Raw genomic sequence first — 72,089 nt, 5'->3', positions numbered from 1 at the left:
GAGTTGTAATGAACATCACCGTGCTGGTCTAACAGGGCCTGATTCAGAGTTGTAATGAACATCACCGTGCTGGTCTAACAGGGCCTGATTCAGAGTTGTAATGAACATCACCGTGCTGGTCTAACAGGGCCTGATTCAGAGTTGTAATGAACATCACCGTGCTGGTTCTAACAGGGCCTGATTCAGAGTTGTAATGAACATCACCGTGCTGGTCTAACAGGGCCTGATTCAGATTTGTAATGAACATCACCGTGCTGGTCTAACAGGGCCTGATTCAGAGTTGTAATGAACATCACCGTGCTGGTCTAACAGGGCCTGATTCAGAGTTGTAATGAACATCACCGTGCTGGTCTAACAGGGCCTGATTCAGAGTTGTAATGAACATCACCGTGCTGGTCTAACAGGGCCTGATTCAGAGTTGTAATGAACATCACCGTGCTGGTCTAACAGGGCCTGATTCAGAGTTGTAATGAACATCACCGTGCTGGTCTAACAGGGCCTGATTCAGAGTTGTAATGAACATCACCGTGTTGGTCTAACAGGGCCTGATTCAGAGTTGTAATGAACATCACCGTGCTGGTTCTAACAGGGCCTGATTCAGAGTTGTAATGAACATCACCGTGCTGGTCTAACAGGGCCTGATTCAGAGTTGTAATGAACATCACCGTGCTGGTCTAACAGGGCCTGATTCAGAGTTGTAAGGAACATCACGGTGCTGGTCTAACAGGGCCTGATTCAGAGTTGTAATGAACATCACCGTGCTGGTCTAACAGGGCCTGATTCAGAGTTGTAATGAACATCACCGTGCTGGTCTAACAGGGCCTGATTCAGAGTTGTAAGGAACATCACGGTGCTGGTCTAACAGGGCCTGATTCAGAGTTGTAATGAACATCACCGTGCTGGTCTAACAGGGCCTGATTCAGAGTTGTAATGAACATCACCGTGCTGGTCTAACAGGGCCTGATTCAGAGTTGTAATGAACATCACCGTGCTGGTCTAACAGGGCCTGATTCAGAGTTGTAATGAACATCACCGTGCTGGTCTAACAGGGCCTGATTCAGAGTTGTAATGAACATCACCGTGCTGGTCTAACAGGGCCTGATTCAGAGTTGTAATGAACATCACCGTGCTGGTTCTAACAGGGCCTGATTCAGAGTTGTAATGAACATCACCGTGCTGGTCTAACAGGGCCTGATTCAGAGTTGTAAGGAACATCCCGGTGCTGGTCTAACAGGGCCTGATTCAGAGTTGTAATGAACATCACCGTGCTGGTCTAACAGGGCCTGATTCAGAGTTGTAGTGAACATCACCGTGCTGGTCTAACAGGGCCTGATTCAGAGTTGTAATGAACATCACCGTGCTGGTCTAACAGGGCCTGATTCAGAGTTGTAATGAACATCACCGTGCTGGTCTAACAGGGCCTGATTCAGAGTTGTAATGAACATCACCGTGCTGGTCTAACAGGGCCTGATTCAGAGTTGTAATGAACATCACCGTGCTGGTCTAACAGGGCCTGATTCAGAGTTGTAACGAACATCACCGTGTTGGTCTAACAGGGCCTGATTCAGAGTTGTAATGAACATCACCGTGCTGGTCTAACAGGGCCTGATTCAGAGTTGTAGTGAACATCACCGTGCTGGTCTAACAGGGCCTGATTCAGAGTTGTAATGAACATCACCGTGCTGGTCTAACAGGGCTTGATTCAGAGTTGTAATGAACATCACCGTGCTGGTCTAACAGGGCCTGATTCAGAGTTGTAATGAACATCACCGTGTTGGTCTAACAGGGCCTGATTCAGAGTTGTAATGAACATCACTGTGCTGGTCTAACAGGGCCTGATTCAGAGTTGTAATGAACATCACCGTGCTGGTCTAACAGGGCCTGATTCAGAGTTGTAATGAACATCACTGTGCTGGTCTAACAGGGCCTGATTCAGAGTTGTAATGAACATCACTGTGCTGGTCTAACAGGGCCTGATTCAGAGTTGTAATGAACATCACCGTGCTGGTCTAACAGGGCCTGATTCAGAGTTGTAATGAACATCACCGTGCTGGTCTAACAGGGCCTGATTCAGAGTTGTAAAGAACATCACCATGCTGGTCTAACAGGGCCTGATTCAGAGTTGTAGTGAACATCACTGTGCTGGTCTAACAGGGCCTGATTCAGAGTTGTAATGAACATCACCGTGCTGGTTCTAACAGGGCCTGATTCAGAGTTGTAATGAACATCACCGTTCTGGTTCTAACAGGGCCTGATTCAGAGTTGTAATGAACATCACCGTGCTGGTCTAACAGGGCCTGATTCAGAGTTGTAATGAACATCACCGTGCTGGTTCTAACAGGGCCTGATTCAGAGTTGTAATGAACATCACCGTGCTGGTCTAACAGGGCCTGATTCAGAGTTGTAAGGAACATCACGGTGCTGGTCTAACAGGGCCTGATTCAGAGTTGTAATGAACATCACTGTGCTGGTCTAACAGGGCCTGATTCAGAGTTATAATGAACATCACCGTGCTGGTCTAACAGGGCCTGATTCAGAGTTGTAATGAACATCACCGTGCTGGTCTAACAGGGCCTGATTCAGAGTTGTAAGGAACATCACCGTGCTGGTCTAACAGGGCCTGATTCAGAGTTGTAATGAACATCACCGTGCTGGTCTAACAGGGCCTGATTCAGAGTTGTAATGAACATCACCGTGCTGGTCTAACAGGGCCTGATTCAGAGTTGTAATGAACATCACCGTTCTGGTTCTAACAGGGCCTGATTCAGAGTTGTAATGAACATCACCGTGCTGGTCTAACAGGGCCTGATTCAGAGTTGTAGTGAACATCACCGTGCTGGTCTAACAGGGCCTGATTCAGAGTTGTAATGAACATCACCGTGCTGGTCTAACAGGGCCTGATTCAGAGTTGTAATGAACATCACCGTGCTGGTCTAACAGGGCCTGATTCAGAGTTGTAATGAACATCACTGTGCTGGTCTAACAGGGCCTGATTCAGAGTTGTAAAGAACATCACCATGCTGGTCTAACAGGGCCTGATTCAGAGTTGTAATGAACATCACCGTGCTGGTCTAACAGGGCCTGATTCAGAGTTGTAATGAACATCACGGTGCTGGTCTAACAGGGCCTGATTCAGAGTTGTAATGAACATCACCGTGCTGGTCTAACAGGGCCTGATTCAGAGTTGTAATGAACATCACCGTGCTGGTCTAACAGGGCCTGATTCAGAGTTGTAGTGAACATCACCGTGCTGGTCTAACAGGGCCTGATTCAGAGTTGTAATGAACATCACCGTGCTGGTCTAACAGGGCCTGATTCAGAGTTGTAATGAACATCACCGTGCTGGTTCTAACAGGGCCTGATTCAGAGTTGTAATGAACATCACCGTGCTGGTCTAACAGGGCCTGATTCAGAGTTGTAATGAACATCACCGTGCTGGTCTAACAGGGCCTGATTCAGAGTTGTAATGAACATCACCGTTCTGGTTCTAACAGGGCCTGATTCAGAGTTGTAGTGAACATCACCGTGCTGGTCTAACAGGGCCTGATTCAGAGTTGTAATGAACATCACCGTGCTGGTCTAACAGGGCCTGATTCAGAGTTGTAATGAACATCACCGTGCTGGTCTAACAGGGCCTGATTCAGAGTTGTAATGAACATCACCGTGCTGGTCTAACAGGGCCTGATTCAGAGTTGTAATGAACATCACCGTGCTGGTCTAACAGGGCCTGATTCAGAGTTGTAATGAACATCACCGTGCTGGTTCTAACAGGGCCTGATTCAGAGTTGTAATGAACATCACCGTGCTGGTCTAACAGGGCCTGATTCAGAGTTGTAATGAACATCACCGTGCTGGTCTAACAGGGCCTGATTCAGAGTTGTAATGAACATCACCGTGCTGGTCTAACAGGGCCTGATTCAGAGTTGTAATGAACATCACCGTGCTGGTCTAACAGGGCCTGATTCAGAGTTGTAATGAACATCACCGTGCTGGTCTAACAGGGCCTGATTCAGAGTTGTAATGAACATCACCGTGCTGGTCTAACAGGGCCTGATTCAGAGTTGTAATGAACATCACCGTGCTGGTCTAACTGGGCCTGATTCAGAGTTGTAATGAACATCACCGTGTTGGTCTAACAGGGCCTGATTCAGAGTTGTAATGAACATCACCGTGCTGGTTCTAACAGGGCCTGATTCAGAGTTGTAATGAACATCACCGTGCTGGTCTAACAGGGCCTGATTCAGAGTTGTAATGAACATCACCGTGCTGGTCTAACAGGGCCTGATTCAGAGTTGTAAGGAACATCACGGTGCTGGTCTAACAGGGCCTGATTCAGAGTTGTAATGAACATCACCGTGCTGGTCTAACAGGGCCTGATTCAGAGTTGTAAGGAACATCACGGTGCTGGTCTAACAGGGCCTGATTCAGAGTTGTAATGAACATCACCGTGCTGGTCTAACAGGGCCTGATTCAGAGTTGTAATGAACATCACCGTGCTGGTCTAACAGGGCCTGATTCAGAGTTGTAATGAACATCACCGTGCTGGTCTAACAGGGCCTGATTCAGAGTTGTAATGAACATCACCGTTCTGGTTCTAAAAGGGCCTGATTCAGAGTTGTAATGAACATCACCGTGCTGGTCTAACAGGGCCTGATTCAGAGTTGTAGTGAACATCACCGTGCTGGTCTAACAGGGCCTGATTCAGAGTTGTAATGAACATCACCGTGCTGGTCTAACAGGGCCTGATTCAGAGTTGTAATGAACATCACCGTGCTGGTCTAACAGGGCCTGATTCAGAGTTGTAATGAACATCACCGTGCTGGTCTAACAGGGCCTGATTCAGAGTTGTAATGAACATCACCGTGCTGGTCTAACAGCGCCTGATTCAGAGTTGTAATGAACATCACCGTGCTGGTCTAACAGGGCCTGATTCAGAGTTGTAATGAACATCACCGTGCTGGTCTAACAGGGCCTGATTCAGAGTTGTAATGAACATCACCGTGCTGGTCTAACAGGGCCTGATTCAGAGTTGTAATGAACATCACCGTTCTGGTTCTAACAGGGCCTGATTCAGAGTTGTAATGAACATCACCGTGCTGGTCTAACAGGGCCTGATTCAGAGTTGTAGTGAACATCACCGTGCTGGTCTAACAGGGCCTGATTCAGAGTTGTAATGAACATCACCGTGCTGGTCTAACAGGGCCTGATTCAGAGTTGTAATGAACATCACCGTGCTGGTCTAACAGGGCCTGATTCAGAGTTGTAATGAACATCACCGTGCTGGTCTAACAGGGCCTGATTCAGAGTTGTAATGAACATCACCGTGCTGGTCTAACAGGGCCTGATTCAGAGTTGTAATGAACATCACCGTGCTGGTCTAACAGGGCCTGATTCAGAGTTGTAGTGAACATCACCGTGCTGGTCTAACAGGGCCTGATTCAGAGTTGTAGTGAACATCACCGTGCTGGTCTAACAGGGCCTGATTCAGAGTTGTAATGAACATCACCGTGCTGGTCTAACAGGGCCTGATTCAGAGTTGTAGTGAACATCACCGTGCTGGTCTAACAGGGCCTGATTCAGAGTTGTAATGAACATCACGGTGCTGGTCTAACAGGGCCTGATTCAGAGTTGTAATGAACATCACCGTGCTGGTCTAACAGGGCCTGATTCAGAGTTGTAATGAACATCACCGTGCTGGTCTAACAGGGCCTGATTCAGAGTTGTAATGAACATCACCGTGCTGGTCTAACAGGGCCTGATTCAGAGTTGTAATGAACATCACCGTGCTGGTCTAACAGGGCCTGATTCAGAGTTGTAATGAACATCACCGTGCTGGTCTAACAGGGCCTGATTCAGAGTTGTAATGAACATCACCGTGCTGGTCTAACAGGGCCTGATTCAGAGTTGTAATGAACATCACCGTGCTGGTCTAACAGGGCCTGATTCAGAGTTGTAATGAACATCACCGTGCTGATCTAACAGGGCCTGATTCAGAGTTGTAATGAACATCACCGTGCTGATCTAACAGGGCCTGATTCAGAGTTGTAATGAACATCACCGTGCTGGTCTAACAGGGCCTGATTCAGAGTTGTAATGAACATCACCGTGCTGGTCTAACAGGGCCTGATTCAGAGTTGTAATGAACATCACCGTGCTGGTCTAACAGGGCCTGATTCAGAGTTGTAATGAACATCACCGTGCTGGTCTAACAGGGCCTGATTCAGAGTTGTAATGAACATCACCGTGCTGGTCTAACAGGGCCTGATTCAGAGTTGTAATGAACATCACCGTGCTGGTCTAACAGGGCCTGATTCAGAGTTGTAATGAACATCACCGTTCTGGTTCTAACAGGGCCTGATTCAGAGTTGTAATGAACATCACCGTGCTGGTCTAACAGGGCCTGATTCAGAGTTATAATGAACATCACCGTGCTGGTCTAACAGGGCCTGATTCAGAGTTGTAATGAACATCACCGTGCTGGTCTAACAGGGCCTGATTCAGAGTTGTAATGAACATCACCGTGCTGGTCTAACAGGGCCTGATTCAGAGTTGTAATGAACATCACCGTGCTGGTCTAACAGGGCCTGATTCAGAGTTGTAATGAACATCACCGTGCTGGTCTAACAGGGCCTGATTCAGAGTTGTAATGAACATCACCGTGCTGGTCTAACAGGGCCTGATTCAGAGTTGTAATGAACATCACCGTGCTGGTTCTAACAGGGCCTGATTCAGAGTTGTAATGAACATCACCGTGCTGGTCTAACAGGGCCTGATTCAGAGTTGTAATGAACATCACCGTGCTGGTCTAACAGGGCCTGATTCAGAGTTGTAATGAACATCACCGTGCTGGTCTAACAGGGCCTGATTCAGAGTTGTAATGAACATCACCGTGCTGGTCTAACAGGGCCTGATTCAGAGTTGTAATGAACATCACCGTGCTGGTCTAACAGGGCCTGATTCAGAGTTGTAATGAACATCACCGTGCTGGTCTAACAGGGCCTGATTCAGAGTTGTAATGAACATCACCGTTCTGGTTCTAACAGGGCCTGATTCAGAGTTGTAATGAACATCACCGTGCTGGTCTAACAGGGCCTGATTCAGAGTTGTAATGAACATCACCGTGCTGGTCTAACAGGGCCTGATTCAGAGTTGTAATGAACATCACCGTTCTGGTTCTAACAGGGCCTGATTCAGAGTTGTAATGAACATCACCGTGCTGGTCTAACAGGGCCTGATTCAGAGTTGTAGTGAACATCACCGTGCTGGTCTAACAGGGCCTGATTCAGAGTTGTAATGAACATCACCGTGCTGGTCTAACAGGGCCTGATTCAGAGTTGTAATGAACATCACCGTGCTGGTCTAACAGGGCCTGATTCAGAGTTGTAATGAACATCACCGTGCTGGTCTAACAGGGCCTGATTCAGAGTTGTAATGAACATCACCGTGCTGATCTAACAGGGCCTGATTCAGAGTTGTAAGGAACATCACGGTGCTGGTCTAACAGGGCCTGATTCAGAGTTGTAATGAACATCACCGTGCTGGTTCTAACAGGGCCTGATTCAGAGTTGTAATGAACATCACCGTGCTGGTCTAACAGGGCCTGATTCAGAGTTGTAATGAACATCACCGTGCTGGTCTAACAGGGCCTGATTCAGAGTTGTAATGAACATCACCGTGCTGGTCTAACAGGGCCTGATTCAGAGTTGTAATGAACATCACCGTTCTGGTTCTAACAGGGCCTGATTCAGAGTTGTAATGAACATCACCGTGCTGGTCTAACAGGGCCTGATTCAGAGTTGTAGTGAACATCACCGTGCTGATCTAACAGGGCCTGATTCAGAGTTGTAATGAACATCACCGTGCTGGTCTAACAGGGCCTGATTCAGAGTTGTAATGAACATCACCGTGCTGGTCTAACAGGGCCTGATTCAGAGTTGTAAGGAACATCACGGTGCTGGTCTAACAGGGCCTGATTCAGAGTTGTAAGGAACATCACGGTGCTGGTCTAACAGGGCCTGATTCAGAGTTGTAAGGAACATCACGGTGCTGGTCTAACAGGGCCTGATTCAGAGTTGTAATGAACATCACCGTGCTGGTCTAACAGGGCCTGATTCAGAGTTGTAATGAACATCACCGTGCTGGTCTAACAGGGCCTGATTCAGAGTTGTAATGAACATCACCGTGCTGGTCTAACAGGGCCTGATTCAGAGTTGTAATGAACATCACCGTGCTGGTCTAACAGGGCCTGATTCAGAGTTGTAATGAACATCACCGTGCTGGTCTAACAGGGCCTGATTCAGAGTTGTAATGAACATCACCGTGCTGGTCTAACAGGGCCTGATTCAGAGTTGTAATGAACATCACCGTGCTGGTTCTAACAGGGCCTTATTCAGAGTTGTAATGAACATCACCGTGCTGGTCTAACAGGGCCTGATTCAGAGTTGTAGTGAACATCACTGTGCTGGTCTAACAGGGCCTGATTCAGAGTTGTAATGAACATCACTGTGCTGGTCTAACAGGGCCTGATTCAGAGTTGTAATGAACATCACCGTGCTGGTCTAACAGGGCCTGATTCAGAGTTGTAATGAACATCACCGTGCTGGTTCTAACAGGGCCTGATTCAGAGTTGTAATGAACATCACCGTGCTGGTCTAACAGGGCCTGATTCAGAGTTGTAATGAACATCACCGTGCTGGTCTAACAGGGCCTGATTCAGAGTTGTAGTGAACATCACCGTGCTGGTCTAACAGGGCCTGATTCAGAGTTGTAGTGAACATCACCGTGCTGGTCTAACAGGGCCTGATTCAGAGTTGTAATGAACATCACCGTGCTGGTCTAACAGGGCCTGATTCAGAGTTGTAATGAACATCACCGTGCTGGTCTAACAGGGCCTGATTCAGAGTTGTAATGAACATCACCGTGCTGGTCTAACAGGGCCTGATTCAGAGTTGTAATGAACATCACCGTGCTGGTTCTAACAGGGCCTGATTCAGAGTTGTAATGAACATCACCGTGCTGGTCTAACAGGGCCTGATTCAGAGTTGTAAGGAACATCCCGGTGCTGGTCTAACAGGGCCTGATTCAGAGTTGTAATGAACATCACCGTGCTGGTCTAACAGGGCCTGATTCAGAGTTGTAGTGAACATCACCGTGCTGGTCTAACAGGGCCTGATTCAGAGTTGTAATGAACATCACCGTGCTGGTCTAACAGGGCCTGATTCAGAGTTGTAATGAACATCACCGTGCTGGTCTAACAGGGCCTGATTCAGAGTTGTAACGAACATCACCGTGTTGGTCTAACAGGGCCTGATTCAGAGTTGTAATGAACATCACCGTGCTGGTCTAACAGGGCCTGATTCAGAGTTGTAATGAACATCACCGTGCTGGTCTAACAGGGCCTGATTCAGAGTTGTAATGAACATCACCGTGCTGGTCTAACAGGGCCTGATTCAGAGTTGTAACGAACATCACCGTGTTGGTCTAACAGGGCCTGATTCAGAGTTGTAATGAACATCACCGTGCTGGTCTAACAGGGCCTGATTCAGAGTTGTAGTGAACATCACCGTGCTGGTCTAACAGGGCCTGATTCAGAGTTGTAATGAACATCACCGTGCTGGTCTAACAGGGCCTGATTCAGAGTTGTAATGGACATCACCGTGCTGGTCTAACAGGGCCTGATTCAGAGTTGTAATGAACATCACCGTGTTGGTCTAACAGGGCCTGATTCAGAGTTGTAATGAACATCACTGTGCTGGTCTAACAGGGCCTGATTCAGAGTTGTAATGAACATCACCGTGCTGGTCTAACAGGGCCTGATTCAGAGTTGTAATGAACATCACCGTGCTGGTCTAACAGGGCCTGATTCAGAGTTGTAAAGAACATCACCGTGCTGGTCTAACAGGGCCTGATTCAGAGTTGTAGTGAACATCACTGTGCTGGTCTAACAGGGCCTGATTCAGAGTTGTAATGAACATCACCGTGCTGGTTCTAACAGGGCCTGATTCAGAGTTGTAATGAACATCACCGTTCTGGTTCTAACAGGGCCTGATTCAGAGTTGTAATGAACATCACCGTGCTGGTCTAACAGGGCCTGATTCAGAGTTGTAATGAACATCACCGTGCTGGTTCTAACAGGGCCTGATTCAGAGTTGTAATGAACATCACCGTGCTGGTCTAACAGGGCCTGATTCAGAGTTGTAAGGAACATCACGGTGCTGGTCTAACAGGGCCTGATTCAGAGTTGTAATGAACATCACTGTGCTGGTCTAACAGGGCCTGATTCAGAGTTATAATGAACATCACCGTGCTGGTCTAACAGGGCCTGATTCAGAGTTGTAATGAACATCACCGTGCTGGTCTAACAGGGCCTGATTCAGAGTTGTAAGGAACATCACCGTGCTGGTCTAACAGGGCCTGATTCAGAGTTGTAATGAACATCACCGTGCTGGTCTAACAGGGCCTGATTCAGAGTTGTAATGAACATCACCGTGCTGGTCTAACAGGGCCTGATTCAGAGTTGTAATGAACATCACCGTGCTGGTCTAACAGGGCCTGATTCAGAGTTGTAATGAACATCACCGTTCTGGTTCTAACAGGGCCTGATTCAGAGTTGTAATGAACATCACCGTGCTGGTCTAACAGGGCCTGATTCAGAGTTGTAGTGAACATCACCGTGCTGGTCTAACAGGGCCTGATTCAGAGTTGTAATGAACATCACCGTGCTGGTCTAACAGGGCCTGATTCAGAGTTGTAATGAACATCACCGTGCTGGTCTAACAGGGCCTGATTCAGAGTTGTAATGAACATCACTGTGCTGGTCTAACAGGGCCTGATTCAGAGTTGTAAAGAACATCACCATGCTGGTCTAACAGGGCCTGATTCAGAGTTGTAATGAACATCACCGTGCTGGTCTAACAGGGCCTGATTCAGAGTTGTAATGAACATCACGGTGCTGGTCTAACAGGGCCTGATTCAGAGTTATAATGAACATCACCGTGCTGGTCTAACAGGGCCTGATTCAGAGTTGTAATGAACATCACCGTGCTGGTCTAACAGGGCCTGATTCAGAGTTGTAGTGAACATCACCGTGCTGGTCTAACAGGGCCTGATTCAGAGTTGTAATGAACATCACCGTGCTGGTTCTAACAGGGCCTGATTCAGAGTTGTAATGAACATCACCGTGCTGGTCTAACAGGGCCTGATTCAGAGTTGTAATGAACATCACCGTGCTGATCTAACAGGGCCTGATTCAGAGTTGTAATGAACATCACTGTGCTGGTCTAACAGGGCCTGATTCAGAGTTGTAATGAACATCACCGTGCTGGTCTAACAGGGCCTGATTCAGAGTTGTAATGAACATCACCGTGCTGGTCTAACAGGGCCTGATTCAGAGTTGTAATGAACATCACCGTGCTGGTCTAACAGGGCCTGATTCAGAGTTGTAATGAACATCACCGTGCTGGTCTAACAGGGCCTGATTCAGAGTTGTAATGAACATCACCGTGCTGGTCTAACAGGGCCTGATTCAGAGTTGTAATGAACATCACCGTTCTGGTTCTAACAGGGCCTGATTCAGAGTTGTAATGAACATCACCGTGCTGGTCTAACAGGGCCTGATTCAGAGTTGTAATGAACATCACCGTGCTGGTCTAACAGGGCCTGATTCAGAGTTGTAATGAACATCACCGTGCTGGTCTAACAGGGCCTGATTCAGAGTTGTAATGAACATCACCGTTCTGGTCTAACAGGGCCTGATTCAGAGTTGTAATGAACATCACCGTGCTGGTCTAACAGGGCCTGATTCAGAGTTGTAATGAACATCACCGTGCTGGTCTAACAGGGCCTGATTCAGAGTTGTAATGAACATCACTGTGCTGGTCTAACAGGGCCTGATTCAGAGTTGTAATGAACATCACCGTGCTGGTCTAACAGGGCCTGATTCAGAGTTGTAATGAACATCACCGTGCTGGTTCTAACAGGGCCTGATTCAGAGTTGTAATGAACATCACCGTGCTGGTCTAACAGGGCCTGATTCAGAGTTGTAATGAACATCACCGTGCTGGTCTAACAGGGCCTGATTCAGAGTTGTAATGAACATCACCGTGCTGGTCTAAAAGGGCCTGATTCAGAGTTGTAATGAACATCACCGTTCTGGTTCTAACAGGGCCTGATTCAGAGTTGTAATGAACATCACCGTGCTGGTCTAACAGGGCCTGATTCAGAGTTGTAATGAACATCACCGTGCTGGTCTAACAGGGCCTGATTCAGAGTTGTAATGAACATCACCGTGCTGGTCTAACAGGGCCTGATTCAGAGTTGTAATGAACATCACCGTGCTGGTTCTAACAGGGCCTGATTCAGAGTTGTAATGAACATCACCGTGCTGGTCTAACAGGGCCTGATTCAGAGTTGTAATGAACATCACCGTGCTGGTCTAACAGGGCCTGATTCAGAGTTGTAATGAACATCACCGTGCCTGTCTAACAGGGCCTGATTCAGAGTTGTAATGAACATCACCGTGCTGGTCTAACAGGGCCTGATTCAGAGTTGTAATGAACATCACCGTGCCTGTCTAACAGGGCCTGATTCAGAGTTGTAATGAACATCACCGTGCCTGTCTAACAGGGCCTGATTCAGAGTTGTAATGAACATCACCGTGCTGGTTCTAACAGGGCCTGATTCAGAGTTGTAATGAACATCACCGTGCTGGTCTAACAGGGCCTGATTCAGAGTTGTAATGAACATCACCGTGCTGGTCTAACAGGGCCTGATTCAGAGTTGTAATGAACATCACCGTGCCTGTCTAACAGGGCCTGATTCAGAGTTGTAATGAACATCACCGTGCTGGTCTAACAGGGCCTGATTCAGAGTTGTAATGAACATCACCGTGCTGGTCTAACAGGGCCTGATTCAGAGTTGTAATGAACATCACCGTGCTGGTCTAACAGGGCCTGATTCAGAGTTGTAATGAACATCACTGTGCTGGTCTAACAGGGCCTGATTCAGAGTTGTAATGAACATCACCGTGCTGGTTCTAACAGGGCCTGATTCAGAGTTGTAATGAACATCACCGTGCTGGTCTAACAGGGCCTGATTCAGAGTTGTAATGAACATCACCGTGCTGGTCTAACAGGGCCTGATTCAGAGTTGTAATGAACATCACCGTGCTGGTCTAACAGGGCCTGATTCAGAGTTGTAGTGAACATCACTGTGCTGGTCTAACAGGGCCTGATTCAGAGTTGTAATGAACATCACCGTGCTGATCTAACAGGGCCTGATTCAGAGTTGACCTTTCACCTAAATCATTCATGGACATCAATGGGTTAGAATAAAGCCTGCATCATAGGGCTTACATAGAGTTCAGCTTTCAGACCTCAAGTTAGAAAAACTGCCCATATTTCAAAATAAACAACCCTTGTTGACCCAGTTTACATGGAGCTGTTACAGGACCTGCAATGGCGGTTGTTGTCTCACCATCACCGTTGCTTAGAGGTTCAGGATGTGTCCTAAATGGCATCAAAATCCCAAACATAGTGCACTACTTTAGTCCAGAGCCCTATGGGACTTGGTCTAAACTAGTGCACACTACAAGGGAATAGGGTGCCATTTGGGACACAGCCTGAACCAGTAACCAACGGTGATGGTGAGACAACAACCGCCATTTGCAGGTTCTGTAACGGCTCCGTGTTAACTGGGTCAACAAGGGCTTTCCTCCTCCTGTGTTACCTCCCAGGCGGCCAACACCACGGCATCCCAGGATAAGCCCAAGAGCCCGGTCCCAGCCCGCGGTGGAGCTGGTGGGGCAGGGAAGGGGAAGGCCAGGGTCAAGAAGGGCAAAGGAGGCAAGGCCAAACCCGAACCTCCGGAAGAGACGGACCCCAGGAAGTTGGAACTACGCAACTGGGTAAATAAATAACCAGTTCTGGTTACTGATAGGCCGTCACACAGTACACCATATTCACCCTCAAACATATCAATACACTATATTCAACCCTCAAACATATCAATACACTATATTCAACCCTCAAACATATCAATACACTATATTCATCCTCAAACATATTAATACACTATATTCAAACATATCATTATACTGTATTCAACCTCCAACACATCAATACACTATATTCATCCTCAAACATATTAATACACTATATTCAAACATATCATTATACTGTATTCAACCTCCAACACATCAATACACTATATTCAACCAATACATATCAATACACTATATTCAACCCTCAAACATATCAATATACTATATTCACCCTCAAACACATCAATACACTATATTCATCCTCAAACATATTAATACACTATATTCAAACATATCATTATACTGTATTCACCCTCAAACACATCAATATACTATATTCACCCTCAAACACATCAATATACTATATTCAACCATATCAATACACTATATTCACCCTCAAACACATCAATATACTATATTCAACCATATCAATTCACTATATTCACCCTCAAACATATCAATACACTATATTCAAACATATCAATACACTATATTCACCCCTCAAACACATCAATATACTATATTCATCCTCAAACACATCAATATACTATATTCATCCCTCAAACATATCAATACACTATATTCACCCTCAAACACATCAATATACTATATTCAACCATATCAATATACTATATTCAAACATATCAATACACTATATTCATCCCTCAACCATATCAATATACTATATTCATATCATTTCTATCTGAAGCAGTTATGTAGAGGGTAATGCAAGTCAACTCTTTTAATTCATATTTTAATGAGTACTTATTCTTCCTGAACCGTGGTGTCAGGGTTCACCCACCTTTCATTACCACGACAACACTGATGCTAAAAGGTGTTTTATATATATTTACACACTTTGAGGTTGGAATAATACTGGGAAATGTAGAAAATTATGATAATACCCTTTTAGTGTACAGAGCTGTTTGAAAAGACCGCCTGAAAATTCAGCCTGTTTTGGTGTGATGGCGTTTTGGCCTGTCTGGTGACATCACCAGGTGGTAAATGAGTTCATAGACCAATAAGAAAGAGAGTTCCCAAACCTCTCTGTCAATAACAGCAAGTATTCAGTTTTCCCGTCACAACTCAGACCACTCCAAGACAGTCCTCGCTAAATTCTTGCTTGAGAAATTGCTCTTTGCTAAGAAGCTAATTTTGTTCATTTCTGATTAAAAAAATGTATCTTTATGATCAACTTATTGTTACCCAGAAATGATTTGATATAGAGATTAAAACGGCTTCATTTGGACCTTTATCATTCTGTAACGCTGCCCCCTCCTGGACAGACCCCACTTGTCAGTGGTGGTAATCCATAGCTTTACTGTCTCCTCTACTGTCTTCCTGGTTCCTCCAGTACTGTAGGTGAACTCTGTGGAGCCGGACATGATGGATACCCTGGTGCTGGACAGGGTTATGGTTAATGTGTCTCTCTACTGTAGGTGAACTCTGTGGAGCCGGCTATGATGGATGCCCTGGTGCTGGACAGGGTTATGGTTAATGTGTCTCTCTACTGTAGGTGAACTCTGTGGAGCCGGCCATGATGGATACCCTGGTGCTGGACAGGGTTATGGTTAATGTGTCTCTCTACTGTAGGTGAACTCTGTGGAGCCGGCCATGATGGATACCCTGGTGCTGGACAGGGTTATGGTTAATGTGTCTCTCTACTGTAGGTGAACTCTGTGGAGCCGGCCATGATGGATACCCTGGTGCTGGACAGGGTTATGGTTAATGTGTTTCTCTACTGTAGGTGAACTCTGTGGAGCCGGACATGATGGATACCCTGGTGCTGGACAGGGTTATGGTTAATGTGTTTCTCTACTGTAGGTGAACTCTGTGGAGCCGGACATGATGGATACCCTGGTGCTGGACAGGGTTATGGTTAATGTGTTTCTCTACTGTAGGTGAACTCTGTGGAGCCGGACATGATGGATACCCTGGTGCTGGACAGGGTTATGGAACATCTTAGAGCTAGGGGTCCCGGTAGCGGGATTAACTTCCGGTGAAGCTGGAGGGGAATTCAAATAAATAATCATAAAAATTATGGATATTAAACATTTAGGTATATACAAGTGTCTTATATCGGTTGAAAGCTTAAATTATTGTTAATCTAACTGCACTGTCTGATTTACAGTAGCCATTACAGCGAAAAAATGCCCTGTGATTGTTTGAGGACGGCGCCCCATATCAAAATTTTTTTCCACCGGCACAGGTTTTATAAATTCACAAATAGCGATTAAATATTCACTTACTTTTTGAAAATCTTCATCTGATTTGTCATCCAAAGGGTCCCAGCTATAACATGTAGTGTCGTTTTGTTAGATAAAATCCTTCTTTATATCCCAAAATGTCAGTTTAGTTGGTGCCATCGATTTGAGTAATGCACTCGTTCAAAATGCAGAGAAATAATCCGAAAATCTTTCGCTAAACTTTGTTAAAACAAGTCAAAATAAGTTTCTAATTACTTCTCAGACACCCTAAAATGTAATTAAACTATAATATTTCTTACGGAAAGAAGTATGTTCAATAGGAAACCGATTGTAGCAGGTGCCTCCTGTCTTCATAGGGCGCACAAACACGAATTTCCAATACTGTGTCCCTGTACTAAAACTGATATTTATTATTTGTTTTGGAAGTTACAAGCCTGAAACCTTGAACATAGACTGCTGTCACCCTGTGGAAGCCATAGGAATTGCATCCTGGGAGCTAATTTCCAATATGCCCTTGTACTCGCCATTCTAAGAGGATGGTCTGTAAAAAAAAAATCATCTGGTTGGTTTTTCTTTGGATTTTCTCCAACCATATCTATTGTGTTATATTATCCTACATTATTTTAACATTTATACAAACTTAAAAGTATTTTCTTTCCAATGGTACCAATTATATGCATATCCTGGCTTCAGGGCCTGAGCAACAGGCAGTTTACTTTGGGCACGTCATTCAGACAGGAAGTGGAGAGAACAAAGAGGCCTAGCCCTAAGAAGTTGTAATTCATTTCAATGTGTTTCTCTACTGTAAGTGAACTCTATGGAGCAGGCCATGATGGATACCCTGGTGCTGGACAGGGTTATGGTTAATGTGTCTCTCTACTGTAGGTGAACTCTCTGGAGCAGGTGGTTAATGTGTTTCTCTACTGTAGGTGAACTCTCTGGAGCAGGTGGTTAATGTGTCTCTCTACTGTAGGTGAACTCTCTGGAGCAGGTGGTTAATGTGTTTCTCTACTGTAGGTGAACTCTCTGGAGCAGGTGGTTAATGTGTCTCTCTACTGTAGGTGAACTCTCTGGAGCAGGTGGTTAATGTCTCTCTACTGTAGGTGAACTCTCTGGAGCAGGTGGTTAATGTGTTTCTCTACTGTAGGTGAACTCTCTGGAGCAGGTGGTTAATGTGTTTCTCTACTGTAGGTGAACTCTCTGGAGCAGGCCATGATGGATGCCCTGGTGCTGGACAGGGTGGACTTTGTCAAGCTGCTGATAGAGAACGGTGTCAACATCCACCACTTCCTCACCATCCCCCGTCTGGAGGAACTCTACAACACGGTGAGACAGACAGACAGACAGACAGACAGACAGACAGACAGACAGACAGAGACAAAGAGAGAGAGAGAGACAAAGAGAGAGAGAGACAGAGAGACAGAGAGAGACAGAGATAGAGAGAGACAGAGATAGAGAGACAGAGAGAGAGAGGGAGAGAGAGAGAGACACAGAGAGCGAGGGAGAGAGAGAGAGACACAGAGAGAGAGAGACAGAGACAAAGAGAGAGAGAGAGAGAGACTATTATCTACCTCACTTTCTTTGGCAATGTTAACTTATGTTTCCCATGCCGATAAAGCCCCTTGGATTGAATTGAATTGTTTATGCTGTTTGTTTTCACAGAGGCTGGGCCCAACAAATACACTGCACTTTGTAGTTAGAGACGTTAAAAAGGTAATGTTTCCTTCTATTATTCAACCTTTATTTGGACAGGGAGTCAATGACATGTTTACAAGCAACAATATAAAGGTGTAATGACTGGTTTCATAATGTTGTAATGACTGGTTTTATAAAGGTGTTATGACTGGTTTTATAAAGGTGTTATGACTGGTTTTATGAAGGTGTTATGACTGGTTTCATGAAGGTGTTATGACTGGTTTTATAAAGGTGTTATGACTGGATTCATAAAGGTGTAATGACTGGTTTTATAAAGGTGTTATGACTGGTTTCATAAATGTGTTATGACTACCCTCTGTAGTAAAGTGTTACCTAATATTGACCTCCTATAGTAAAGTATTACCTAATATTGACTCCCTATAGTAAAGTATTACCTAATATTGACCCCCTATAGTAAAGTGTTACCTAATATTGACCCCCATAGTAAAGTGTTACCTAATATTGACTCCCTATAGTAAAGTATTACCTAATATTGACCCCCATAGTAAAGTGTTACCTAATATTGACCCCCTATAGTAAAGTGTTACCTAATATTGACCCCCATAGTAAAGTGTTACCTAATATTGACTCCCTATAGTAAAGTGTTACCTAATATTGACCCCCTATAGTAAAGTGTTACCTAATATTGACCCCCTATAGTAAAGTGTTACCTAATATTGACCCCCTATAGTAAAGTGTTACCTAATATTGACCCCCTATAGTAAAGTGTTACCTAATATTGACCTCTTATAGTAAAGTGTTACCTAATATTGACCCCCTATAGTAAAGTGTTACCTAATATTGACCCCCTATAGTAAAGTGTTACCTAATATTGACCCCCTATAGTAAAGTGTTACCTAATATTGACCTCCTATAGTAAAGTGTTACCTAATATTGACCTCTTATAGTAAAGTGTTACCTAATATTGACCCCCATAGTAAAGTGTTACCTAATATTGACTCCCTATAGTAAAGTGTTACCTAATATTGACCTCTTATAGTAAAGTGTTACCTAATATTGACTCCCTATAGTAAAGTATTACCTAATATTGACCCCCATAGTAAAGTGTTACCTAATATTGACCCCCTATAGTAAAGTGTTACCTAATATTGACCCCCATAGTAAAGTGTTACCTAATATTGACTCCCTATAGTAAAGTGTTACCTAATATTGACTCCCTATAGTAAAGTGTTACCTAATATTGACCCCCTATAGTAAAGTGTTACCTAACGTAGTAACAGAAAGGTAATTTAAGGTGAAAAAAGTAACAGTATAATGATGATGGTTGGTTGGTGTTTCAGGGAAATCTTCCACCGGATTACCAGATCACCTTGATCGATATCGGATTGGTCCTGGAGTTCCTGATGGGCGGGGCTTATCGCTGTAACTACACCAGAAAGCAGTTCCGTACCCTTTACAACAACCTCTACGGTGTGAAAAGAGTGAGGAGAAACACTCCCTTTACAGATCTGAATATAAGACACTGAACTCAAATATAAACACAACATGTAAAGTGTTGCTCACTATTTTTCATGAGCTGAAATTAAAGATCCCAGGAATTTTCCATACGCACGTAAAACATATTTATCTTAATAAATGTTGTGCATACATTTGTTTACTTCCCTGTTAGTGAGCATTTCTCCTTTGCCAAGAGAATCCATCCACCTGAGAGGTGTGGCATATCAAAAAACGGATTTAACAGCATGGTCATTACACAGGTGCACCTTGCGCTGGGAACAATAAAGGGCCACTCTAAAATGTGCAGTTTTGTCACACATCACAATGCCACAGATGTCTCAAGTTTTGAGCGAGCGTGCAATTGGCATGTGTAACCAATGTGAAATGGCTATCTAGTTAGCGGTGGTGCGCTAATAGCCTTTCAATCGGTGACGTCACTTGCTAAGAGAGGTCCCTGGTTCGCGCACGGGTCGGGGCGAGGTGACGGACGTAAAATTAAACTGTTACACATGCAGACCACAGGAATGTCTTGCCGGAGAATTGAATGTTCATTTCTCTACCATAAGCCGCCTCCAACGTCATTTTAGAGAATTTGGCAGTACGTCCAACCGGACTCACAACCGCAGACCATGTGTATCCGCGCCTGACCAGGCTTATTCACCTGTGGGATGGTCTGAGACCAGCTGATGAAACTGTGGGTTTGCACAACCAAAGGATTTCTGCAAAAACTTTCAGAAACCATCTCAGGGAAGCTCATCTGCGTCCTCGTCTTCCTCACCAGGGTCTTGACCTGACTGCAGTTTGTCGTCATAACCAACTTCAGTTGGCAAATGCTCACCTTCGATGACCACTGGCACGCTGGAGAAGTGTGCTTTTCACGGATGAATCCCGGTTCCCACTGTACTGGGCAGATGGCAGATAGCGTGTATGGTGTTGTAATGGGCAAGCGGTTTGCTGATGTCAACGTTGTGAACAGAGTGCCCCATGGTGGCGGTGGGGTTATGGTATGGGCAGGCATAAGCTATGGACCACAAACACAATTGAATTTTATCGATGGCAATTTGAATGCACAGAGATACCGTGACGAGATGCTGAGGCTCATTGTCGTGCCATTCATCCGCCGCCATCACCTCATGTTTCAGCATGATAATGCACTGCCCCATACACAAGGATCTGTACACAATTCCCGGACGCTGAAAATGTCCCAGTTCTTCCATGACCTGCATACTCAGCAAACATGTCAACCGTTGAGTATGTTTGGGATGCTCTGGATCGATGTGTACGACAGCTTGTTCCAGTTCGCACAGCCATTGAAGAGCAGTGGGACAACATTTGACAGGCCACAATCAACAGCCTGATCAACTCTATGTGAAGGAGATGTGTCTCGCTGCATGAGGCAGATGGCGGTCACACCAGATACTGACCAATGACTGTCTGTATTCCCAGTCATGTGACATCCATAGATTAGGGCCTAATGAATCAAATCAAATCAAATGTATTTATAAAGCCCTTTTTACATCCGCCGATGTCACAAAGTGCTGTACAGAAACTCAGCCTAAAACCCCAAACAGCAACGCAGACGTAGAAGGACATTATTTGAAATAAATAACAAATTTATTTCAATCGACTGATTTCCTTATATGAACTGTAACTCAGTAAAATCTTTGAAATTGTTGCGTGTTGCATTTATATTTTTTGTTCAGTGTAAATAATAACTTTAATAATATAATAATAATATATAACGTTAATACTAACCAGAATGCTAATGTTAATCATGCTAATTAATGCTGTCCCCTCCCTTGTTTTGTTTCACAGCCGAAAGCTTTGAAAATGTTAGGACTGGAGGTGAGTCTCTCACTTTCACTTAGCACCGTTGTTCTATTTAGCGCCATTTTATATTTACATATTGTAACTACCCTGGGTTTATAAGCGCGGAAATCGACTCTGCCGCACGAGCATGGTTTTGCGGCACAGTCGATAGCGCGCTGGACTTCGGGAAAGAAGGTTGAGGGTTCGAGGCCTGCTCCCTGCCTGTTTCATTATAATATCATCCATACCAATACAATAACCACTTTAATTACTTTCTGTATACAGGCGAGAATCCACTTAGTCTTCCATTGACATCAATGCATTTCTAAGTAAACATTTGACTTCAGCGAAGTGAAGTTAACATTCGCCCTACAGCCAATACTTCATATTTCTAATGTCCATCTGATTCGTACCAGGACGACGAGCCACAAGGAAAGGGCAAGAGTAAAGGGAAGAAGAAGAAGAAAGAGGAAGAGATCGACATCGATGTGGACGACCCAGAGGTCTGCCGCTTCCAGTACCCGTTCCATGAGCTGATGGTGTGGGCCGTTCTCATGAAGCGCCAGAAGATGGCTCTGTTCCTGTGGAAGCGGGGGGAAGAGGCCATGGCCAAAGCTCTGGTGGCCTGTAAGCTGTACAAGGCCATGGCCCACGAGTCGTCTCAGAGTGAACTGGTGGACGACATCTTCCAGGACCTGGAAAACAATTCCAAGTTAGTGAGGGGCTAGCTAGCAGGAAGGTTTCAATCTAACAGTGTTGGGGTCAAGTTAGTGAGGGGCTAGCTAGCAGGAAGGTTTCAATCTAACAGTGTTGGGGTCAAGTTAGTGAGGGGCTAGCTAGCAGGAAGGTTTCAATCTAACAGTGTTGGGGTCAAGTTAGTGAGGGGCTAGCTAGCAGGAAGGTTTCAATCTAACAGTGTTGGGGTCAAGTTAGTGAGGGGCTAGCTAGCAGGAAGGTTTCAATCTAACAGTGTTGGGGTCAAGTTAGTGAGGGGCTAGCTAGCAGGAAGGTTTCAATCTAACAGTGTTGGGGTCAAGTTAGTGAGAGGCTAGCTAGCAGGAAGGTTTCAATCTAACAGTGTTGGGGTCAAGTTAGTGAGAGGCTAGCTAGCAGGAAGGTTTCAATCTAACAGTGTTGGGGTCAAGTTAGTGAGAGGCTAGCTAGCAGGAAGGTTTAAATTAAACAGTGTTGGGGTCAAGTTAGTGAGGGGCTAGTTAGCAGGAAGGTTTCAATCTAACAGTGTTGGGGTCAAGTTAGTGAGAGGCTAGCTAGCAGGAAGGTTTCAATCTAACAGTGTTGGGGTCAAGTTAGTGAGGGGCTAGCTAGCAGGAAGGTTTCAATCTAACAGTGTTGGGGTCAAGTTAGTGAGAGGCTAGCTAGCAGGAAGGTTTCAATCTAACAGTGTTGGGGTCAAGTTAGTGAGGGGCTAGTTAGCAGGAATGTTTAAATTAAACAGTGTTGGGGTCAAGTTAGTGAGAGGCTAGCTAGCAGGAAGGTTTCAATCTAACAGTGTTGGGGTCAAGTTAGTGAGAGGCTAGCTAGCAGGAAGGTTTCAATCTAACAGTGTTGGGGTCAAGTTAGTGAGGGGCTAGTTAGCAGGAAGGTTTCAATCTAACAGTGTCAGGGTCAAGTTAGTGAGGGGCTAGCGAGCAGGAAGGTTTAAATTAAACAGTGTTGGGGTCAAGTTAGTGAGGGGCTAGCTAGCAGGAAGGTTTCAATCTAACAGTGTTGGGGTCAAGTTAGTGAGGGGCTAGCTAGCAAAAAGGTTTAAATTAAACAGTGTTGGGGTCAAGTTAGTGAGGGGCTAGCTAGCAGGAAGGTTTAAATCTAACAGTGTTGGGGTCAAGTTAGTGAGGGGCTAGCTAGCAGGAAGGTTTCAATCTAACAGTTTTGGGGTCAAGTTAGTGAGGGGCTAGCTAGCAGGAAGGTTTCAATCTAACAGTGTTGGGGTCAAGTTAGTGAGGGGCTAGCTAGCAGGAAGGTTTCAATCTAACAGTTTTGGGGTCAAGTTAGTGAGGGGCTAGCTAGCAGGAAGGTTTCAATTTAACAGTGTTGGGGTCAAGTTAGTGAGGGGCTAGCTAGCAGGAAGGTTTCAATCTAACAGTTTTGGGGTCAAGTTAGTGAGGGGCTAGCTAGCAGGAAGGTTTCAATTTAACAGTGTTGGGGTCAAGTTAGTGAGGGGCTAGCTAGCAGGAAGGTTTCAATTTAACAGTGTTTGGGTCAAGTTAGTGAGGAAATTCAGGAAGCAAACTCAAATTCCAAATAAGAAAATTGGAATTGTAAATGGAATTGACCCCAAACTTGGAATAGTCCTTTAGGATGCTGGTTTTTCTGTTCACAATTCAACCCTCGGAAACTAAGTCCTAGTCCAACCCATTAGTGTATCATTGTTCTGGTCCATCCCATTACTGTATCATTGTTCTGGTCCATCCCATTAGTGTATCATTGTTCTGGTCCAACCCATTAGTGTATCATTGTTCTGGTCCATCCCATTACTGTATCATTGTTCTGGTCCATCCCATTACTGTATCATTGTTCTGGTCCAACCCATTAGTGTATCATTGTTCTGGTCCAACCCATTAGTGTATCATTGTTCTGGTCCAACCCATTAGTGTATCATTGTTCTGGTCCAACCCATTACTGTATCATTGTCCTGGTCCAACCCATTACTGTATCATTGTTCTGGTCCAACTCATTACTGTATCATTGTTCTGGTCCATCCCATTACTGTATCATTGTTCTGGTCCATCCCATTACTGTATCATTGTTCTGGTCCAACCCATTAGTGTATCATTGTTCTGGTCCAACCCATTAGTGTATCATTGTTCTGGTCCAACCCGTTAGTGTATCATTGTTCTGGATGTCTGCTGCTTCTCGGTTGTAGTTTTCTGTCTTGTTGTTTTTCTCACTCTGTTTTTCTGTACATTGTATTGAGGCTTTTGTTAAATGCACTGAAAATAAACAGTGATTTGATACCTAGATGAAAACCCACAACTGACCATCAACGTCTCCCGTCTTCCCTCCTCAGAGAGTTTGGCCAGCTGGCCTACGAGCTCCTAGACCAGTCCTATAAGCACGATGAGCAGGTGGCCATGAAGCTGCTGACCTATCAGTTGAAGAACTGGAGCGACTCTACCTGCCTGAAGCTGGCTGTAGCCGCCAAGCACCGAGACTTCATCGCTCACACCTGCAGTCAGATGCTGCTTACTGATATGTGGATGGGGTGTCTGAGAATGGGCAAGAGGAACGGCTTCAAGGTGGGTTAAAGTCCTGAACACGGCCAAGCGATAGCAGAGAGCCAATGAACCCATTTACCTGTGACTGTATTCATGATACAGCACTGCCTTCCGTGCCTTATTGCTTTATAAAACTGTTACCAACATACTAAAACAACAATGAATTATATATTCCCCCCCCAAAAAAAATATTTAGATAAGTCAAGTCATAAAACGTCTTGATTCCACCTGAAGATATAGTCCAGACAAAAACATGGTTGTTAGTTATTTTGGTCATGTTGCTACAAGTCTTAATTATTTTTGCATAGTTCCTATGCAAAAGGACTGATCATCCGTTCTAAACAAAATGGTTGCTATGCAGGCTGGATAACGTTCTTGTCACTTGCTAGCTAACGTTAGCTAGCTAACTTCAACTAACTCAGTCATGTCAAACCTGGAACCTGGAACCTGGAACCTGGAATCAAATCAAATGGTATTCTCATCTCTGTGATCCTTCTTCTCATCTCTGTGACCCTTCTTCTCATCTCTGTGATCCTTCTTCTCATCTCTGTGATCCTTCTTCTCATCTCTGTGACCCTTCTTCTCATCTCTGTGACCCACTTCTCATCTCTGTGATCCTTCTTCTCATCTCTGTGATCCACTTCTCATCTCTGTGACCCTTCTTCTCATCTCTGTGATCCTTCTTCTCATCTCTGTGATCCTTCTTCTCATCTCTGTGATCCTTCTTCTCATCTCTGTGATCCTTCTTCTCATCTCTGTGATCCTTCTTCTCATCTCTGTGACCCTTCTTCTCATCTCTGTGATCCTTCTTCTCATCTCTGTGATCCTTCTTCTCATCTCTGTGATCCTTCTTCTCATCTCTGTGACCCTTCTTCTCATCTCTGTGATCCTTCTTCTCATCTCTGTGATCCTTCTTCTCATCTCTGTGATCCTTCTTCTCATCTCTGTGATCCTTCTTCTCATCTCTGTGATCCTTCTTCTCATCTCTGTGATCCTTCTTCTCATCTCTGTGACCCTTCTTCTCATCTCTGTGATCCTTCTTCTCATCTCTGTGATCCTTCTTCTCATCTCTGTGACCCTTCTTCTCATCTCTGTGATCCTTCTTCTCATCTCTGTGATCCTTCTTCTCATCTCTGTGACCCTTCTTCTCATCTCTGTGATCCTTCTTCTCATCTCTGTGATCCTTCTTCTCATCTCTGTGATCCTTCTTCTCATCTCTGTGATCCTTCTTCTCATCTCTGTGACCCTTCTTCTCATCTCTGTGATCCTTCTTCTCATCTCTGTGATCCTTCTTCTCATCTCTGTGATCCTTCTTCTCATCTCTGTGACCCTTCTTCTCATCTCTGTGATCCTTCTTCTCATCTCTGTGATCCTTCTTCTCATCTCTGTGATCCTTCTTCTCATCTCTGTGATCCTTCTTCTCATCTCTGTGATCCTTCTTCTCATCTCTGTGATCCTTCTTCTCATCTCTGTGACCCTTCTTCTCATCTCTGTGACCCTTCTTCTCATCTCTGTGATCCTTCTTCTCATCTCTGTGATCCTTCTTCTCATCTCTGTGATCCTTCTTCTCATCTCTGTGATCCTTCTTCTCATCTTTGTGACCCTTCTTCTCATCTCTGTGACCCTTCTTCTCATCTCTGTGATCCACTTCTCATCTCTGTGATCCTTCTTCTCATCTCTGTGATCCTTCTTCTCATCTCTGTGATCCTTCTTCTCATCTCTGTGATCCTTCTTCTCATCTTTGTGACCCTTCTTCTCATCTCTGTGACCCTGCTTCTCATCTCTGTGACCTGTGACCCTTCTTCTTCTCATCTCTGTGACCCTTCTTCTCATCTCTGTGATCCTTCTTCTCATCTCTGTGACCCTTCTTCTCATCTCTGTGATCCTTCTTCTCATCTCTGTGAGCCACTTCTCATCTCTGTGATCCTTCTTCTCATCTCTGTGGCCCACAGGTGATATTTGGCATAATTTTCCCACCTTCGATTCTCCTCATGGACTTTCGACTCGGGGAGGAAGTGACATATCAAGCCCCAGCGGACAACGAAGAAGCCAAGGACAAAGACCATGACAATAAATCCAGCAAGGTGAACGCTGACAATCAAGCATCTGATTGGTTGATTGATTGATTGATTGGTCGGTCGGTCATCAGTGGATTGGTTGCTTGCTTGATTGGTTTATCTGTTTTCTTTTAATAATACTTAATACTATTTTACATTTAATACTACATTCAAATGTACTGTAATGTACTGTATGTAAATTCATGACGGTTGTTTCTGTCGACCATGCTTTCAGGAAGTGAACGCTGATGCGGTGTCCAGAAAGGGGGATGAAGAAGAAACCGTCGTAAAAAAGAGAAGAGTTCCAATCGGAAAGAAGATCTATGAATTCTACAACACTCCTTTCACCAAATTCTGGTTCAACACTGCAAGTAGACTTTTAATACGACTAAAACATATTTTTATTTATTTAGGAAGCATTTCTCAAACACCACACACTTTGAAATGTACTTTTGTGAAACCTTGATTGACAACTAAAACATATTTTTATTTATTTAGGAAGCATTTCTCAAAAACACCACACACTTTGAAATGTACTTTTGTGAAACCTTGATTGACAATTAAAATAAATGTTATTTAGGAAGCATTTCTCAAACACCACACACTTTGAAATGTACTTTTGTGAAACCTTGATTTTATTGTTTTGAAATGACTATCAGCACAGAGGTGACAAATAGACCTTATCCACAGATAATATAATACTATTTATTATAATAATAATATCATATCAGCTAAAGGTGATATAAAGATGTGTGATTATTGATCGACAGCACTTTGTCTTGTGGCCTAAAAACGCCACTGCTGCCCCCACCTCTGGTCTTGTGTACATGTTCTCCTAAAAGCTCCGAGCTGTTTTCATTGTCTCCTCAGATCTCCTACCTGGCCTACCTGTGTCTGTACAACTACATCATCCTGGTCAAGATGGAACGTTGGCCGTCCCTGCAGGAGTGGATCGTCATCTCTTACATCATCACTCTGGGAATGGAGAAAGTCAGACAGGTAACGTCTCTCACGTCGTCACAGTCAGACAGGTAATGTCTCACATCGTCACAGTCAGACAAGTAACGTCTCACATCATCACAATCAGACAGGTAACGTCTCACATCATCACAGTCAGACAGGTAACGTCTCAGACAGGTAACGTCTCACATCATCACAATCAGACAGGTAACGTCTCACATCATCACAGTCAGACAGGTAACGTCTCACATCGTCACAGTCAGACAGGTAACGTCTCAGACAGGTAACGTCTCACACCATACAGTCAGACAGATAACGTCTCACATCATCACCCTGCGACTGGAAGAAATTAGAAAGGGAATGTCTAGAACAATTCAAGAAAATGTATAGTATGTTGGGTCCTCAAGTTAAAAAAGGACCGGTGTGGGGGCCTCCAGGGAAAAAATGGGTCGATGTAGGGGTCTTATGCCCTGATTTCTCAGTCCTGATCATAGTCCGTCCCTGCTGTTACCGCCCATTACAGATCCTGATGTCAGAGCCGGGGAAGCTGAAGCAGAAGATCAACGTTTGGGCCGAAGAGTACTGGAACATCACAGACGCGGCGGCCATCTTTACCTTCCTCCTGGGCCTGATGCTGAGGCTGCAGAACGAGCCCCTGTTGGGCATCGGACGGGTCATCTACTGCGTGGATATTATCTTCTGGTACATCAGGGTTCTCGACATCTTCGGAGTCAACAAGTACCTGGGACCCTACGTCATGATGATCGGGAAAATGGTGAGGCTTTGGTTTGGTATTGACTATCTTTGTTGACTATTGTAATATGTAATGTGTATATACAGTATATGCTGTTTATACAGGTAACTGCCAAAATAAAGGAAACACCAACATACAGGGTGTTTATAGGGGCGTTGGGTCACCACCAGCCAGAACAGCTTCAATGCACCTCGACATAGATTCTACAGGTGTCTGGAACTCTATTGGAGGGATGAGACACCATTCTTCCACCAGATATTACATCATTTGTTTTATTGATGGTGGTGGAAAACACTGTCTCAGGCACCACTCCAGAATCTCCCATAAGTTCTCAGTTGGGTTCAGATCTGGTGACTGAAACGGCCATGGCATATGGTTTACATCGTTTTCATACTCATCGGACATGTTCTGTGTCCTCCAGATGACTGACATGTTGTGTTCTACGTCCTCCAGATGATCGACATGTTGTGTTCTATGTCCTCCAGATGACTGACATGTTGTGTTCTATGTCCTCCAGATGATTGACATGTTGTGTTCTATGTCCTCCAGATGACTGACATGTTGTGTTCTATGTCCTCCAGATGACTGACATGTTGTGTTCTATGTCCTCCAGATGATTGACATGTTGTGTTCTATGTCCTCTAGATGACTGACATGTTGTGTTCTATGTCCTCCAGATGACTGACATGTTGTGTTCTGTGTCCTCCAGATGACTGACATGTTGTGTTCTACGTCCTCCAGATGACTGACATGTTGTGTTCTATGTCCTCCAGATGATTGACATGTTGTGTTCTATGTCCTCCAGATGACTGACATGTTGTGTTCTACGTCCTCTAGATGACTGACATGTTGTGTTCTATGTCCTCCAGATGACTGACATGTTGTGTTCTATGTCCTCCAGATGACTGACATGTTGTGTTCTACGTCCTCCAGATGATCGACATGTTGTGTTCTATGTCCTCCAGATGACTGACATGTTGTGTTCTATGTCCTCCAGATGACTGACATGTTGTGTTCTACGTCCTCCAGATGATCGACATGTTGTGTTCTATGTCCTCCAGATGACTGACATGTTGTGTTCTACGTCCTCCAGATGATCGACATGTTGTGATCTATGTCCTCCAGATGACTGAAATGTTGTGTTCTATGTCCTCCAGATGACTGACATGTTGTGTTCTATGTCCTCCAGATGATTGACATGTTGTGTTCTATGTCCTCTAGATGATGTCCATGTTGTGATCTATGTCCTCCAGATGACTGACATGTTGTGTTCTATGTCCTCCAGATGATTGACATGTTGTGTTCTACGTCCTCCAGATGACTGACATGTTGTGTTCTATGTCCTCCAGATGACTGACATGTTGTGTTCTATGTCCTCCAGATGATCGACATGTTGTGGTCTATGTCCTCCAGATGACTGACATGTTGTGTTCTATGTCCTCCAGATGACTGACATGTTGTGTTCTATGTCCTCCAGATGATTGACATGTTGTGTTCTATGTCCTCTAGATGACTGACATGTTGTGTTCTGTGTCCTCCAGATGACTGACATGTTGTATTCTATGTCCTCCAGATGACTGACATGTTGTGTTCTATGTCCTCCAGATGACTGACATGTTGTGTTCTATGTCCTCCAGATGACTGACATGTTGTGTTCTATGTCCTCCAGATGACTGACATGTTGTGTTCTATGTCCTCCAGATGATTGACATGTTGTGTTCTATGTCCTCTAGATGACTGACATGTTGTGTTCTGTGTCCTCCAGATGACTGACATGTTGTATTCTATGTCCTCCAGATGACTGACATGTTGTGTTCTATGTCCTCTAGATGATGTCCATGTTGTGTTCTATGTCCTCCAGATGACTGACATGTTGTGTTCTATGTCCTCCAGATGACTGACATGTTGTGTTCTATGTCCTCCAGATGACTGACATGTTGTGTTCTATGTCCTCCAGATGACTGACATGTTGTGTTCTATGTCCTCCAGATGACTGACATGTTGTGTTCTATGTCCTCCAGATGACTGACATGTTGTGTTCTATGTCCTCCAGATGAATGACATGTTGTGTTCTATGTCCTCCAGATGATTGACATGTTGTGTTCTATGTCCTCCAGATGACTGACATGTTGTGTTCTATGTCCTCCAGATGATCGACATGTTGTGTTCTATGTCCTCCAGATGACTGACATGTTGTGTTCTATGTCCTCCAGATGACTGACATGTTGTGTTCTATGTCCTCCAGATGATTGACATGTTGTGTTCTATGTCCTCCAGATGATTGACATGTTGTGTTCTATGTCCTCCAGATGACTGACATGTTGTGATCTGTGTCCTCCAGATGACTGACATGTTGTGATCTATGTCCTCCAGATGACTGACATGTTGTGTTCTATGTCCTCCAGATGACTGACATGTTGTGTTCTACGTCCTCCAGATGATCGACATGTTGTGTTCTATGTCCTCCAGATGACTGACATGTTGTGTTCTATGTCCTCCAGATGACTGACATGTTGTGTTCTACGTCCTCCAGATGATCGACATGTTGTGTTCTTTGTCCTCCAGATGACTGACATGTTGTGTTCTACGTCCTCCAGATGATCGACATGTTGTGATCTATGTCCTCCAGATGACTGAAATGTTGTGTTCTATGTCCTCCAGATGACTGACATGTTGTGTTCTATGTCCTCCAGATGATTGACATGTTGTGTTCTATGTCCTCTAGATGATGTCCATGTTGTGATCTATGTCCTCCAGATGACTGACATGTTGTGTTCTATGTCCTCCAGATGATTGACATGTTGTGTTCTACGTCCTCCAGATGACTGACATGTTGTGGTCTATGTCCTCCAGATGACTGACATGTTGTGTTCTATGTCCTCCAGATGACTGACATGTTGTGTTCTATGTCCTCCAGATGATTGACATGTTGTGTTCTATGTCCTCTAGATGACTGACATGTTGTGTTCTGTGTCCTCCAGATGACTGACATGTTGTATTCTATGTCCTCCAGATGACTGACATGTTGTGTTCTATGTCCTCCAGATGACTGACATGTTGTGTTCTATGTCCTCCAGATGACTGACATGTTGTGTTCTATGTCCTCCAGATGACTGACATGTTGTGTTCTATGTCCTCCAGATGATTGACATGTTGTGTTCTATGTCCTCTAGATGACTGACATGTTGTGTTCTGTGTCCTCCAGATGACTGACATGTTGTATTCTATGTCCTCCAGATGACTGACATGTTGTGTTCTATGTCCTCTAGATGATGTCCATGTTGTGTTCTATGTCCTCCAGATGACTGACATGTTGTGTTCTATGTCCTCCAGATGACTGACATGTTGTGTTCTATGTCCTCCAGATGACTGACATGTTGTGTTCTATGTCCTCCAGATGACTGACATGTTGTGTTCTATGTCCTCCAGATGACTGACATGTTGTGTTCTATGTCCTCCAGATGACTGACATGTTGTGTTCTATGTCCTCCAGATGAATGACATGTTGTGTTCTATGTCCTCCAGATGATTGACATGTTGTGTTCTATGTCCTCCAGATGACTGACATGTTGTGTTCTATGTCCTCCAGATGATCGACATGTTGTGTTCTATGTCCTCCAGATGACTGACATGTTGTGTTCTATGTCCTCCAGATGACTGACATGTTGTGTTCTATGTCCTCCAGATGATTGACATGTTGTGTTCTATGTCCTCCAGATGATTGACATGTTGTGTTCTATGTCCTCCAGATGACTGACATGTTGTGATCTGTGTCCTCCAGATGACTGACATGTTGTGATCTATGTCCTCCAGATGACTGACATGTTGTGTTCTATGTCCTCCAGATGACTGACATGTTGTGTTCTACGTCCTCCAGATGATCGACATGTTGTGTTCTATGTCCTCCAGATGACTGACATGTTGTGTTCTATGTCCTCCAGATGACTGACATGTTGTGTTCTACGTCCTCCAGATGATCGACATGTTGTGTTCTATGTCCTCCAGATGACTGACATGTTGTGTTCTACGTCCTCCAGATGATCGACATGTTGTGATCTATGTCCTCCAGATGACTGAAATGTTGTGTTCTATGTCCTCCAGATGACTGACATGTTGTGTTCTATGTCCTCCAGATGATTGACATGTTGTGTTCTATGTCCTCTAGATGATGTCCATGTTGTGATCTATGTCCTCCAGATGACTGACATGTTGTGTTCTATGTCCTCCAGATGATTGACATGTTGTGTTCTACGTCCTCCAGATGACTGACATGTTGTGTTCTATGTCCTCCAGATGACTGACATGTTGTGTTCTATGTCCTCCAGATGATCGACATGTTGTGGTCTATGTCCTCCAGATGACTGACATGTTGTGTTCTATGTCCTCCAGATGACTGACATGTTGTGTTCTATGTCCTCCAGATGATTGACATGTTGTGTTCTATGTCCTCTAGATGACTGACATGTTGTGTTCTGTGTCCTCCAGATGACTGACATGTTGTATTCTATGTCCTCCAGATGATTGACATGTTGTGTTCTATGTCCTCCAGATGACTGACATGTTGTGTTCTATGTCCTCCAGATGACTGACATGTTGTGTTCTATGTCCTCCAGATGATTGACATGTTGTGTTCTATGTCCTCCAGATGACTGACATGTTGTGTTCTATGTCCTCCAGATGATTGACATGTTGTGTTCTATGTCCTCTAGATGATGTCCATGTTGTGTTCTATGTCCTCCAGATGACTGACATGTTGTGTTCTATGTCCTCCAGATGACTGACATGTTGTGTTCTATGTCCTCCAGATGACTGACATGTTGTGTTCTATGTCCTCCAGATGACTGACATGTTGTGTTCTATGTCCTCCAGATGACTGACATGTTGTGTTCTATGTCCTCCAGATGACTGACATGTTGTGTTCTATGTCCTCCAGATGATTGACATGTTGTGTTCTATGTCCTCCAGATGACTGACATGTTGTGTTCTATGTCCTCCAGATGATTGACATGTTGTGTTCTATGTCCTCCAGATGACTGACATGTTGTGTTCTATGTCCTCCAGATGATCGACATGTTGTGTTCTATGTCCTCCAGATGACTGACATGTTGTGTTCTATGTCCTCCAGATGACTGACATGTTGTGTTCTATGTCCTCCAGATGATTGACATGTTGTGTTCTATGTCCTCCAGATGATTGACATGTTGTGTTCTATGTCCTCCAGATGACTGACATGTTGTGATCTGTGTCCTCCAGATGACTGACATGTTGTGATCTATGTCCTCCAGATGACTGACATGTTGTGTTCTATGTCCTCCAGATGATTGACATGTTGTGTTCTATGTCCTCCAGATGATTGACATGTTGTGTTCTATGTCCTCCAGATGACTGACATGTTGTGTTCTATGTCCTCCAGATGATCGACATGTTGTACTTCGTGGTGATCATGCTGGTTGTGTTGATGAGTTTCGGCGTGGCGCGGCAGGCCATCCTGCACCCCGATGAGATCCCAACATGGCGTCTGGCCAGGAACATCTTCTACATGCCTTACTGGATGATCTACGGGGAAGTGTTCGCCGACTCCATAGACCGTAAGAGTAGCATTAATAGTAAGATTCTGTTTCCTGTTTCCTGTTTCATGGGCGGATGATCAATTCAATCCTAATCCCATGATGGTTGTGATGGTGGTGTGTTGTCGTAGTCTCAATCCCAGTGGAACCTGGTGTTCTGGTACTAATCTCTGTAGTCTCAATCCCAGTGGAACCTGGTGTTCTGGTACTAATCTCTGTAGTCTCTGTGAAGCCTCTCCATCTGTTCTACTCTCACCCCTGGCCTGCTCCTCTCCTCCCGCATTGACTACTACTGTGATTAGTGTGTGTGTGTGTGTGTGTGTGTGTGTGTGTGTGTGTGTGTGTGTGTGTGTGTGTGTGTGTGTGTGTGTGTGTGTGTGTGTGTGTGTGTGTGTGTGTGGTCCTTTACTTCCTCTGCTGGCTGACTAACACAATAACACTCAATTTAATTCCTAATGATATAACCTGTCTCTTACTATAATAAGATCCAGAATCAAAATACAGTTGACAGTGTGTTGGTGACAGTGTGTTGGTGACAGGTGACAGTGTGTTGGTGACAGTGTGTTGGTGACAGGTGACAGTGTGTTGGTGACAGTGTGTTGGTGACAGTGTGTTGGTGACAGGTGACAGTGTGTTGGTGACAGTGTGTTGGTGACAGTGTGTTGGTGACAGTGTGTTGGTGACAGGTGACAGTGTGTTGGTGACAGTGTGTTGGTGACAGTGTGTTGGTGACAGTGTGTTGGTGACAGGTGACAGTGTGTTGGTGACAGTGTGTTGGTGACAGTGTGTTGGTGACAGTGTGTTGGTGACAGGTGACAGTGTGTTGGTGACAGTGTGTTGGTGACAGTGTGTTGGTGACAGTGTGTAAGGTACTCATATAGACAGTGTGTTGGTGACAGTTGACAGTGTGTTGGTGACAGGTGACAGTGTGTTGGTGACAGTGTGTTGGTGACAGGTGACAGTGTGTTGGTGACAGTGTATAAGGGACTCATATAGACAGTGGTGACAGTGTGTTGGTGACAGTGTATAAGGGACTCATATAGACAGTGGTGACAGTGTGTTGGTGACAGTGTGTTGGTGACAGGTGACAGTGTGTTGGTGACAGGTGACAGTGTGTTGGTGACAGTGTATAAGGGACTCATATTAATTTGATTGATCACAGGCATCTACTGAGCTTAATAAATTGGACTGAAATGAAAGACTTTAAGGACAGGTTTATTTAAAATGGTAAAGTATTTAAAATGGTAAGGTGCTCCATGAATTATTACTAAAGTATAAAACTAACTCTCCATGTATTGTTTGGTGTAAGTAAAATGACCAATGATACATATTGATTTATCCTTATAAGTGATTCCCACTAACAAGAAAGTGTGGTTTTTTTTCTAAACAAATGGAAAAGGATTGGTCCTCTTTTTCCAGTGATCATCTGCCTGCTAGATATGCTGTGTGTCTCCCAAAGGGCACCCTATTCCCTATGTAGTGCACTCTTTTTGACCAGAGGCATTGAGGGAATAGGGTGCCCCTTTGGGATGATGTCACTGCTTCAGATAATAAGAGGTGTTGGGGTTTTAGTCTCTGCCCAGAGGAAGACAGACCAGTCCGCATGGAAGCGTCTAATCACATTTTCATAACTGTACAATCCAACCAATCCATTATATAACACTATAGACACAACAACATGGACCAGAGATCAGACACCAATCCATTATAAAACACTATAGACGGTATAGACACAACAACATGGACCAGAGATCAGACACCAATCCATTATAAAACACTATAGATGGTATAGACACAACAACATGGACCAGAGATCAGACACCAATCCATTATAAAACACTATAGATGGTATAGACACAACAACATGGACCAGAGATCAGACACCAATCCATTATATAACACTATAGATGGTATAGACACAACAACATGGACCAGAGATCAGACACCAATCCATTATAAAACACTATAGACGGTATAGACACAACAACATGGACCAGAGATCAGACACCAATCCATTATAAAACACTATAGATGGTATAGACACAACAACATGGACCAGAGATCAGACACCAATCCATTATATAACACTATAGACGGTATAGACACAACAACATGGACCAGAGATCAGACACCAATCCATTATAAAACATTATAGACGGTATAGACACAACAACATGGCCCAGAGATCAGACACCAATCCATTATATAACACTATAGACGGTATAGACACAACAACATGGACCAGAGATCAGACACCAATCCATTATATAACATTATAGACGGTATAGACACAACAACATGGACCAGAGATCAGACACCAATCCATTATATAACACTATAGACAGTATAGACACAACAACATGGACCAGAGATCAGACACCAATCCATTATATAACACTATAGACGGTATAGACACAACAACATGGACCAGAGATCAGACACCAATCCATTATATAACACTATAGACGGTATAGACACAACAACATGGACCAGAGATCAGACACCAATCCATTATAAAACATTATAGACGGTATAGACACAACAACATGGCCCAGAGATCAGACACCAATCCATTATATAACACTATAGACGGTATAGACACAACAACATGGACCAGAGATCAGACACCAATCCATTATATAACATTATATAATCAAAATGATTTTAATCAAATCCTACTCAACGGAGATGCACGGTCCTCCTCTTGGCAGACTCATGTTGGTTATTGATTAATATTATTGTTGTTGTTGTAGTGTTGTTCTCTTCTGTTTCTCTGATTTATTTTCTCTCTCTGTCTCTATCTTTCTTCCTCTCTCTGTCTCTATCTTTCTTCCTCTCTCTGTCTCTATCTTTCTTCCTCTCTCTCTCTGTCTCTATCTCTCTCTCTCTCTCTCATCTTTTTCCACTCCCGTCACATGGTTGATTGGTAGTCTATGCAATGGAAATCAATCGTAAGTATCTATTGTACAATACACTCATACAATCCTACATTATGTACCACCGTTTTGCTTTTATATCAAACAATTAAATTGATTCAGGCTAACTAATCAAATTTAGATCAATTGAAAAATACAGCAAATGTAAAAGTTGTTTAAGCCATCCTTTCTGGTATTATTCATTCCCTGCTGGAAGGGCCCTTGGAAAAAACAAGGTTGCCATAGTAGCCTATCGAAGTAAAATCAGACCAGATATTTCAATATATTTCACTTGGACTATATTTCACTGCTTTGCTTAAGTAAAACCTTTTTAGAAATTCTTCGATTACCACGAAAATACTTTTATGGAGCCGAAGAAAGTCACAATTTTATTCATGGTAAAGTACCATCTAGTAGTAGTAGTAGTAGTAGTAGTATTACAGTAGTAGTAGTAGCAGTATTACAGTAGTAGTAGTAGTAGTAGTAGTAGCAGTATTACAGTAGTAGTAGTAGTAGTAGTAGTAGTAGTAGTAGTAATAGTAGTAGTAGCAGTAGTAGTAGTAGTAGTATTAGTTGTAGTAGTAGTAGTATTAGTTGTAGTAGTAGTAGTATCAGTAGTAGTATTAGTTGTAGTAGTAGTAGTAGTAGTGCATTAGTAGCAGTAGTAGTAGTAGTAGCAGTATTACAGTAGTAGTAGTAGTAGTAGTAGTAGTAGCAGTATTAGTAGTAGTATTAGTAGTAGTATTAGTAGTATCAGTAGTAGTATTACTTGTAGTAGTAGTAGTAGTAGTGCATTAGTAGTAGTAGTAGTAGTAGTAGTAGTAGTAGTAGTAGTAGTAGTAGTAGTAGTAGTAGTAGTAGTAGCGGTATTATTATTATTATTAGTAGTAGTATCAGTATGAGTAGCAGTATTAGTATTAGTAGTAGTAGTTGTAGTATTAGTAGTAGTAGTAGTAGTAGTGGTAGTACTGTAGACTGACATTGAGCCTGTTTCCAGCACCATGTGGTGACAACATGTACGATGAGGATGGGAAGAAGCTTCCTCCTTGTATCCCTGGAGCGTGGCTCACTCCAGCCATCATGGCCTGCTACCTGCTGGTGGCCAACATCCTCCTGGTCAACTTACTCATCGCCGTCTTCAAGTAAGTCACGGATCCCACTTCTGACACCAGTGTAACGGAACGGTAGGGAGCAGCACGAGGTGTGAAGTGAGCAGTGGAACTCATAACTTTGTGGTGCTCAGTCGGTCCAATGAAAACTCTCTCCCTTCAGGGTGTGATAATCACAGTCATTAGATCATGCATTACGTGATTCATGTACTTGACTGTGTTGTGGTGTTGTGTAGGAGACCTGGGGATTTAACCTGGTTCATTCATGTAGTTGACTGTGTTGTGGTGTTGTGTAGGAGACCTGGGGATTTAACCTGGTTCATTCATGTAGTTGACTGTGTTGTGGTGTCGTGTAGGAGACCTGGGGATTTAACCTGGTTCATTCATGTAGTTGACTGTGTTGTGATGTCGTGAAGATTTAACCCCGTTGGTAAAAGCAGCTCTCTGATTGGATACGCTTTTCCGTCCTGACCTCTGACCAACAGCAACACCTTCTTAGAGGTCAAGTCCGTCTCCAACCAGATCTGGAAGTTCCAACGTTACCAGCTGATCATGAAGTTCCACGACCGGCCCCTCCTCCCTCCGCCCCTCATCATCTTCAGCCACATCTACATCGTTCTGAAGCACGTCTGTCGCCGCTGCAAGAGGAGACCAGAGGGAGAGCAGGACGACAGGGACAACAAAGGACTACGTTAGTGGTTTTGGGGATATTGGTTGACTGATTGGATGACTGGTTGATTGGTTGACTCTGATTGGATGACTGATTGATTGGTTGACTGATTGGATGACTGGTTGATTGGTTGACTGACTGATTGGATGACTGATTGATTGGTTGACTGATTGGATGACTGGTTGATTGGTTGACTGATTGGATGACTGGTTGATTGGTTGAGTGATTGGATGACTGATGATTGGTTGAGTGATTGGTTGACTGGTTGATTGGATGACTGGTTGATTGGTTGACTGATTGGATGACTGGTTGATTGGTTGACTGATTGGATGACTGGTTGATTGGTTGAGTGATTGGATGACTTGGTTGATTGATTAGCTAGCTGGCTGGCTGGCTGAAATGGTTTTCTGGCTGGCCAGCCGGTTGGTTGGCTGTCTGGTTGGTTGGCTGGGCCGGCTCCAGCGTGTGACGTGTGTTTCTCCGTCCGACAGAGCTGCTGCTGAATGCCGAGGAGCTGAAGGTTCTGTACGAGTTTGAGGAGCAGTGTGTGGAGGAGTATTTCAGAGAGAAGGAGGACGAGGAGCAGTCGTCTAACAACGAACGCATCCGGGTCACGTCTGAGAGGTCAGAGACCGGACAGCTAGAGACCGGACAGCTAGAGACCGGACAGCTAGAGACCGGACATCTAGAGACCGGACAGCCAGAGACCGGACAGCCAGAGACCGGACAGCCAGAGACCGGACAGCCAGAGACCGGACAGCTAGAGACCGGACAGCTAGAGACCGGACAGCTAGAGACCGGACAGCTAGAGACCGGACAGCTAGAGACCGGACAGCTAGAGCCCGGACAGCTAGAGACCGGACAACTAGAGACCGGACAGCTAGAGACCGGACAGCTATGCTCTTCCCTCTTTGGGGGGGGGACTACTTACATTTAAATTAGCCTTGTAGAACTGTCTCCGTATTCGCTACAGTTATTCATAGTTATCAGTAAATCCCCCCCACAATACATTTGGTGTCATCGTCAGGGTGAGTAAAAAAAATAAATGTAATAAAAGAGTTGTGGTTCTGTTGACTCTCTCTCCTCTTTAGGGTGGAGAACATGTCGATGCGTCTGGAGGAGGTGAACGAGAGGGAGCACTCCATGAAGGCTTCCCTGCAGACGGTGGACCTTCGGCTGGGTCAGCTGGAGGAGTTCTCTGGGCGTATGATGAATGCCCTGGAGAAGCTGGCCGGGGTGGACCACAACGACCTGGTCAGGACCCAGTCGGGGGTCTCCTCGGTCTGCGACCCGTCCTCGCTGCTCCGCCACAGCTCCATCAACAGGTTTAATAACTTCTTTAATGACTCCAGATGAGAAAGACTGAATGGTCGGCTCATTCATGTACAGTACAGTAGTCTGGTGTTTATGGATGATGGGAGGATGATATTTACTGATTATATATCTGTCTGTGTGTCCATCAGCTCTGACGGCTACAGTCTGTACCGGTACCACCTGGAGATGGGAGATGACACCCGCTCCGAGGCTGGGGACATCAAGAGCCCTGAGAGGAAAAGGAGCCAGAGGAAAGGGAGCATGAGGAAGGTGGTTGAGAGGAAAGGGAGTATGAGAGAAACTACGAGCAGCACCACGGCCTCTGTAAAGGAGTACGGAGCAACGTTAGACGTGGTGGGCTCCAGAGAGAGGAATCATTCCAGCTCCAGAGTCTCTGTCTGCGAAGGGGCGAGGGAAACCCCAACCCAGAGGCCTGAGGCTCCTACAGAGCCTTCTCCACAGCCCAGCCCCGCAGCCTCGATGGACGCCGCCCTGGAGAAGGCAGGAGTGACCGTGGAGAAGGCAGGAGTGACCATGGAGAAGGCAGGAGTGACCATGGAGAAGGCAGGAGTGACCATGGAGAAGGCAGGAGTGACCATGGAGAAGGCAGGAGTGACCGTGGAGAAGGCAGGAGTGACCGTGGAGAAGGCAGGAGTGACCATGGAGAAGGCAGGAGTGACCATGGAGAAGGCAGGAGTGACCGTGGAGAAGGCAGGAGTGACCGTGGAGAAGGCAGGAGTGACCATGGAGAAGGCAGGAGTGACCATGGAGAAGGCAGGAGTGGCCGTGGAGAAGGCAGGAGTGACCGTGGAGAAGGCAGGAGTGACCGTGGAGAAGGCAGGAGTGACCGTGGAGAAGATCAGGCTAGAAGCAGCCATCTCACATCCTCTGGAGAGGGTCAGGTCCCTGCAGTACCAGTCTCCAGAGACCCACAGTGACTGTCTCACCTCCAGGCCCAGATCCAGGAGCACTATGGTGTACAACCCAGCCGATGGGGGAGATGAGGGGGCTACTTGGGCCACAGACGTCAACAACCCCCTCACAGGGGAGCAGGAAACGGTTAGCTCCAGATCTCCGACCATGGGTCACTGGGCAGCGCGCTTCGAGTACAAAGTTCACCCCTGCCCGTTCGGCCACATGCCCAAAGTCTCCATGGAGAAGCTAGTCCCCACCACCACCGATACAAACGACGAGGCAGAGGCCAAAGAGACAACGACAGACAGTGAACCACAGGAGCCAGGGAAGAGCCAGCCAGAGAGCAACCAAGATGGAGGTGAGGAGAAGCAGGAAGCGGAGGCTAAAGATACTGGTGGGGACCTTCTGCTTGTGGCAGAGGACAGGATGTATCCATCGCTGAGGTCTAAGAGCCTGAACACCAACCCCAGGAAAGTGAAGACCAGAGGGGACTGGGCGCAGAGAACCAAGTCAGCCAGTAGTGTAAAAGACCTAACAGTTATGTTTGGAGGGACTGGGGAGACAGAGACAGAGGTAGAAACTGACAGACAGTATTAAAGACCTAACAGCTATGTTAGGAAGGACTGGGGAGACAGAGACAGAGGTAGAGACTGACAGACAGTATTAAAGACCTAACAGCTAGGAGGGACTGGGGAGACAGAGACAGAGGTAGAGACTGACAGACAGTGTTAAAGACCTAACAGCTATGTTAGGAGGGCCTGGGGAGACAGAGGTAGAGACTGACAGACAGTATTAAAGACGAGACAGGGGTAGAGACTGACAGACAGTATTAAAGACCTAACAGTTATGTTTGGAGGGACTGGGGAGACAGAGACAGAGGTAGAGACTGACAGACAGTATTAAAGACCTAACAGCTAGGAAGGACTGGGGAGACAGAGACAGAGGTAGAGACTGACAGACAGTGTTAAAGACCTAACAGCTATGTTAGGGAGGACTGGGGAGACAGAGGTAGAGACTGACAGACAGTGTTAAAGACCTAACAGCTATGTTAGGGAGGACTGGGGAGACAGAGGTAGAGACTGACAGACAGTGTTAAAGACCTAACAGCTATGTTAGGGAGGACTGGGGAGACAGAGACAGAGGTAGAGACTGACAGACACTGTTAAAGACCTAACAGCTATGTTAGGGAGGACTGGGGAGACAGAGGTAGAGACTGACAGACAGTGTTAAAGACCTAACAGCTATGTTTTGAGGGACTGGGGAGACAAAGACAGAGATAGAGACTGACAGACAGTATTAAAGACCTAACAGCTATGTTAGGAGGGCCTGGGGAGACAGAGACAGAGGTAGAGACTGACAGACAGTATTAAAGACCTAACAGCTATGTTTGGAGGGACTGGGGAGACAGAGACAGAGATAGAGACTGACAGACAGACAGTATTAAAGACCTAACAGCTATGTTTGGAGGGAATGGGAGAGACAGAAGTAGAGACTGACAGACAGTGTTAAAGACCTAACCGCTATGTTAGGAGGGCCTGGGGAGACAGACAGAGGTAGAGACTGACAGACAGTGTTAAAGACCTAACAGCTATGTTTGGAGGGACTGGGGAGACAGAGACAGAGGTAGAGACTGACAGACAGTATTAAAGACCTAACAGCTATGTTAGGGAGGACTGGGGAGACGAAGACAGAGGTAGAGACTGACAGACAGTATTAAAGACCTAACAGCTATGTTTGGAGGGCCTGGGGAGACGAAGACAGAGGTAGAGACTGACAGAAAGACAAAACGCCTCAGACAGAACACCTGTGACTGACATCTGATGATGTCTGACTGGCATTACTCAGTGTGGAATGGAATAAACTAGCCAATGGTGTGTGGTAGAGCTGAGCAGCACTGAACTACTGTCTGAGACCCAGGAACGTTGCATATCTTGGTTTTTACAATTCATTCCAGTTGATGGGGACAGCTTTGAGCGAGCGAATGGGGAAAGTGCAGCGATTATTGAGTTGTTGTTAAATGTTTGTTTTTATTTTGAAAAATCTTTGTATTAAATGTATTTCATGTTGATTAATCAAGCAAATAACATTGCAGATACAGACAGCCATGTTATAAAGATAAGGGATATTTGTATTAATCTAAAATGGAACTCATTATACAAACAAGGTAAGAGTTTTTCCAAACATTTGCTTGATCCTTAAAAATGGGTAAAAAGGGACAATTATAGCGACCTCTGCGTAACACAGATTGAATAACATTGAATTCTGAAATAAAAAAATGTAAATATTTGAATGACACGTGTGTTGAGTATCATCAGCATGTCGGTCTATCTGTGAGTTAAAATGTTGTAACAGCGCCCTCTACAGCTCAGCTGAGGAAAACAAAGGACCTTATTAAATCAACAATCCACATGGGAAGATCATACAGCCGGGATGGTCAGCTCCAGTCCTCCAGGCTGATTTATGACTGGTTGATAGAAGAAAACAAGAGAAAGAAGAAGAAATATGAAGAACACAATAGGTAAGTAAGAATACTATATACAGGGTCAGTTAATACCATACTATATACAGGGTTAGTTAATACCATACTATATACAGGGTCAGTTCAATACCATACTATATACAGGGTCAGTTAATACCATACTATATAAAGGGTCAGTTAATACCATACTATATAAAGGGTCAGTTAATACCATACTATATAAAGGGTCAGTTAATACCATACTATATACAGGGTCAGTTAATACCATACTATATACAGGGTCAGTTAATACCATACTATATACAGGGTCAGTTAATACCATACGATATACAGAGTCAGTTAATACCATACGATATACAGGGTCAGTTAATACCATACGATATACAGGGTCAGTTAATACCATACTATATACAGGGTCAGTTAATACCATACTATATACAGGGTCAGGTAATACCATACTATATACAGGGTCAGGTAATACCATACTATATACATGGTCAGTTAATACCATACTATATACAGGGTCAGTTAATACCATACTATATACAGGGTCAGTTAATACCATACTATATACAGGGTTAGTTAATACCATACTATATACAGGGTCAGTTCAATACCATACTATATACAGGGTCAGTTAATACCATACTATATACAGGGTCAGTTAATACCATACTATATACAGGGTCAGTTAATACCATACTATATACAGGGTCAGTTAATACCATACTATATACAGGGTCAGTTAATACCATACTATATACAGGGTCAGTTAATACCATACTATATACAGGGTCAGTAAATACCATGCTATATACAGGGTCAGTTAATACTATGCTATATACAGGGTCAGTTAATACCATACTATATACAGGGTCAGTTACAATACCATACTATATACAGGGTCAGTTACAATACCATACTATATACAGGGTCAGTTACAATACCATACTATATACAGGGTCAGTTACAATACCATACTATATACAGGGTCAGTTAATACCATACTATATACAGGGTCAGTTAATACCATACTATATACAGGGTCAGTTAATACCATACTATATACAGGGTCAGGTAATACCATACTATATACAGGGTCAGTTTATACCATACTATATACAGGGTCAGTTAATACCATACTATATACAGGGTCAGGTAATACCATACTATATACAGCGTCAGGTAATACCATAATATATACAGGGTCAGTTAATACCATACTATATACAGGGTCAGTTAATACCATACAATATACAGGGTCAGTTAATACTATACTATATACAGGGTCAGTTAATACCATACTATATACAGGGTCAGTTAATACCATACTATATACAGGGTTAGTTAATACCATACTATATACAGGGTCAGTTCAATACCATACTATATACAGGGTCAGTTAATACCATACTATATACAGGGTCAGTTAATACCATACTATATACAGGGTCAGTTAATACCATACTATATACAGGGTCAGTTACAATACCATACTATATACAGGGTCAGTTACAATACCATACTATATACAGGGTCAGTTACAATACCATACTATATACAGGGTCAGTTACAATACCATACTATATACAGGGTCAGTTAATACCATACTATATACAGGGTCAGTTAATACCATACTATATACAGGGTCAGTTAATACCATACTATATACAGGGTCAGTTAATACCATACTATATACAGGGTCAGTTAATACCATACTATATACAGGGTCAGTTAATACCATACTATATACAGGGTCAGGTTAATACCATACTATATACAGGGTCAGTTAATACCATAATATATACAGGGTCAGTTAATACCATACTATATACAGGGTCAGTTAATACCATACTATATACAGGGTCAGTTAATACCATACTATATACAGGGTCAGTTAATACAATACTATATACAGGGTCAGTTAATACCATACTATATACAGGGTCAGTTAATACCATACTATATACAGGGTCAGTTAATACCATACTATATACAGGGTCAGGTAATACTATACTATATACAGAGTCAGTTAATACCATACTATATACAGGGTCAGTTAATACCATACTATATACAGGGTCAGGTCCAATACCATACTATATACAGGGTCAGTTAATACCATACTATATACAGGGTCAGTTAATACCATACTATATACAGGGTCAGTTAATACCATACTATATACAGGGTCAGTTAATACCATACTATATACAGGGTCAGTTAATACCATACTATATACAGGGTCAGTTAATACCATACTATATACAGGGTCAGTTAATACCATACTATATACAGGGTCAGATAATACCATACATATACAGGGTCAGTTAATACCATACTATATACAGGGTCAGTTAATACCATACTATATACAGGGTCAGTTAATACAATACACAGGGTCAGTTAATACCATACTATATACAGGGTCAGTTAATACCATACTATATACAGGGTCAGGTTAATACCATACTATATACAGGGTCAGTTAATACCATACTATATACAGGGTCAGTTAATACCATACTATATACAGGGTCAGTTAATACCATACTATATACAGGGTCAGTTAATACCATACTATATACAGGGTCAGATAATACCATACATATACAGGGTCAGTTAATACCATACTATATACAGGGTCAGTTAATACCACACTATATACAGGGTCAGTTAATACCATACTATATACAGGGTCAGTTAATACCATACTATATACAGGGTCAGTTCAATACCATACTATATACAGGGTCAGTTCAATACCATACTATATACAGGGTCAGTTAATACCACACTATATACAGGGTCAGTTAATACCATACTATATAAAGGGTCAGTTAATACCATACTATATACAGGGTCAGTTAATACCACACTATATACAGGGTCAGTTAATACCATACTATATAAAGGGTCAGTTAATACCATACTATATACAGGGTCAGTTAATACCATACTATATACAGGGTCAGTTAATACCATACTATATACAGGGTCAGTTAATACCATACTATATACAGGGTCAGTTAATACCATACTATATACAAGGTCAGTTAATACCATACTATATACAAGGTCAGTTAATACCATACTATATACAGGGTCAGTTAATACCATACTATATACAGGGTCAGTTAATACCATACTTTATACAGGGTCAGTTAATACCATACTATATACAGGGTCAGTTAATACCATACTATATACAGGGTCAGTTAATACCATACTATATACAGGGTCAGTTAATACCATACTATATACAGGGTCAGTTAATACCATACTATATACAAGGTCAGTTAATACCATACTATATACAGGGTCAGGTTAATACCATACTATATACAGGGTCAGGTTAATACCATACTATATACAGGGTCAGGTTAATACCATACTATATACAGGGTCAGGTAATACCATACTATATACAGGGTCAGTTAATACCATACTATATACAGGGTCGGTTCAATACCATACTATATACAGGGTCAGTTAATACCATACTATATACAGGGTCAGTTAATACCATACTATATACAGGGTCAGGTCCAATACCATACTATATACAGGGTCAGTTAATACCATACTATATACAGGGTCAGTTAATACCATACTATATACAGGGTCAGTTAATACCATACTATATACAGGGTCAGTTAATACCATACTATATACAGGGTCAGTTAATACCATACTATATACAGGGTCAGATAATACCATACATATACAGGGTCAGTTAATACCATACTATATACAGGGTCAGTTAATACCATACTATATACAGGGTCAGTTAATACCATACTATATACAGGGTCAGTTAATACCATACTATATACAGGGTCAGTTAATACCATACTATATACAGGGTCAGTTAATACCATACTATATACAGGGTCAGGTTAATACCATACTATATACAGGGTCAGTTAATACCATACTATATACAGGGTCAGTTAATACCATACTTTATACAGGGTCAGTTAATACCATACTATATACAGGGTCAGTTAATATCATACTATATACAGGGTCAGTTAATACCATACTATATACAGGGTCAGTTAATACCATACTATATACAAGGTCAGTTAATACTATACTATATACAGGGTCAGTTATTACCATACTATATACAGGGTCAGTTCATACCATACTATATACAGGGTCAGTTAATACCATACTATATACAGGGTCAGTTAATACCATAATATATACAGGGTCAGTTAATACCATACTATATACAGGGTCAGTTCATACTATACTATATACAGGGTCAGTTCATACCATACTATATACAGGGTCAGTTAATACCATACTATATACAGGGTCAGTTAATACCATAATATATACAGGGTCAGTTAATACCATACTATATACAGGGTCAGTTAATACCATACTATATACAGGGTCAGGTAATACCATACTATATACAGGGTCAGTTTATACCATACTATATACAGGGTCAGTTAATACCATACTATATACAGGGTCAGGTAATACCATACTATATACAGCGTCAGGTAATACCATACTATATACAGCGTCAGGTAATACCATAATATATACAGGGTCAGTTAATACCATACTATATACAGGGTCAGTTAATACCATACAATATACAGGGTCAGTTAATACTATACTATATACAGGGTCAGTTAATACCATACTATATACAGGGTCAGTTAATACCATACTATATACAGGGTTAGTTAATACCATACTATATACAGGGTCAGTTCAATACCATACTATATACAGGGTCAGTTAATACCATACTATATACAGGGTCAGTTAATACCATACTATATACAGGGTCAGTTAATACCATACTATATACAGGGTCAGTTACAATACCATACTATATACAGGGTCAGTTACAATACCATACTATATACAGGGTCAGTTACAATACCATACTATATACAGGGTCAGTTACAATACCATACTATATACAGGGTCAGTTAATACCATACTATATACAGGGTCAGTTAATACCATACTATATACAGGGTCAGTTAATACCATACTATATACAGGGTCAGTTAATACCATACTATATACAGGGTCAGTTAATACCATACTATATACAGGGTCAGTTAATACCATACTATATACAGGGTCAGGTTAATACCATACTATATACAGGGTCAGTTAATACCATACTATATACAGGGTCAGTTAATACCATAATATATACAGGGTCAGTTAATACCATAATATATACAGGGTCAGTTAATACCATACTATATACAGGGTCAGTTAATATCATACTATATACAGGGTCAGTTAATACCATACTATATACAGGGTCAGTTAATACCATACTATATACAGGGTCAGGTAATACCACACTATATACAGGGTCAGTTAATACCATACTATATACAGGGTCAGTTAATACCATACTATATACAGGGTCAGTTAATACCATACTATATACAGGGTCAGGTTAATACCATACTATATACAGGGTCAGTTAATACCATACTATATACAGGGTCAGTTAATACCATACTATATACAGGGTCAGGTTAATACCATACTATATACAGGGTCAGGTAATACCATACTATATACAGGGTCAGTTAATACCATACTATATATAGGGTCAGTTAATACCATACTATATTCAGGGTCAGTTAATACCATACTATATAAAGGGTCAGGTTAATACCATACTATATACAGGGTCAGTTAATACCATACTATATACAGGGTCGGTTAATACCATACTATATACAGGGTCGGTTAATACCATACTATATACAGGGTCAGGTAATACCATACTATATACAGGGTCAGTTAATACCATACTATATACAGGGTCAGTTAATACCATACTGTATACAGGGTCGGTTAATACCATACTATATACAGGGTCAGTTAATACCATACTATATACAGGGTCAGTTAATACCATACTATATACAGGGTCAGTTAATACCATACTATATACAGGGTCAGTTAATACCATACTATATACAGGGTCAGTTAATACCATACTATATACAGGGTCAGTTAATACCATACTATATACAGGGTCAGTTAATACCATACTATATACAGGGTCAGTTAGTACCATACTATATACAGGGTCAGGTTAATACCATACTATATACAGGGTCGGTTCAATACCATACTATATACAGGGTCAGTTAATACCATACTATATACACGGTCAGTTAATACCATACTATATACAGGGTCAGTTAATACCATACTATATACAGGGTCAGTTAATACCATACTATATACAGGGTCAGTTAATACCATACTATATACAGGGTCAGTTAATACAATACTATATACAGGGTCAGTTAATACCATACTATATACAGGGTCAGTTAATATCATACTATATACAGGGTCAGTTAATACCATACTATATACAGGGTCAGGTAATACTATACTATATACAGAGTCAGTTAATACCATACTATATACAGGGTCAGTTAATACCATACTATATACAGGGTCAGGTCCAATACCATACTATATACAGGGTCAGTTAATACCATACTATATACAGGGTCAGTTAATACCATACTATATACAGGGTCAGTTAATACCATACTATATACAGGGTCAGTTAATACCATACTATATACAGGGTCAGTTAATACCATACTATATACAGGGTCAGTTAATACCATACTATATACAGGGTCAGATAATACCATACATATACAGGGTCAGTTAATACCATACTATATACAGGGTCAGTTAATACCATACTATATACAGGGTCAGTTAATACAATACACAGGGTCAGTTAATACCATACTATATACAGGGTCAGTTAATACCATACTATATACAGGGTCAGGTTAATACCATACTATATACAGGGTCAGTTAATACCATACTATATACAGGGTCAGTTAATACCATACTATATACAGGGTCAGTTAATACCATACTATATACAGGGTCAGTTAATACCATACTATATACAGGGTCAGATAATACCATACATATACAGGGTCAGTTAATACCATACTATATACAGGGTCAGTTAATACCACACTATATACAGGGTCAGTTAATACCATACTATATACAGGGTCAGTTAATACCATACTATATACAGGGTCAGTTCAATACCATACTATATACAGGGTCAGTTCAATACCATACTATATACAGGGTCAGTTAATACCACACTATATACAGGGTCAGTTAATACAATACTATATAAAGGGTCAGTTAATACCATACTATATACAGGGTCAGTTAATACCACACTATATACAGGGTCAGTTAATACCATACTATATAAAGGGTCAGTTAATACCATACTATATACAGGGTCAGTTAATACCATACTATATACAGGGTCAGTTAATACCATACTATATACAGGGTCAGTTAATACCATACTATATACAGGGTCAGTTAATACCATACTATATACAAGGTCAGTTAATACCATACTATATACAAGGTCAGTTAATACCATACTATATACAGGGTCAGTTAATACCATACTATATACAGGGTCAGTTAATACCATACTTTATACAGGGTCAGTTAATACCATACTATATACAGGGTCAGTTAATACCATACTATATACAGGGTCAGTTAATACCATACTATATACAGGGTCAGTTAATACCATACTATATACAAGGTCAGTTAATACCATACTATATACAGGGTCAGTTAATACCATACTATATACAGGGTCAGGTTAATACCATACTATATACAGGGTCAGGTTAATACCATACTATATACAGGGTCAGGTAATACCATACTATATACAGGGTCAGTTAATACCATACTATATACAGGGTCGGTTCAATACCATACTATATACAGGGTCAGTTAATACCATACTATATACAGGGTCAGTTAATACCATACTATATACAGGGTCAGGTCCAATACCATACTATATACAGGGTCAGTTAATACCATACTATATACAGGGTCAGTTAATACCATACTATATACAGGGTCAGTTAATACCATACTATATACAGGGTCAGTTAATACCATACTATATACAGGGTCAGTTAATACCATACTATATACAGGGTCAGATAATACCATACATATACAGGGTCAGTTAATACCATACTATATACAGGGTCAGTTAATACCATACTATATACAGGGTCAGTTAATACCATACTATATACAGGGTCAGTTAATACCATACTATATACAGGGTCAGTTAATACCATACTATATACAGGGTCAGTTAATACCATACTATATACAGGGTCAGGTTAATACCATACTATATACAGGGTCAGTTAATACCATACTATATACAGGGTCAGTTAATACCATACTTTATACAGGGTCAGTTAATACCATACTATATACAGGGTCAGTTAATATCATACTATATACAGGGTCAGTTAATACCATACTATATACAGGGTCAGTTAATACCATACTATATACAAGGTCAGTTAATACTATACTATATACAGGGTCAGTTAATACCATACTATATACAGGGTCAGTTCATACCATACTATATACAGGGTCAGTTAATACCATACTATATACAGGGTCAGTTAATACCATAATATATACAGGGTCAGTTAATACCATACTATATACAGGGTCAGTTCATACTATACTATATACAGGGTCAGTTCATACCATACTATATACAGGGTCAGTTAATACCATACTATATACAGGGTCAGTTAATACCATAATATATACAGGGTCAGTTAATACCATACTATATACAGGGTCAGTTAATACCATACTATATACAAGGTCAGTTAATACTATACTATATACAGGGTCAGTTAATACCATACTATATACAGGGTCAGTTAATACTATACTATATACAGGGTCAGTTCAATACCATACTATATACAGGGTCAGTTAATACCATACTATATACAGGGTCAGTTAATACCATACTATATACAGGGTCAGTTAATACCATACTATATACAGGGTCAGATAATACCATACATATACAGGGTCAGTTAATACCATACTATATACAGGGTCAGTTAATACCATACTATATACAGGGTCAGTTAATACCACACTATATACAGGGTCAGTTAATACCATACTATATACAGGGTCAGTTAATACCATACTATATACAGGGTCAGTTAATACCATACTATATACAGGGTCAGTTACAATACCATACTATATACAGGGTCAGTTACAATACCATACTATATACAGGGTCAGTTACAATACCATACTATATACAGGGTCAGTTACAATACCATACTATATACAGGGTCAGTTAATACCATACTATATACAGGGTCAGTTAATACCATACTATATACAGGGTCAGTTAAAACCATACTATATACAGGGTCAGGTTAATACCATACTATATACAGGGTCAGTTAATACCATACTATATACAGGGTCAGTTAATACCATACTATATACAGGGTCAGTTAATACCATACTATATACAGGGTCAGTTAATACCATACTATATACAGGGTCAGTTAATACCATACTATATACAAGGTCAGTTAATACCATACTATATACAAGGTCAGTTAATACCATACTATATACAGGGTCAGTTAATACCATACTATATACAGGGTCAGTTAATACCATACTATATACAGGGTCAGTTAATACCATACTATATACAGGGTCAGTTAATACCATACTATATACAGGGTCAGTTAATACCATACTATATACAAGGTCAGTTAATACTATACTATATACAGGGTCAGTTAATACCATAATATATACAGGGTCAGTTAATACCATACTATATACAGGGTCAGTTAATACCATACTACATACAAGGTCAGTTAATACTATACTATATACAGGGTCAGTTAATACCATACTATATACAGGGTCAGTTAATACTATACTATATACAGGGTCAGTTCAATACCATACTATATAAAGGGTCAGTTAATACCATACTATATACAGGGTCAGTTAATACCATACTATATACAGGGTCAGTTAATACCATACTATATACAGGGTCAGATAATACCATACATATACAGGGTCAGTTAATACCATACTATATACAGGGTCAGTTAATACCACACTATATACAGGGTCAGTTAATACCATACTATATACAGGGTCAGTTAATACCATACTATATACAGGGTCAGTTCAATACCATACTATATACAGGGTCAGTTAATACCACACTATATACAGGGTCAGTTAATACCATACTATATACAGGGTCAGTTAATACCATAATATATACAGGGTCAGTTAATACCATACTATATACAGGGTCAGTTAATACCATACTATATACAGGGTCAGTTAATACCATACTATATACAAGGTCAGTTAATACTATACTATATACAGGGTCAGTTAATACCATACTATATACAGGGTCAGTTCAATACCATACTATATACAGGGTCAGTTAATACCATACTATATACAGGGTCAGTTAATACCATACTATATACAGGGTCAGATCTCTGTCCCCACGTGCAGTTGCAAACCGTAGTCTGGCTTTGGAACAGTGGCTTCTTCCTTGCCGAGCGGCCTTTCAGGTTACGTCGATATAGGACTCGTTTTACTGTGAAAATAGATAAGTTTGGACCTGTTTCCTCCAGCATCTTCATAAGGTCCTTTGCTGTTGTTCTGGGATTGATTTGCACTTTTCGCACCAAAGTACGTTCATCTCTAGGAGACGGAACGCATCTCCTTCCTGAGCGGTATGACGGCTGCGTGATCCCATGGTGTATATACTTGCGTACTATTGTTTGTACAGATGAACGTGGTACCATCAGGTGTTTGGAAATTGCTCCCAAGGATGAACCAGACTAGTGGAGGTCTACAATTTGTTTTCTGAGGTCTTGGCTGATTTCTTTTGATTTTCCCATGATGTCAAACAAAGAGGCATTGAGTTTGAAGGTAGGCCTTGAAATACATCCACAGGTACACCTCCAATTGACTCAAATTATGTCAATTAGCCTATCAGAAGTTTCTAAAGCCATGACATCATTTTCTGGAATTTTCCAAGCTGTTTAAAGGCAGTCATCTTAGTGTATGTAAACTTCTGACCCACTGGAATTGTGATACAGTGAAATATAAGTGAAATAATCTGTCTGTAAACAATAGTTGGAAAAATTACTTGTGTCATGCACAAAGTAGAAGTCCTCACCGACTTGCCAAAACAATATTTTGTTAACAAGAAATTTGTGAAGTGGTTAAAAAACAAGTTTTAATTACTCCAACCTAAGTGTATGTAAACTTCCGACTTCAACTGTACGTCTAAAAAGGAAGGAAACAAAAAAACACCCACACTGGATTAAAAAAAAAGACAAAAGTAATTTAATTTTTATACAATGTCAGTTCACACTGATCAGATCGATATGTTACAGAGTTGACGGAAGTAGCCGGAAGACAAGTTAACAAGCTGCTTGTACAAAGTATGTTGATAAGGAGAAAAGCCTAATTTAAACATGTCTTTCGGATCTTAAGAGAAAGAACGCCAAAACAAATGGAGGAATGCTTTCATTGTTACACCAACGTGATAGAAAACAAATGGAGGAATGCTTTCATTGTTACACCAACGTGATAGAAAACAAATGGAGGAATGCTTTCATTGTTACACCAACGTGATAGAAAGTATTCTAGAATGTCTGTATACATCTGTATTTCCAGACATGATGTTCCCATGGTAATTCATGTCCTTCACCATCACTGCATTACAACAGCAGCTCTATCAAACATATCTAGTACATGTAGTAACTCAAGCCATCACGCATCGTTCCACAAAAACAAGTGATTGTTATACCGTCAGTCTCTGCCCCCCTTCGTCTCAATACACAGGTTACGCTGTATGACTTTTCATTACAATTCTTCATCATTTTAAAGCAACTGTCCAGTGTTTACAAATGTTTATGAAATATGACCTATAAAATGTATTCGTTTTCCTTCCAAAAATGGGTAATTAAGTATATTGAAAAGCAGCTTTTCTGTTTGGAATGGTGTGGGCGTACCCCAAACAACAGAATGGTGTAGACGTAACCCCAAACAACAGAACGGTGTGGACGTAACCCCAACAACAGAACGGTGTGGACGTAACCCCAACAACAGAACGGTGTGGACGTAACCCCAACAACAGAACGGTGTGGACGTAACCCCAAACAACAGAACGGTGTGGACGTAACCCCAAACAACAGAACGGTGTGGACGTAACCCCAACAACAGAACGGTGTGGACGTAACCCCAACAACAGAACGGTGTGGACGTAACCCCAACAACAGAACGGTGTGGACGTAACCCCAAACAACAGAACGGTGTAGACGTAACCCCAACAACAGAACGGTGTGGACGTAACCCCAAACAACAGAACGGTGTAGACGTAACCCCAACAACAGAACGGTGTGGACGTAACCCCCAACAACAGAACGGTGTGGACGTAACCCCAACAACAGAACGGTGTGGACGTAACGCCAACAACAGAACAGAACGGTGTAGACGTAACCCCAAACAACAGAACGGTGTGGACGTAACCCCAACAACAGAACGGTGTGGACGTAACCCCAAACAACAGAACGGTGTGGACGTAACCCCAACAACAGAACGGTGTGGGCGTACCCCAAACAACAGAACGGTGTGGACGTAACCCCCAACAACAGAACGGTGTGGACGTAACCCCAACAACAGAACGGTGTGGACGTAACGCCAACAACAGAACAGAACGGTGTAGACGTAACCCCAAACAACAGAACGGTGTGGACGTAACCCCAACAACAGAACGGTGTAGACGTAACCCCAACAACAGAACGGTGTGGACGTAGCCCCCAACAACAGAACGGTGTCGACGTAACCCCCAACAACAGAACGGTGTAGACGTAACCCCAACAACAGAACGGTGTGGACGTAACCCCCAACAACAGAACGGTGTAGACGTAACCCCAAACAACAGAACGGTGTGGACGTAACCCCAACAACAGAACGGTGTGGACGTAACCCCAACAACAGAACGGTGTAGACGTAACCCCAAACAACAGAACGGTGTAGACGTAACCCCAACAACAGAACGGTGTAGACGTAACCCCAAACAACAGAACGGTGTGGACGTAACCCCAACAACAGAACGGTGTGGACGTAACCCCAACAACAGAACGGTGTGGACGTAACCCCAAACAACAGAACGGTGTGGACGTAACCCAAACAACAGAACCGTGTGGACGTAACCCCAACAACAGAACCGTGTAGACGTAACCCCAACAACAGAACGGTGTGGACGTAACCCCAACAACAGAACGGTGTGGACGTAACCCCCAACAACAGAACGGTGTGGACGTAACCCCAACAACAGAACGGTGTGGACGTAACCCCCAACAACAGAACGGTGTGGACGTAACCCCCAACAACAGAACGGTGTGGACGTAACCCCAAACAACAGAACGGTGTGGACGTAACCCCAACAACAGAACGGTGTGGACGTAACCCCAACAACAGAACGGTGTAGACGTAACCCCAAACAACAGAACGGTGTAGACGTAACCCCAACAACAGAACGGTGTAGACGTAACCCCAAACAACAGAACGGTGTGGACGTAACCCCAACAACAGAACGGTGTAGACGTAACCCCAACAACAGAACGGTGTGGACGTAACCCCAAACAACAGAACGGTGTGGACGTAACCCAAACAACAGAACCGTGTAGACGTAACCCCAACAACAGAACGGTGTGGACGTAACCCCAACAACAGAACGGTGTGGACGTAACCCCCAACAACAGAACGGTGTGGACGTAACCCCAACAACAGAACGGTGTGGACGTAACCCCCAACAACAGAACGGTGTGGACGTAACCCCCAACAACAGAACGGTGTGGACGTAACCCCAACAACAGAACGGTGTAGACGTAACCCCAACAACAGAACGGTGTAGACGTAACCCCCAACAACAGAACGGTGTAGACGTAACCCCAAACAACAGAACGGTGTGGACGTAACCCCAACAACAGAACGGTGTAGACGTAACCCCAACAACAGAACGGTGTAGACGTAACCCCAAACAACAGAACGGTGTAGACGTAACCCCCAACAACAGAACGGTGTAGACGTAACGCCAACAACAGAACGGTGTAGACGTAACCCCAACAACAGAACGGTGTAGACGTAACCCCAAACAACAGAACGGTGTGGACGTAACCCCAACAACAGAACGGTGTGGACGTAACCCCAAACAACAGAACGGTGTGGACGTAACCCCAACAACAGAACGGTGTAGACGTAACCCCAACAACAGAACGGTGTAGACGTAACCCCAACAACAGAACGGTGTGGACGTAACCCCAGTGCCAGGATACCGTACAAAAAATATAATACCATTAACAACATTTGCATGAAAAGGAACCAACGATAGAACAAGAGGTTTTTGCTTGTTGCTACTTTTCAAAAGCACTGGTATGAGTCAGTATCTGCTACCGTGGTGGTTGTATGAGTCAGTATCTTCTACCGTGGTGGTTGTGGTCGTTGTATGAGTCGGTATCTGCTACCGTGGTGGTTGTATGAGTCAGTATCTTCTACCGTGGTGGCTGTATGAGTCAGTATCTGCTACCGTTGTGGTTGTATGAGTCAGTATCTGCTACCGTGGTGGTTGTATGTGTCGGTATCTTCTACCGTGGTGGTTGTATGAGTCGGTATCTTCTACCGTGGTGGTTGTATGAGTCAGTATCTTCTACTGTGGTGGTTGTATGAGTCAGTATCTTCTACCGTGGTGGTTGTATGTGTCGGTATCTTCTACCGTGGTGGTTGTATGAGTCAGTATCTTCTACCGTGGTGGTTGTATGAGTCAGTATCTGCTACCGTGGTGGTTGTATGAGTCAGTATCTGCTACCGTGGTGGTTGTATGAGTCAGTATCTGCTACCGTGGTGGTTGTATGAGTCAGTATCTGCTACCGTGGTGGTTGTATGAGTCAGTATCTTCTACCGTGGTGGTTGTATGAGTCAGTATCTTCTACCGTGGTGGTTGTATGAGTCAGTATCTTCTACCGTGGTGGTTGTATGTGTCGGTATCTTCTACCGTGGTGGTTGTATGAGTCAGTATCTTCTACTGTGGTGGTTGTATGAGTCAGTATCTTCTACTGTGGTGGTTGTATGTGTCGGTATCTGCTACCGTGGTGGTTGTGGTGGTTGTATGAGTCAGTATCTGCTACTGTGGTGGTTGTGGTGGTTGTATGAGTCAGTATCTGCTACCGTGGTGGTTGTATGAGTTGGTATCTGCTACCGTGGAGGTTGTATGAGTCAGTATCTTCTACCGTGGTGGTTGTGGTCTATGTATGAGTCGGTATCTTCTACCGTGGTCGTTGTATGAGTCAGTATCTTCTACCGTGGTGGTTGTATGAGTCGGTATCTTCTACCGTGGTGGTTGTCGTCGTTGTATGAGTCAGTATCTGCTACCGTGGTGGTTGTATGAGTCGGTATCTTCTACCGTGGTGGTTGTCGTTGTTGTATGAGTCAGTATCTGCTACCGTGGTTGTCGTATGAGTCAGTATCTCCTACCATGGTGGTTGTGGTCGTTGTATGAGTCTGTATCTTCTACCGTGGTGGTTGTATGAGTCGGTATCTTCTACCGTGGTGGTTGTCGTCGTTGTATGAGTCAGTATCTTCTACCGTGGTTGTCGTATGAGTCAGTATCTCCTACCGTGGTCGTTGTGGTGGTTGTATGAGTCGGTATCTGCTACCGTGGTGGTTGTGGTCGTTGTATGAGTCAGTATCTTCTACCGTGGTGGTTGTAGTCGTTGTATGAGTCAGTATCTTCTACCGTGGTCGTTGTATGAGTCAGTATCTGCTACCGTGGTGGTTGTAGTCGTTGTATGAGTCAGTATCTGCTACCGTGGTGGTTGTATGAGTCAGTATCTCCTACCGTGGTGGTTGTATGAGTCGGTATCTGCTACCGTGGTGGTTGTATGAGTCAGTATCTGCTACCGTGGTGGTTGTATGAGTCAGTATCTTCTACCGTGGTGGTTGTATGAGTCGGTATCTGCTACCGTGGTGGTCGTGGTCTATGTATGAGTCGGTAGTTTCTACCGTGGTCGTTGTATGAGTCAGTATCTTCTACCGTGGTGGTTGTGGTCGTTGTATGAGTCAGTATCTGCTACCGTGGTGGTTGTATGAGTCGGTATCTTCTACCGTGGTGGTTGTCGTTGTTGTATGAGTCAGTATCTGCTACCGTGGTTGTCGTATGAGTCAGTATCTCCTACCATGGTGGTTGTGGTCGTTGTATGAGTCCGTATCTGCTACCGTGGTGGTTGTATGAGTCGGTATCTTCTACCGTGGTGGTTGTCGTCGTTGTATGAGTCAGTATCTTCTACCGTGGTTGTCGTATGAGTCAGTATCTCCTACCGTGGTCGTTGTGGTGGTTGTATGAGTCGGTATCTGCTACCGTGGTGGTTGTGGTCGTTGTATGAGTCAGTATCTTCTACCGTGGTGGTTGTAGTCGTTGTATGAGTCAGTATCTTCTACCGTGGTGGTTGTATGAGTCAGTATCTCCTACCGTGGTCGTTGTATGAGTCAGTATCTGCTACCGTGGTGGTTGTAGTCGTTGTATGAGTCAGTATCTGCTACCGTGGTGGTTGTATGAGTCAGTATCTCCTACCGTGGTGGTTGTATGAGTCAGTATCTCCTACCGTGGTGGTTGTATGAGTCAGTATCTTCTACCGTGGTGGTTGTATGAGTCAGTATCTTCTACCGTGGTGGTTGTATGAGTCAGTATCTTCTACCGTGGTGGTTGTATGAGTCAGTATCTTCTACCGTGGTGGTTGTGGTCGTTGTATGAGTCAGTATCTTCTACCGTGGTGGTTGTATGAGTCAGTATCTCCTACCGTGGTGGTTGTAGTCGTTGTATGAGTCAGTATCTCCTACCGTGGTGGTTGTAGTCGTTTCTTCAGAAAGGTCTGTCAACTCAAAACAAACTGAGGGCCGTTTTCAGTGAATGGAATGAAAGAAAGTATGAACTTCAAAACACACAACAACAACAATAACAACAACATTCAAGGCTTTAAAAAGACACTTAAAGCACAGAGGCTAATCAGTGGTTTTAAGTTGAGTAGAGGCTAATCAGTGGTTTTAAGTTGAGTAGAGGCTAATCAGTGGTTTTAAGTTGAGTAGAGGTTACTCAGTGGTTTTAAGTTGAGTAGAGGTTACTCAGTGGTTTTAAGTTGAGTAGAGGCTAATCAGTGGTTTTAAGTTGAGTAGAGGCTAATCAGTGGTTTTAAGTTGAGTAGAGGCTAATCAGTGGTTTTAAGTTGAGTAGAGGTTACTCAGTGGTTTTAAGTTGAGTAGAGGTTACTCAGTGGTTTTAAGTTGAGTAGAGGCTAATCAGTGGTTTTAAGTTGAGTAGAGGCTAATCAGTGGTTTTAAGTTGAGTAGAGGTTACTCAGTGGTTTTAAGTTGAGTAGAGGTTACTCAGTGGTTTTAAGTTGAGTAGAGGCTACTCAGTGGTTTTAAGTTGAGTAGAGGCTACTCAGTGGTTTTAAGTTGAGTAGAGGCTAATCAGTGGTTTTAAGTTGGGTAGAGGTTACTCAGTGGTTTTAAGTTGGAGCAATTGAGAAACTTCCTTCTGTACGCGCATGACTAAGTGACAACAGAAAAACGAGTCATTCATTACGTCCGATTGAGTGAAGCCAATTCTGAGACCGTCATCAGTTGAAGTGCCAAGCAATGAGCATCCTTTAACTCTTTAGAGTGGTTTTTGAAGAGTGGTTCTGGAGAGTGGATCTGAAGAGTGGTTCTGAAGAGCGGATCTGAAGAGCGGATCTGAAGAGCGGTTCTGGAGAGTGGTTCTGAAGAGTGGATCTGAAGAGTGGATCTGAAGAGTGGATCTGAAGAGTGGTTCTGGAGAGCGGTTCTGAAGAGCGGTTCTGAAGAGTGGTTCTGAAGAGTGGTTCTGAAGAGTGGATCTGAAGAGCGGTTCTGAAGAGCGGATCTGAAGAGCGGTTCTGAATCTAGCCTTTAGTGCTCTGGACAAGGGATGCACCGTCGACTGACTGCAGTGTCCTTTTTGACCGAGGCGGTGTTTTAACAATCATTGAAACATCCATAACGATCTCCAGTGTGATTACATAAAGATTATATAAAACTAAAAGACAAAACAAATAAAAAATAAAGACATTGGTGAAACAACCACCACAATGAAGACAACAGCTTTGGTAGAATATTAAACAGCAGTTACATTTTCCTTTCTAGTGTGGTTAGAACATGCAGTACAATAGTCTCTCTTCATCTCTCCCTGCAGTCATGTTCATTCATGACTTTAAAAAGTGAACGTGACGATAACCTGTGATTTTCAGTTGACTACATTCTTCTCTAGTAGCAAACCGACCCGAGATCCAAGCCCAAACGACTCTTCCAATCCTTCAGGGTGTCAATCTCTTTTCTCGCAGAAAGATTCGGTCGGTAGAAAGACAAGACACACGACAACAAAATAAAAAGTTAACTGTGCATCGAGTGAATACAGGGGAAAGGCAGCTTCAGCTAAACAGGAAGCTGACAAACAACAAAGCGTTTCCAGGGGTGAGTTAAAGAACACAGAACACAGGGTTCAACTGTCAATCAGAGCTGTTGGGGGAGAAATGTACTGCGTCCAAAATGACACCCTATTCCCTATATAGTGCACTACTTTTGACCAGGGCCCTATGGCATCCTATTCCCTATATAGTGCACTACTTTTAACCAGAGTCCAATGGCACCCTATTCCCTATATAGTGCACTACTTTTGACCAGGGCCTGCATAATAGGGCTCTGGTGAAGAGTAGTGCACTATATAGTGAAAAGGGTTCCATTTGAGACGCAGCCCGAGACTCCTTTGGGGAAGGGAGAGAGGGGGGGCAGTTAGGACAACAGTTGGAGGGCATTCCTTCTTCTTTTCAGAATTGTTTTGGTTCTCTAACGTGTCATTTTTTTTTAATGGGATGGCGAGTCGCTTTCCTCTGTAGCCTACAGAATAGCCAGCCAGCTCAGCAGCAATAAGTAGCCTAGCCAGGCCAAGACCCAGTTTTGGGTGTGGAGGAGAGTTAGGTAGGTAGCCTGGTACCAGGCCTGGTGAGGGGTTGGGGGTGTGCTAGGTAGGTAGCCTGGTACCAGTCCTGGTGAGGGGTTGGGGATGTATTCTGCTCAGCTCTGGGGGGGGGGAAGCAGCAGGGCAGGTAAAGGCTGTACCAGTCCATGGAAAGGAGAGGATGGATCCACTAGAACAGAGAACATCTGAAGAAGCTGCTCTTCCTTGACCGGTTCTCTGTGATCTTGACCGGCCCACCGCCTCCTGGAGGACTGTTGTCGTTCTGAAGCAGGGGGGGGGGAGAGGTGAAAAGGTTTGGGTTAAGGGTCAATTACCACTCTTAACACCCCATTGCTGCCACCAACTGCTGGAACTTACATTGTGGATAGGTTTACATCATATGAGCATCATCTGCTAAACAACAACATAGACTCACTATTTTTCTGTTGAGTCTCGTCATTATGTCTCTTCCCAAGGTGAAAAAGGACTGTTTCAAAACAAACAAACAAAATTATACTTCAGGAACATGTTTATGAGAGAAGAATTAAGAGAGAAGAATTAATAAATATGTATAAATGAATAGTATTGAACAGAAGTCACCTCTTCCACATTCAGGCTGGATTTGGCACTCGTTTCTAAGAACTTGATGCCATAATCAATCGCCAACTGTGACGAATAAAACAGAGAAACATTATGAGAACAATTCATGTTAATAATTCATGTTACAGATGTACTTAAAAAAATATAATCAACAGCAGCCCCCACAATGCAACACATTCCAAGAGGCACGGCACAGAACGTAAAAGTGATGTTACCTTTCTGTTACAAAAGGAATTGTACTACATTATGAAGGGAGAACTGGGCTGGCTATGACAGACATAGATCATACTGTATATTATGAGTATTGTCAAACGTATAACAGGGAGTACATTTACACCAAAGATACTATGAAGAGCAGTGTGGGGGTTTCACCAAAGATACTATGAAGAGCAATGTGGGGGTTTCACCAAAGATACTATGAGGAGCAGTGTGGGGGTTTCACCAAAGATACTATCAAGAGCAATGTGGGGGTTTCACCAAAGATACTATCAAGAGCAGTGTGGGGGGTTTCACCAAAGATACTATGAAGAGCAATGTGGGGGTTTCACCAAAGATACTATCAAGAGCAGTGTGGGGGGTTTCACCAAAGATACTATGAAGAGCAATGTGGGGGTTTCACCAAAGATATTATCAAGAGCAGTGTGGGGGGTTTCACCAAAGATTCTGTGAAGAGCAATGTGGGGGTTTCACCAAAGATACTATCAAGAGCAGTGTGGGGGGTTTCACCAAAGATATTATCAAGAGCAGTGTGGGGGTTTCGCCAAAGATACTATCAAGAGCAGTGTGGGGGGTTTCACCAAAGATATTATCAAGAGCAGTGTGGGGGGTTTCACCACAGATTCTGTGAAGAACAGTGTGGGGGTTTCACCAAAGATACTGTGAAGAACAGTGTGGGGGTTTCACCAAAGATACTGTGAAGAACAGTGTGGGGGTTTCACCAAAGATACTGTGAAGAACAGTGTGGGGGTTTCACCAAAGATACTATGAAGAGCAGTGTGGGGGTTTCACCAAAGATACTATGAAGAGCAGTGTGGGGGTTTCACCAAAGATACTATGAAAAACAGTGTGGGGGTTTCACCAAAGATACTATGAAGAGTAGTGTGGGGGTTTCACCAAAGATATTATCAAGAGCAGTGTGGGGGGTTTCACCAAAGATACTGTGAAGAACAGTCTGGGGGTTTCACCAAAGATACTATCAAGAGCAGTGTGGGGGTTTCACCAAAGATACTATGAAGAGCAGTGTGGGGGTTTCACCAAAGATACTATGAAGAGCAGTGTGGGGGTTTCACCAAAGATACTATGAAGAGCAGTGTGGGGGTTTCACCAAAGATATTATCAAGAGCAGTGTGGGGGTTTCACCAAAGATACTATGAAGAGCAGTGTGGGGGTTTCACCAAAGATATTATCAAGAGCAGTGTGGGGGTTTCACCAAAGATTCTGTGAAGAGCAATGTGGGGGTTTCACCAAAGATACTATCAAGAGCAGTGTGGGGGGTTTCACCAAAGATATTATCAAGAGCAGTGTGGGGGTTTCGCCAAAGATACTATCAAGAGCAGTGTGGGGGGTTTCACCAAAGATATTATCAAGAGCAGTGTGGGGGGTTTCACCACAGATTCTGTGAAGAACAGTGTGGGGGTTTCACCAAAGATACTGTGAAGAACAGTGTGGGGGTTTCACCAAAGATACTGTGAAGAACAGTGTGGGGGTTTCACCAAAGATACTATGAAGAGCAGTGTGGGGGTTTCACCAAAGATACTATGAAGAGCAGTGTGGGGGTTTCACCAAAGATACTATGAAAAACAGTGTGGGGGTTTCACCAAAGATACTATGAAGAGTAGTGTGGGGGTTTCACCAAAGATATTATCAAGAGCAGTGTGGGGGGTTTCACCAAAGATACTGTGAAGAACAGTCTGGGGGTTTCACCAAAGATACTATCAAGAGCAGTGTGGGGGTTTCACCAAAGATACTATGAAGAGCAGTGTGGGGGTTTCACCAAAGATACTATGAAGAGCAGTGTGGGGGTTTCACCAAAGATACTATGAAGAGCAGTGTGGGGGTTTCACCAAAGATATTATCAAGAGCAGTGTGGGGGTTTCACCAAAGATACTATGAAGAGCAGTGTGGGGGTTTCACCAAAGATATTATCAAGAGCAGTGTGGGGGTTTCACCAAAGATATTATCAAGAGCAGTGTGGGGGTTTCACCAAAGATACTATGAAGAGCAGTGTGGGGGTTTCACCAAAGATACTATGAAGAGCAGTGTGGGGGTTTCACCAAAGATACTATGAAGAGCAGTGTGGGGGGTTTCACCAAAGATATTATCAAGAGCAGTGTGGGGGTTTCACCAAAGATACTATGAAGAGCAGTGTGGGTGTTTCACCAAAGATACTATGAAGAGCAGGGTGGAGGTTTCACCAAAGATACTATGAAGAGCAGTGTGGGGGTTTCACCAAAGATATTATGAAGAGCAGTGTGGGGGTTTCTCTTTTCTCGGGAATGTTATCACATTGTTTCCAACGCACCCTGCAACAAGACATCTCAGACTCGTCAGTGCTTATTTGAAACACACAGAGACCCTGAAACTCTGAGACCCTCCATACCTTTTCTCCTCGTTCTTTTGACACCTGTCTTTTGTCGTTCATGTCACACTTGTTTCCTAGGATCATCCTCTCCACGTCAGAGGAGGCATGCTACAGACAGACAGAGAAGGAGAAGATGGATTAATACTACAGACAGAGGAGGAGAAGACTGATTAACACTACAGACAGAGGAGGAGAAGACTGATTAACACTACAGACAGAGGAGGAGGAGAAGACTGATTAACACTACAGACAGAGGAGGAGGAGAAGACTGATTAATACTACAGACAGAGGAGGAGGAGAAGACTGATTAATACTACAGACAGACAGAGGAGGAGAAGACTGATTAATACTACAGACAGACAGAGGAGGAGAAGACTGATTAATACTACAGACAGACAGAGGAGGAGAAGACTGATTAATACTACAGACAGAGGAGGAGGAGAAGACTGATTAATACTACAGACAGACAGAGGAGGAGAAGACTGATTAATACTACAGACAGACAGAGGAGGAGAAGACTGATTAATACTACAGACAGACAGAGGAGGAGAAGACTGATTAATACTACAGACAGACTGATAGAAGACTGATTAATACTACAGACAGACTGATAGAAGACTGATTAATACCACAGACAGACTGATAGAAGACTGATTAATACTACAGACAGACAGAGGAGGAGAAGACTGGTTAATACTACAGACAGACAGAGGAGGAGAAGACTGATTAATACTACAGACAGACTGATAGAAGACTGATTAATACTACAGACAGACTGATAGAAGACTGATTAATACTACAGACAGACTGATAGAAGACTGATTAATACTACAGACAGACTGATAGAAGACTGATTAATACTACAGACAGACTGATAGAAGACTGATTAATACTACAGACAGACTGATAGAAGACTGATTAATACTACAGACAGACTGATAGAAGACTGATTAATACCACAGACAGACTGATAGAAGACTGATTAATACTACAGACAGACAGAGGAGGAGAAGACTGATTAATACTACAGACAGACAGATAGAATACTGATTAATACCACAGACAGACTGATAGAAGACTGATTAATACTACAGACAGACTGATAGAAGACTGATTAATACCACAGACAGACTGATAGAAGACTGATTAATACTACAGACAGACAGAGGAGGAGAAGACTGATTAATACTACAGACAGACAGATAGAAGACTGATTAATACCACAGACAGACTGATAGAAGACTGATTAATACTACAGACAGACTGATAGAAGACTGATTAATACTACAGACAGACAGAGGAGGAGAAGACTGATTAATACTACACAGACTGATAGAAGACTGATTAATACTACAGACAGACTGATAGAAGACACACGGCTCTCCTCTCTAACTGCTAGGCTACCTGCTGCAGTAGCTTCATACCTGGTGTTTTTAGGCTACCTGGTGAGGTAGCTTCACACCTGATTGTTTTTTGGCTACCTGCTGCGGTAGCTTCATACCTGGTGTTTTTAGGCTACCTGGTGAGGTAGCTTCACACCTGATTGTTTTTTGGCTACCTGCTGCGGTAGCTTCACACCTGGTTGTTTTCAGGCTACCTGCTGCGGTAGCTTCACACCTGGTTGTTTTCAGGCTACCTGCTGCGGTAGCTTCACACCTGATTGTTTTCAGGCTACCTGCTGCGGTAGCTTCACACCTGATTGTTTTCAGGCTACCTGCTGCAGTAGCTTCACACCTGGTTGTTTACAGGCTACCTGCTGCAGTAGCTTCACACCTGGTTGTTTTCAGGCTACCTGCTGCGGTAGCTTCACACCTGATTGTTTTTAGGCTACCTGCTGCGGTAGCATCACACCTGATTGTTTTCAGGCTACCTGCTGCGGTAGCTTCACACCTGATTGTTTTTAGGCTACCTGCTGCAGTAGATTCACACCTGATTGTTTTCAGGCTACCTGCTGCGGTAGCTTCACACCTGATTGTTTTCAGGCTACCTGCTGCGGTAGCTTCACACCTGGTTGTTTTCAGGCTACCTGCTGCGGTAGCTTCACACCTGGTTGTTTTCAGGCTACCTGCTGCGGTAGCTTCACACCTGATTGTTTTCAGGCTACCTGCTGCGGTAGCTTCACACCTGATTGTTTTCAGGCTACCTGCTGCGGTAGCTTCACACCTGATTGTTTTCAGGCTACCTGCTGCGGTAGCTTCATACCTCTTCAATGTTCCTGATCCAGTTCTTGATGTTCTCGAAGGACTTCTCGTTAGTGATGTCATACACTAGCATGATACCCTGTTGAAACAAAGGACAGGAAGTGACGTCAGAGGAAGTGACACGCCGTGACATTAACAGGAAAAGACCCAACCTAGTGCCATTCCAGTCATGACCCGGTGACATGTCTGTGTGTCTGTGCTGTAGTCAAGTAAGGGGCTTGTGTCTTGACTGTTATCACTACGAGCTTGAAGCCCTTATAAACCCAGAATACTCTGCCTCAATAAAATAATAATAGGTTGTTTTCCAAACATGTATTTACATACAAAGTTGACATCTATAGAACCTGGTTAGTAAGCAAAACATAACAACAGTACATGTCCTAAGCGGATACACGGCCATGAATAAAGTGGAATAGACTTCGTTCTGACTAACTCCAGAATATAGATTTGCTACAGCTCAACTAAAGAAACATCCTGTCTACCAACATCCTGTCGACCAACATCCTGTCGACCAACATCCTGTCTACCAACATCCTGTCTACCAACATCCTGTCGACCAACATCCTGTCGACCAACATCCTGTCGACCAACATCCTGTCGACCAACATCCTGTCTACCAACAGCCTGTCTACCAACAGCCTGTCGACCAACATCCTGTCGACCAACATCCTGTCTACCAACAGCCTGTCTACCAACAGCCTGTCGACCAAACAATCGACCAGTCGACTAAATGGGGGTCAGCCCTAGAGGAGACAGAGTAGAGTTAGTAGAGGTCCATGGTAACACACCCACACACGGCCCTCCATAGTAACACACACACACGGCTTTCCATAGTAACACACACACACACACACACACACATACACACACACACACACACACACACACACACACACACACACACACACACACACGGCCCTCCATAGGAACACACACACACACGGCCCTCCATAGGAACACACACACACACACACGGCCTTCCATAGTAACACACACACACACACACACACACACACACACAAACACACACACACGGCCTTCCATAGTAACACACACACACACGGCCCTCCATAGTAACACACACACACACACGGCCCACCATAGTAACACACACACACACGGCCCTCCATAGTAACACACACACACGGCCCTCCATAGTAACACACACACACGGCCCTCCATAGTAACACACACACGGCCCTCCATAGTAACACACACACACGGCCCTCCATAGTAACACACACACACGGCCCTCCATAGTAACACACACACACACGGACCTCCATAGTAACACACACAGCCCTCCATAGTAACACACACACAAACACACACGGCCCTCCATAGTAACACACACACACACACGGACCTCCATAGTAACACACACACACACACAGCCCTCCATAGTAACACACACACACGGCCCTCCATAGTAACACACACAGCCCTCCATAGTAACACACACACACACGGCCCTCCATAGTAACACACACACACACAGCCCTCCATAGTAACACACACACGGCCCTCCATAGTAACACTCACACACAAGGCCCTCCAAAGTAACACTCACAGCCCTCCATAGTAACACACACAGCCCTCCATAGTAACACACACACACACGGCCCTCCATAGTAACACTCACACATGGCCCTCCATAGTAACACTCACAGCCCTCCATAGTAACACACACAGCCCTCCATAGTAACACACACACACACGGCCCTCCATAGTAACACACACAGCCCTCCATAGTAACATACACACAGCCCTCCATAGTAACACACACACACACGGCCCTCCATAGTAACATACACACAGCCCTCCATAGTAACACACACACGGCCCTCCATAGTAACATACACACACACACAGCCCTCCATAGTAACATACACACACACGGCCCTCCATAGTAACATACACACGGCCCTCCATAGTAACACACACACATGGCCCTCCATAGTAACACACACAGCCCTCCAAAGTAACACTCACACATGGCCCTCCATAGTAACACACACAGCCCTCCATAGTAACATACACACACACAGCCCTCCATAGTAACACTCACACATGGCCCTCCATAGTAACACTCACACATGGCCCTCCATAGTAACACTCACACATGGCCCTCCATAGTAACACACACACACGGCCCTCCATAGTAACACACACACACACGGCCCTCCATAGTAACACACACACGGCCCTCCATAGTAACACACACACGGCCCTCCATAGTAACACACACACGGCCCTCCATAGTAACACACACGGCCCTCCATAGTAACACACACACAGCCCTCCAAAGTAACACACACAGCCCTCCATAGTAACACACACAGCCCTCCATAGTAACACACACACACAGCCCTCCATAGTAACACACACGGCCCTCCATAGTAACACACACACACACGGCCCTCCATAGTAACACACACGGCCCTCCATAGTAACACACACACGGCCCTCCATAGTAACACACACACGGCCCTCCATAGTAACACACACACGGCCCTCCATAGTAACACACACACGGCCCTCCATAGTAACACACACACGGCCCTCCATAGTAACACACACACACGGCCCTCCAAAGTAACACACACACACACGGCCCTCCATAGTAACACACACACACACGGCCCTCCATAGTAACACACACACACGGCCCTCCATAGTAACACACACACGGCCCTCCATAGTAACACACACACACACGGCCCTCCATAGTAACACACACACACACGGCCCTCCATAGTAACACACACACGGCCCTCCATAGTAACACACACACACACGGCCCTCCATAGTAACACACACACACAGCCCCCCATAGTAACACACACAGCCCTCCATAGTAACACACACACACGGCCCTCCATAGTAACACACACACAAACACACACACACGGCCTTCCATAGTAACACACACACAAACACACACACACGGCCCTCCATAGTAACACACACACACAGCCCTCCATAGTAACACACACACACGGCCCTCCATAGTAACACACACACAGCCCTCCATAGTAACACTCACACACGGCCCTCCATAGTAACACACACACACGGCCCTCCATAGTAACACTCACACACGGCCCTCCATAGTAACACACACACACACGGCCCTCCATAGTAACACACACACACACGGCCCTCCATAGTAACACACACACACACGGCCCTCCATAGTAACACACACACGGCCCTCCATAGTAACACACACACACGGCCCTCCATAGTAACACACACACACAGCCCTCCATAGTAACACTCACACACGGCCCTCCATAGTAACACTCACACACGGCCCTCCATAGTAACACACACACGGCCCTCCATAGTAACACACACACACGGCCCTCCATAGTAACACACACACACAGCCCTCCATAGTAACACACACACGGCCCTCCATAGTAACACACACACACACACACACACACGGCCCTCCATAGTAACACACACACGGCCCTCCATAGTAACACACACACGGCCCTCCATAGTAACACACACACACACGGCCCTCCATAGTAACACTCACACACGGCCCTCCATAGTAACACACACACACGGCCCTCCATAGTAACACACACACGGCCCTCCATAGTAACACACACACACGGCCCTTCATAGTAACACACACACGGCCCTCCATAGTAACACACACACACAGCCCTCCATAGTAACACACACACACACGGCCCTTCATAGTAACACACACACACGGCCCTCCATAGTAACACACACACACGGCCCTGCATAGTAAAACACACACACACGGCCCTCCATAGTAACAAACACACGCGGCCCTCCATAGTAACACACACAGAGTCCTCCATAGTAACACACACACACACGGCCCTCCATAGTAACACACCCACACGGCCCTCCATAGTAACACACACACACGGCCCTCCATAGTAACACACACACACGGCCCTCCATAGTAACACACACACGGCCCTCCATAGTAACACACACACACGGCCCTTCATAGTAACACACGGCCCTCCATAGTAACACACACACACAGCCCTCCATAGTAACACACACACACACGGCCCTTCATAGTAACACACACACACGGCCCTCCATAGTAACACACACACACGGCCCTGCATAGTAAAACACAAACACACACGGCCCTGCATAGTAACACACACGGCCCTCCATAGTAACACACACGGCCCTCCATAGTAACACACACACGACCCTCCATAGTAACACACACCCGGCCCTCCGTAGTAACACACACCAGGCCCTCCATAGTAACACACACACACACAGCCCTCCATAGTAACACACACACACGGCCCTCCATAGTAACACACCCACACGGCCCTCCATAGTAACACACACACACGGCCCTCCATAGTAACACACCCACACGGCCCTCCATAGTAACACACACACGCGGCCCTCCATAGTAACACACACAGAGTCCTCCATAGTAACACACACACACACGGCCCTCCATAGTAACACACCCACACGGCCCTCCATAGTAACACACACACACGGCCCTCC

At 43.7% G+C, this 72,089-nt stretch overlaps 2 protein-coding genes across 2 annotated transcripts in view; one reads left to right on the top strand and one right to left on the bottom strand.

Moving 5' to 3' along the window:
* Window positions 1-13,696: 13,696 nt before the first annotated feature.
* LOC139567078 (transient receptor potential cation channel subfamily M member 1-like) lies at window positions 13,697-42,994 on the top strand (the record flags this gene model as incomplete). Its single annotated transcript, XM_071388557.1, has 18 exons — window positions 13,697-13,903; window positions 17,437-17,571; window positions 17,908-17,958; window positions 19,242-19,382; window positions 21,214-21,243; window positions 21,624-21,919; window positions 24,236-24,464; window positions 26,396-26,527; window positions 26,736-26,867; window positions 27,371-27,499; window positions 27,984-28,235; window positions 33,628-33,802; window positions 36,712-36,732; window positions 37,694-37,838; window positions 38,291-38,496; window positions 38,967-39,099; window positions 39,567-39,800; window positions 39,939-42,994. Coding segments are annotated over 18 exons (4,011 nt in total), but the record flags the coding sequence as incomplete, so codon positions are not given.
* A 19,230-nt stretch (window positions 42,995-62,224) lies between these two features.
* rab8b (RAB8B, member RAS oncogene family) overlaps window positions 62,225-72,089 on the bottom strand; it is a 47,000-nt gene continuing 37,135 nt past the window's right edge. Inside the window, exons 4-8 of the mRNA XM_071388567.1 lie at window positions 67,555-67,632; window positions 65,371-65,460; window positions 62,772-62,837; window positions 62,608-62,658; window positions 62,225-62,454 (exon numbers count right to left, since the gene is read on the bottom strand). Of these exons, the coding sequence (XP_071244668.1) occupies window positions 62,362-62,454; window positions 62,608-62,658; window positions 62,772-62,837; window positions 65,371-65,460; window positions 67,555-67,632 (378 nt within the window). The 3' untranslated portion in view covers window positions 62,225-62,361. The remainder of the gene's footprint in view (window positions 62,455-62,607; window positions 62,659-62,771; window positions 62,838-65,370; window positions 65,461-67,554; window positions 67,633-72,089) is intronic.

Source organism: Salvelinus alpinus, unplaced genomic scaffold, assembly GCF_045679555.1.
Source record: "Salvelinus alpinus unplaced genomic scaffold, SLU_Salpinus.1 scaffold_42, whole genome shotgun sequence".
In the NCBI taxonomy this organism is placed as follows: Eukaryota; Metazoa; Chordata; class Actinopteri; order Salmoniformes; family Salmonidae; genus Salvelinus; species Salvelinus alpinus.
Note: the sequence above shows the minus strand (reverse complement) of the source record. Positions and strands in the feature narration are given on the sequence as shown.